The sequence below is a fragment of the Salvelinus fontinalis genome, chromosome 14 (genome assembly GCF_029448725.1).
Source record: "Salvelinus fontinalis isolate EN_2023a chromosome 14, ASM2944872v1, whole genome shotgun sequence".
Taxonomy (NCBI): Eukaryota; Metazoa; Chordata; class Actinopteri; order Salmoniformes; family Salmonidae; genus Salvelinus; species Salvelinus fontinalis.
This window is the reverse complement of record NC_074678.1, coordinates 16,137,288-16,208,964: the sequence shown is the minus strand read 5'-3', so window position 1 is coordinate 16,208,964 and position 71,677 is coordinate 16,137,288. Positions and strand designations below refer to the sequence as shown.

General features: G+C 43.4%; 5 protein-coding genes across 8 annotated transcripts in view; 3 read left to right on the top strand and 2 right to left on the bottom strand.

The window, feature by feature from the left end:
- trappc8 (trafficking protein particle complex subunit 8) overlaps positions 1 to 5,306 on the bottom strand; it is a 102,741-nt gene extending 97,435 nt beyond the window's left edge. For 2 of the 3 annotated variants that reach the window (XM_055944056.1, XM_055944057.1), the window contains exons 1-2: positions 4,844 to 5,301; positions 44 to 256 (exon numbers count right to left, since the gene is read on the bottom strand). In XM_055944056.1, coding sequence (XP_055800031.1) covers positions 44 to 256; positions 4,844 to 5,000 — 370 coding nt within the window. In that variant the 5' untranslated portion in view covers positions 5,001 to 5,301. Of the gene's footprint in view, positions 1 to 43; positions 257 to 4,843 lie in introns of all 3 variants that reach the window. The other variant, XM_055944059.1, reaches the window with a different exon arrangement.
- Positions 5,307 to 19,167: 13,861 nt separating this feature from the next.
- Positions 19,168 to 26,340, top strand: LOC129869553 (E3 ubiquitin-protein ligase RNF138). The gene is made up of 5 exons (XM_055944055.1): positions 19,168 to 19,271; positions 24,120 to 24,317; positions 25,641 to 25,752; positions 25,997 to 26,104; positions 26,260 to 26,340. The coding sequence occupies exons 1-5, from the start codon at positions 19,168 to 19,170 to the stop codon at positions 26,338 to 26,340; spliced, it is 603 nt and encodes a 200-aa protein (XP_055800030.1).
- Positions 26,341 to 29,068: 2,728 nt separating this feature from the next.
- On the top strand, positions 29,069 to 39,702 carry mep1ba (meprin A subunit beta a). The gene is given in 17 exon segments (XM_055944054.1): positions 29,069 to 29,116; positions 29,386 to 29,416; positions 29,528 to 29,584; positions 29,675 to 29,718; positions 29,865 to 29,943; positions 30,114 to 30,231; positions 35,240 to 35,412; positions 35,607 to 35,825; positions 36,124 to 36,276; positions 36,675 to 36,726; positions 36,728 to 36,885; positions 37,875 to 38,131; positions 38,407 to 38,582; positions 38,584 to 38,603; positions 38,799 to 38,978; positions 39,381 to 39,543; positions 39,545 to 39,702. Coding segments are annotated over 17 exon segments (1,992 nt in total). The 3' UTR covers positions 39,609 to 39,702.
- Positions 39,703 to 40,056: 354 nt separating this feature from the next.
- Positions 40,057 to 60,746, bottom strand: mcm3l (MCM3 minichromosome maintenance deficient 3 (S. cerevisiae), like). Its single transcript, XM_055944053.1, has 17 exons — positions 60,495 to 60,746; positions 60,273 to 60,385; positions 52,177 to 52,385; positions 51,862 to 51,992; positions 51,494 to 51,732; positions 51,233 to 51,341; positions 49,331 to 49,484; positions 48,861 to 48,992; positions 48,392 to 48,600; positions 46,585 to 46,759; positions 46,320 to 46,446; positions 45,987 to 46,137; positions 43,120 to 43,260; positions 42,923 to 43,023; positions 40,900 to 40,976; positions 40,649 to 40,724; positions 40,057 to 40,366 (listed from the first exon to the last, which is right to left on the bottom strand). Exons 1-17 carry the CDS (start codon positions 60,552 to 60,554, stop codon positions 40,141 to 40,143), a joined length of 2,430 nt encoding a protein of 809 aa, XP_055800028.1. The 5' UTR covers positions 60,555 to 60,746; the 3' UTR covers positions 40,057 to 40,140.
- Positions 60,747 to 67,752: 7,006 nt separating this feature from the next.
- LOC129869550 (rho GTPase-activating protein 39-like) overlaps positions 67,753 to 71,677 on the top strand; it is a 190,327-nt gene continuing 186,402 nt past the window's right edge. For both annotated transcript variants that reach the window (XM_055944051.1, XM_055944052.1), the window contains exon 1: positions 67,753 to 67,916. In XM_055944051.1, coding sequence (XP_055800026.1) covers positions 67,906 to 67,916 — 11 coding nt within the window. In that variant the 5' untranslated portion in view covers positions 67,753 to 67,905. The remainder of the gene's footprint in view (positions 67,917 to 71,677) is intronic.

The window sequence follows — 71,677 nt, the reverse complement described above, 5'->3', positions numbered from 1 at the left end:
CATGTCACACTCATCCCCTTCTTTCTCTGTCCAAATTACTCACCACTAATATTAAGGTCATAGTCTCCGGCGGTGATGACAATGGCCACACCCCCCTCTGCTGGTTGGCATGCCGACACCACCTCGCTGAGCAGCCGTCGCTGGGCGGGGCTATGGACTCCGGCGGTGGGGACAGACGGGCGTGTCACCACATTGTTGACACTGATGCGAAGGTTCTTCACCACCTGCACCTGATTGTTAGGGTCCCTCATGTGACCTATTGAGAGACCCGTATGGGAAAAGGTTAGGCTACATATGCACAATCACACATCATATGTCTTTGAGCTGGACATGAGAAAATATAGGTTATTCATATGTCACCAATAAACCACATGAGAGCATTGATTGAAGTGTGCATCTCCTTTTTCCTTTCAGATACACAGACAGTCAAATTAAGAAAATAATTCGAAATTTTAACAAGAGGGGGATGATGCTAAACGTGTGAAGAGACGTGGATGTGAGACTAAATTAAGGTGATATAAAACACCCAACTACTTATGACTACTGCATGAAGAATCCACAGAAACAGCGCCCATACAACTTCATGCAGTAAGAACATTATCATGAGGCAGCATGTTTGGACAGCCGGACATCAAAGCATACACTCACATTCAAGTGGTCATGTAGCCTAACTCTTATGGCACTTCTCCATAGCGAAGAGAGCATTTTGTGTCCTCCTCTAAGTCTGTCTGGCCTGTCAACAATTTGGAAACATTCCTACAGAAATTAGATTATATTTGACTGAAAAGCAGGCACACACATACACACCACTGAAAAGCAAAATTTCTGTAAGCAATTTTTGTGACAATGCCACAACCTGTTTGCGGGAGTAACATCTCTAATTCGAGGAATTTCCCCCAGAATACACACATCCACACCAGCTACTAAATTGTTAGTAAGTCTGTTGCTCTACAGGCAGCTGTGACAACCGTGCTGTAATGTAGGGCTGACTGACCTTCTGGATAGACAGGTGCAGGAGGACAATAGGAAACCCCTAATCCAACTCCTCTTGAGCAGAATATGTCAACTGTGCATTCCACAAATCTAATGTACATGAGAGGGTTATTTTTATTTATTTATTATTTTACCTATGGGCAGTGCCTTAGACCACTGCGCCACTCGGGAGGCCCGAAAGGGGTAATTATAAGACAACCTGGGTTATTACAGGTCAGTGACTATAATGGATGTGATTTTATCATAGCCTGATGATTAAAACCCAGTCTTGTTTATTCCAAAACACGACAGTTTTCCAATTTCACATGAGCCATAGCAAAAAGAAACACGGTAGCTATGGATGTGGTTGCTAGGCCTTTGTAGCAAGACTATATGGTAGCTATGGATATCAGTTGGAAACTACATAGCTAACTAGATTGCATAAAGAGTAAGGTAGCCAGGACATTTCATTGTCAGACCATGAGTAACCTGGCATTTGGTAAACTAGCACTAAGCCAAATTCTAATACAAGGACAGTTAAAGTCGGAAGCTTACATACACCTTAGCCAAATACATTTGAACTCAGTTTCACAATTCCTGACATTAAATCCAAGTAAAAATGCCATGTATTAGAGGTCAGTTAGGATCACCACCTTATTGTAAGAATGTGAAATGTCAGAATAATAGTAGAGAATGATTTATTTATTTCATCACATTCCCAGTGGGTCAGAAGTTTACATACACTAAATTAGTATTTGGTAGCATTGCCTTTAAATTGTTTAACTTGGGTCAAACGCTTTGAGTAGCCTTCCACAAGCTTCCCACAATAAGTTGGGTGAATTTTGGCCCATTCCTCCTGACAGGGCAAGTGTAACTGAGTCAGGTTTGTAGGCCTACTTGCTCGCACACGCTTTTTCCAGTTCTGCCCAAAAATGTTCTATAGGATTGAGGTCAGGGATTTGTGGTGGCCACTCCAATAGCTTGACTTTGTTGTCCTTAACTTCTCTAGGATAGGGGGCAGCATTTTCACATTTGGATGAAAAGCATACCCAAATTCAACTGCCAGCTACTCATCCCCAGAAGATAAGATATGCATATTATTAGTAGATTTGGATAGAAAACACTCTGAAGTTTCTGAAACTGTTTTAATCATGTCTGAGTATAACAGAACTTATTTAGCAGGCAAAACCCTGAGGACAAACCATTCAGAATAGTTTTTTTTGTTTTTTTGAGGTCACTCTTTTCAATGGATCTTCATTGGGAATACCGATTTCTAATTGACCTTCTTGCAGATCCTACCGCTTCCACTGGATATCAACAGTCTTTAGAAATTGGTTGAGGGTTTTTCCTTTGTGTAATGAAAAAGTTAGGCCATCTTCAACGAGGGTCACTTGTTGTGTACTGTTTGTTAGAGGCGCGTGACCAGAAAGCTAGCTACAGTTTGTTTTAATCCTGTATTGAACACAGATCATCCCGTCTTCAATTTTATCGATTATTTACGTTAAAAAATACCTAAAGTTGTATTACAAAAGTAGTTTGAAATGTTTTGGCAAAGTTTACAGGTCACTTGAGATATTTTGAAGTCACGTTTCACAAGTTGGAACCAGTGTTTTTTTGGATCAAACGCTCCAAATAAATGGACATTTTGGATATATATCGACGGAATTAATCTAACATAAAAGATCATTTGTGATGTTTATGGGACATATTGGAGTGCCAAAAACAGAAGCTCGTCAAAGGTAAGGCATGAATTATATTTTTATTTCTGCGTTTTGTGTCGCGCCTGCAGGGTTGAAATATGCTTCTCTCTCTTTGTTTACTATGGTGATAACTCAGGTAATAGCATCGTTTGCTTTTGCCGAAAAGCCTATTTGAATTCTGACATGTTGGCTGGATTCACAACAAGTGTAGCTTTAATTTGGTATTTTTCATGTGTGATTTAATGAAAGTTAGATTTTTATAGTAATTTATTTGAATTTGGCGCTCTGCATTTTTACTGGCTTTGGCCCCACATATCCCAGAGAAGTTAAGCCATTTTGCCACAACTTTGGAAGTATGCTTGGGGTAATTGTCCATTTCAAAGACCCATTTGCAACCAAGCTTAAACTTCCTGACTGATGTCTTGAGATGTTGCTTCAATATATCCACATAATTTCCCTCCCTCGTGATGCCATATATTTTGTGAAGTGCACCAGTCCCTCCTGCAGCAAAGCACCCCCACAACATGATGCTGCCACCCCCGTGCTTCACGGTTGGGATGGTGTTCGTCGGCTTGCAAGCCTCCCCTTTTTTCCTCCAAACATAACGATGGTCTTTATGGCCAAACAGTTCTATATTTGTTTCATCAGACCAGAGGACATTCCTCCAAAAAGTACAATCTTTGTACCCATGTGCAGTTGCAAACCGTAGTCTGGCTTTTTTATGGTGGTTTTGGAGCAGTGGCTTCTTCCTTGCTGAGCTATGTCAAGTTATGTCGATATAGGACTTGTTTTACTGTGGATATAGATACTGTGTTGTACCCGTTTCCTACAGCATCTTCACAAGTTCCTTTGCTGTTGTTCTGGGATTGATTTGCACTTTTTGCACCAAAGTACGTTCATCTCTAGGAAACAGAACCTCCTTGAGCAGGATGACGGCTGCCTGGTCCCATGGTGTTTATACTTGCCTACTATTGTTTGTACAGATGAATGTGGTACCTTCAGGCGTTTTAAAATTGCTCCCAAGCATGAACCAGACTTGGAGGTCTACAATTTCCTTTGAGGTCTTGGCTGATTTCTTTTGATTTTCCCATGATGTCAAGCAAAGAAGCACTGAGGTTGAAGGTAGGCCTTGAAATACATCTACAGGTACACCTCCAAATGACTCAAATGACGTCAATTAGCCTATCAGAAGCTTCTAAAGCCATGACATCATTTTCTGGAATTGTCCAAGCTGTTTAAAGGCACAGTCAATTTAGTGTATGTAAACTTCTGACCCACTGGAATTGTGATACAGTGAATTATCAGTGAAAATCTGAATGTAAACAATTATTGGAAAAATGACTTGTCATGCACAAAGTAGTTGTCCTAACCTACTTGCCAAAACTATAGTTTGTTAACAAGAAATGTGTGGAGTGGTTGAAAAAGAGTTTTAATGACTCCAACCTAAGTGTATGTAAACTTCCGACTTCAACTGTAACTGCTTAATCCAAGTTCAACGGAATGGCCATCTCTGTCTCAGACTCCATCTTCCTCCTGTTAGCCAGCTTTTTAGCGTACGGTATGTCAAATGTGGTCGGGCGTTGTTCAGTCAGTGACACTGTCCAACAAGGTGACTGGCTGTTAGCTGGCTAAGCACCTTTGAAATTGGTTAAGATAGAAAGCAGACTTTCTACTTTCAAGTTGCAGCTAAACAACTTAGTATGACAGGCGAAGTTTAACTCCCACGTCCCTGCCAGTCCCACTTAACGTTAGTCTAGGTGGGCCTCTTCCCAGCCCTTTGACACCAGGAAGCCTTCTTTGCTAACGGCATTAGCTGCAAAGACACCCAAAACGGTTTCAGACGTACGACAATAGCGGACATATCGTGTCCTATCGGGTGACACATTGAAGAAACAAGACAAAGGCCTGTTTCAGCACCACATCTGTTACTGGTTAGCCATTCCTGTGACTGCCAAAGTGACGGCAGTAGCTGTGGAGTGTAGCTAGCTAGGTAGTTTAGCTAACGTTAGCGAGCTTAGCTGGCTAGGATAACATGCTACGTTAATGATAAGTAGTTAGCTGAGGACATAAAACACACAAAAACGGCGCAATAGCTTCATTTTAGATTCCCCTTGTGCAATGTGGAAGTTCTAGCATGAAAACTTCAAGTTGTTGTGTATAAAAGCACTTACCTTCGGAGGTTAGCCGGCAGAAAGGTCTTAACAGCTCCGAGAAATTAAGGTTGTTTTTACGAGTCACTTTTTCCGCATCTTCGCTGCACAGGACAGCCACCATCGGAACAAACGAGTCCTGGATGAACTCCTGCACAGACTGTACACACTGAGACATTGCGGTCTGCTTGAGAGGCCCAGACTACGAAATTGTATTTCTCTCTGGATTTAGATAGTGAAAAGCTATCCGCTTCTGAGTTGAAAACAACAGTGCAAGGCAGCCATGTTGAATTCTACAGTTCCCTGATTCGCTTCGGTCGTCATTAGTTACCACAACCACAAAGTTATAAACTCCGCCTATTTTTAAAATGTCTCTTCGTTATTTAACCACACTACTGACATTATGCGTAACTCTAACCTGAAATTAAGACAAAAAGCAATTTTTTTTTAATGCATTTTTACGATATAGCCAAATGTGACTTTGTGGCTATGCTATTTAGTGGAAACCATTCGCTTCTGAGAAATGTGCAATTGCAGCCCGCAATTCCTGCATGTGCAGGAACCTTTTATACTTATATTGGTAAATGTTTAACCGCCGACAAACCCCACAAAAGAAGAAGCGAGGGCTACAGCATTAGACAGTGTCCTTCACCCAGTTTGTCGGGTACTGTTTTAATGGGAGTGATTCTGATTCATGCCTATGGGGACTGATTCATGTCAAAATTAAGCTTAGTGAGGCTACTGATACCTTTCACCAAGTCACCTAACATCTCCCTAGCCCATAAGATACCGCCATGAATTAACGGGGACTAGTTTTTTAGAAGGCATCAAACTGCTGACACGTTCATGTCACATGACACGCACACCATTGGAGGCTGCTGAGGGGAGGATAGCTCATAATAATGGCTGTAATGGAGCAAATGGAATATCATCAAACACATGGAAACCACGCGTTTGATGTATTTGATACCATTCCACTTATTGCACTCCAGCCATCCTCCCCAATTGTATTTATTTATTTTATTTCACCTTTATTTAACCAGGTAGGCCAGTTGAGAATAAGTTCTTATTTACAACTGCAACCAGGCCAAGATAAAGCAAATGAGTGCGACAAAAACAACAACACAGACTTACACATGGGATAATCAAACGTACAGTCAACACAATAGAAAAATCCATGTACAGTCTGTGCAAATTTAGTAAGATTAGGGAGATAAGGCAAGAAATAGGCCATAGTATTGAAATAATTACAATTTAGCATTAACACTGGAGTGATAAATGTGCAGATGATAATGTGCAAGTAAAGATACTGGGGCGCAAAAGAGCAACAAAAAAAAGAATAACAATATGGGGATGAGGTAGTTGACTGTGCTATTTATAGATGGGCTGTATACAGGTACAGTGATCGGTAAGCTGCTCTGACAGCTGATGCTTAAAGTTAGAGACGGAGATATAAGTCTCCAGCTTCAGTGATTTTTGCAATTCGTTCCAGTCATTGGCAGCAGAGAACTGGAAGAAAAGACGGCCAAAGGAAGTGTTGGCTTTGGGGATGACCAGTGAAATATACCTGCTGGAGCACGTGCTATGGGTGGGTGTTGCTGTGGTGACCAGTGAGCTGAGATAAGGCGGGGCTTTACCTAGCAAAGACTTATAGATGACCTGGAGCCAGTGGGTTTGGCGACGAATACGTAGCAAAGGCCAGCCAAGGAGAGTATATAGGTTGCAGTAGTGGGTAGTATATGGGGCTTTGGTGACAAAACAGATGGCACTGTGATAGACTACATCCACTTTTCTGAGTAGAGTGATGGAGGCTATTTTGTAAATGACATTGCCGAAGTCAAGGATCGGTAGGATAGTCAGTTTTACGAGGGTATATTTGGCAGCATGAGTGAAGGAGGCTTTGTTGTGAAATAGGAAGCCAAATCTAAATGTAATTTTAGATTGGAGATGTTTATGTGAGTCTGGAATAAGAGTTTACAGTCTAACCAGACACCTAGATATTTGTAGTTGTCCACATATTCTAAGTCAGAGCCGTACAAAGGAGTGATGCTAAAACAAACTTATGGAGGAGGCTTCTGGAGTTAACATGCATGAAACCAAGGATCGTATGATTACAGAAGTCAACAAATGAGAGCATCTGGGGAATAGGTGTAGTGCTGGGAGCTACAGGGCCTGGGTTAACCTCTACATCACCAGAGGAACAGAGCAGGAGTAGGATAAGGGTACGGCTAAAGGCTATAAGAACTGGTCCTCTAGTGCGTTAGGAACAGAGAATAAAAGGAGCAGATTTCTGGGCGTGGTAGAATAGATTCATGGTATAATGTACAGACAAGGGTATGGTAGGATGTGAGTACAGTGGAGGTAAACCTAGGCACTGAGTGACGATGAGAGCGGTTGTGTCTCTGGAGGCACCAGTTAAGCCAGGTGAGGTCTCCGCATGTGTGGGGGGTGAAACAAAAGAGCTATCTAAGGCATGTTGAGCTGGACTGGGGGCTCTACAGTGAAATAAAACAATAATAACAAGCCAAAACAGCAGTAGACAAGGCATATTGACATTAGGGAGAGGCATGTGTAGCCGAGTGATCATAAGGTAAAATGAGCAGCGATAGATTAGTCAGGGAGCTGTTCGGTAGTCGCTACTACACTAGGCGAGCGGGAGACAAGGCGTTCAGAAAGCTAGCGGGCCGGGGATAGCAGATGGGTCTTCGGCGACATCGCAACGGAGAATCCTGTTAAAACCACATCGGACAATTACGTAGCAGACCACTCTTGATGGATCGGCGGGGCTCCGTGTTGGCCATAAAGAGTCCAGGCCAATTGGCAAAAGAGATGTTGTAGTCCAAGAATTAGCTGGTATACCTCTTTGGCTAGTCGGGAGATGGGCCTAGCTCGAGGCTAGCTCAAGACTAACTGGTGCTTGCTTCGGAACAGAGGCGTTAGCCAGCAATAGCCACTCGGTTGCAGCTAGCTAGCTGTGATGATCCGGTGTAATGGTCCAGAGCTTGCGGCAGGAATCCAGTGATGTGGTAGAGAAAAGCAGTCCGATATGCTCTGGGTTGATATCACGCTGTGCAGACTGGCAGGTATTGACCGAGCTAACGCTGGCTGGTGTCCAAGCTAATGGTGAAGACTGCTAACATTGGTTAACTGACTACTAGCTAGTAGCTAGTTAGTTGGCTAGCTTCTGATGGGGGTTCCAGTTATAAAGTATAAAAATAGCAGATCCGTACCACCTTGGGTGAAGCGGGTTGCAGGAAAGAATATTTAGTTCGTAGATGGAAAGTGAGATTAAAATATATACGAAAAAAACAACTATTTACACGGGACAAGACAAGACAAACACACGTCTGATTGCTACACCATCTTGGGTCCTATCTCAATTGAGGTGCCACCAACCTCCTGTGACATACACGTCATGTAGATGTAGTGTCACATTGTGGACACGTGACACTGACATGTCAAGTGTCCATTTGCGTGTACGTTTATTATGAAAGATCTCACCATGAATGCCTTAAAAACGTCTATATGACTTCTATGTGTACATCAGTGTTTTGTATGAGACCACAAAGCGAGACAGATTCAAGCCCAAGACCGGAGCAAATCGAGTCCGAGTCAAGACAAAGATCAGAGGGGGGCGAGACTGAGTCATGACCAAGACCGGGAAGGGGACAAGGGGTCTCCGGGAGGGGACAAGGGGTCCGATACCGAGTCAAGACCTTCACAAGAAAAATGTGAGTCCAATTCAAGACCATGATTATAATTCTGTCAAATCGCCAACATTAGAGTGAAAAATGTCCAGTATTTCTGTATTCATATTTCAGAAGAACATATGGATTCTTTAGACATTCAGAATGGTGAAAAAATGTATGCTGAGGTCAAAGAGAGCCATTCCACAAATTATTACTTACCCAAACACAGTGGGGAACAATGAGGGCCTTCTACGCCTTCAAATCAAATTGAAGTAATATTTGTCACATGCGCCGTATACAACAGGTGTGGACCTTACCGTGAAATGCTTACTTACAAGCCCTTAACCAACAATGCAATTCAAGAAATGGAGTTAATCAAATATTTCCTAAATAAACTAAAGTAAAAAAATCGAATCAATCACAAGTTAGCACAAGACATTTACATAACAATAATGAGGCTATATACAGGGGTTACCGGGTCTATATGCGGGGGTACAGGTTAATCAATCAATCAAATTTATTTATAAAGCCCTTCTTACATCAGCTGATGTCACAAAGTGCTGTACAGAAACCCAGCCTAAAACCCCAAACAGTAAGCAATGCAGGTGTAGAAGCACGGTGGCTAGGAAAAACTCCCTAGAAAGGCCAGAACCTAGGAAGAAACCTAACCTTAATTGAGGTAATTTGTAAAGTGACTATGCATAGATAATAAACAGTGAGTAGCAGCAGTGTAGAAGCCATTTGATTAGTTTAGTTGTTCAGCAGTCTTATGGCTTGGGGATAGATGCTGTTATTAAGGAGTATTTTGATCCTAGACTTGGCGCTCTGGTAACGCTTGCCGTGCGGTAATAGAGAGAACAGTCTATGACTTGGGTGACTGGAGTCTTTGACAATTTTTTGGGCCTTTCTCTGACACTGCCTAGTATATAGGTCCTGGATGTCAGGAAGCTTGGCCCTAGTGATGTACTGGGCCGTACGCACTACTCTTTGTAGCGCCTTCCAGTCAGATGCTGAGCAGTTGCCATACCAGGCGGTAATGCAACCAGTCAGGATGATCTCGATGGTGCAGCTGTAGAACGTTTTGAGGATCTGGGGACCCATGCCAAATCTTTTCAGTCTCCCGAGGGAAAAATATGTTGTCGTGCCCTCTTTACAACTGTCTTGGTGTGTTTGGACCGTGAAAGTTTGTTGGTGATGTATGACCAAGGAACTTGAAACTCTTGACCCACTCCACTTCAGTCCCGTCGATGATAATGGGGGCCTGTTTGGCTCTCCTTTTCCTATAGTCCACGATCAGCTCCTTTGTCTTGCTCACATTGAGAGAGAGAATGTTGTCCTGGCGTCTCTGACCTCCTCCCTATAGGCTTCAGAGAAGGGCTAAGGATTAATAAAATTATTATTATTATTATATTCTTTTCAATGATGTTCTGATTTAATCTCTTCAGTTTTTGTTTTCTTTCCATCGACCCTATACAGTGGTGTAGTGGTACCTGGAGAAGTGGGTATACTCTAATTTTGCCAAAGATATCCCAAAATGACCTGCCCAGCGAAAGAAAGGCACCCGGTTTGAAAAATCCTATGATTTCCTGAGTATTAAAATTAGTTTTCCAATATATTTTTCAGATTTTCACTCTCAAAATCAGAAAAATGTGATGTTCTAAGTCCACAACAATGCTTAAACCACACCAGGACACCATTTTGGAGGTCTGAGGAATATTTTTGTACTAACAATGTTTATGTTTTTGGTTTTGCTCAATCTGATTGGGTGGGCCTGGCAGGGCTCCCCAGTGGTTGGGCATGTGTCCACCCAGGCCCACTCATACCTATGCCCCTGAGGAAAACAGCATAGTAGGTAATTATTAACCCTAGTAGGTAATTATTAATTAAATATCAGTCATCACATTAATGAAAGTCACGTCACGACACTATATACTATTAGTTCATTTTAGTATACTGTAAACTAACGGTATCGTTTCAGTTGAGCGTACTAGAGCTTCGCCTGTCTGCCGGAAGTTGATGCTGTTGCTATGCAACAAATGACTAGTTAAACATTTTACGATTTTGGGTGTGTTCGTAAAATTCTATCTGGAGTGCCAGAGCGCGCTCTGGGCATTAATAAATCCAGAACATTGTCAAATTGTCAGTTTGTAAATTCAGAGCTTTTCGCTCTCGGAGCATTCAGAGCACACACTGGAGTAGGGTTGATCCGAGCGTTCAACAGCAGTCAAGCACTGAAGCTAACTGACTAATGTTGGCTAGCTACTTCCAGACACAAGTGAGAGAACACCTCACTTTGACCATTTTATTTGGCCTAGCAGAGCTGGTTCAGTGACTGTAACTGTGCTGCTGGCAACAATTTCATTTGCATTTTTTTGCCAACGTTTACTGACACCGGCCATATTCAAAGGTTGTTGAGCGTTTGTTAATTCATGAGTTATTCTGCACGAGAGTGCTCTGATATCGGAGTAGATAGCCATTGAATTGCACGACTATACCACTTAGCTAAGAATTATGTAAATAATCAAGTCTATAAACGTTTGGTAGTTAGTTAGATAGCAGATGGTTAATATACTGCCTTGCAAGTTTGATGTATTAGTAGCCAACTAACGTTACAGTAGGTAACTAGCTAACATACTGCTGTAAAGGATAGCTAAAGGATAGCTAACAAATTGTCAGTCAACATAACATGTAACGTAACTTATTTGAAAAGGAATTACTTATTAAATTTTTAAACATTTTATTAACATTTGTCATAATTAGTTAAAGCAATACATTTGTATACACTCTCATCGGACTTCGTCTACATGTTTCCCTTTTCTTAAAATCTGAAAAGTTATGAAACCACGCCCATTTTCTGAAGAATTGCATTATGGGCCCTAAAAGCACGGAAATAGTGTCCACTGCATGTATACTTTGTATTTTGGCGAATTTATGACGTACTTTTGGCATATTAACTATATCCATACTATGACCAATAATGATACTATATACTCAATTCATGTCACAAATAGTACGGTTAGTGCGGTTAGAATGAGTATTCGAACACAGCTTAGGTCTCTAGTGCCACCTTCAAAACAACTGGGGACTCGGAACGCTGCAATCTCTGACTTCCGGCTTCAGTAAATTCAAGACAACTGGGAACTGAAAAAAATGAATTCTGACTTGTAAAAATATTTTTCAACAGTTATCCAACTCGGAATTCCAATTCGAAAAAACTCTGGCATCTTTCTCCAAATTTCCTACCTGAAACTCACTGATGTCATGATTTGACCTTGTTTTCCCCCCAGAGTTCCCAGTTTACCACACATTTACCTGTTCAACCAACACAATCACTGTCACCATGTCTTATGGTCAGTGGCAATTTTAGCATGTAAATCTTGGTGGGGGAAAAATAACTTGTGGGATGCATACCAGCAAAACCACAACACAAAACTAAACAATACATTAATTGCACTATAACAGTGACAAACAATGCCCATAAACTGTTAGGGCCCACATAAAGCTGTCCCAACAGCAGAGTCCCAACAGCAGAGTCCCAACACCTTACCACTGCTACACCTTGCTATCACTGGAGCCTTGTCTGGCAGCGAAACAGTTCATTCAGCCTCATTTACTGCCTTTAAAAAAAACATAGCTGATATGGCTGACTTGCTTAAACAAATGTGGTTTCTACTGACAATTGAGATTTACAAACTATGGCATAAGGAGACGACAAGCGGATAAGAGGCAATACGTAATTTCGATTAAGACATTAATGAGCGAGCTAGGACGAACGTCGTCAATATAACTATGTGTTCAACACTTTTGAAATGTACAGCGACAGAATTCAGAACATAGGCCGTTCTTACAGTGTTTTCCCTGTACACCATGTCAGAACCGTAGGATAAACAAAGGAGGCAAATAAGCAGACAATGAAAGCTCTTACAATATTTGATTATTACATTTTCTCAAAAACAGGTTTATGGGTGCATGTGCACCACCAAGTCAGAACAGTAGACCTAATTATTAGGATGAGGCACATGGGCTACTAACAGCTTACTACACAACATACACTTAGTATTACTTTCTTAGCTACAGTATACATATCTCCCTGGCATATTAAATCAATTATGCAGCAGCATACAATACATTTTTGGACTCACCTTGTTGTGCTGTGCTCACTTGAACAGGAAGGTGGCACGGCGGTCCTTCGTGGGCAAATTTTGTCATCAAAGTCTGGCATTCTCTGGATTTATGGTGCTTTCAAGTCAACTGGGAACTCTTGAAAAAAAGGTTGAATCATGATGATGTCAGTGATCTTCAAGTCATAGGTCTAGAAAGAGGCCAGAGTTCCCGATTCACAATTCAGAGATGGATGAAAGTTCAAAACATATTTTCTCAGTCCTAGCTCATTTTTCCCGAGTTCCCAGTTGAACTCACTGAAGTCAGATTTTACAGTTCCAAGTTAACAGTTGTTTTGAGCAAGGCACAAATCATGCTTAATTGACAGCATGGCCAATGTTGAATGTTTATAATTTTAAACTAGGAAAAGAGACCCTTAATCTTAGTCTTGGGACCACACAGCCACTCCATGGAATTCATTGTTGAATTTGTGATTTCCAACTTGTTGTGTAATGTTTATGTCCAATGGCCGATGAGCACGGATACGTTTTATCTATAATTTCTCTTAATTATTTCTCTTCATTTGACAAAGATTAAAAAGGATTTGCCAGTAGATTGTCGACGTGATTCATGAAGATGAGTGCTAGCTAAGATTTTGAAAGTATGATGTTGGCAGTCCAATCAAAGCTACTGTAGATACAACATAATTTGATGTAATTTTATCTGTGGCCAATGACCTTGAGCCTTCTTGGATGGGCACTTCTAATGTAACTCTATGGCAGCACCCAAGGGGCTTGAATTTTCGAGCTCTACCCTTAGACTTGACGATGACGTAGTGTCCCCATGAGTGACAGAACACTGAGCCAATCACGGCGCAACACTCAATTTTTTTCTGTCTTGCCCCACCACCACAGAAAGCACTGAGCCAGGCTGAAACACCTGCATTTTGGAGCTCTCTTACTCAAGAAAACAAAAAAGAGATGATGTTTGTATGCAGCTTTATTAACTCAATGATATATATTTTTTTTCACATTGTTTGCAAACTGATATGTGACAGGTATTAATGCCAAAATAACATCCAAAACAGGCAGTCCCCCCTCAAAACAAACTGGGGCTCAAAACAGTTGCCATTTCCCATTTTTGTAAAGCAGTCTACCGCATACAGTTTGATACATATGTTTGATAAATCTAACATATGCACCACACTGAACGCACTGCAACTGCCTCTGCAACTTTAATGCTGCAAGGCAAACACAGCGTTTCATTGGAAATGAATGTAATTCTGATGTACCAAAATGAAATGATGCTGTCATACCTGCATTTTGGCTCATACATTTCCAATGGATTCAAATAGAACATGCCAGCAGAGATGAATGTTGAACTTTTGTTGAATACATATCCAAATTATGCTGCATAACATTTTGCGCAATGACACTGTCGGTGTGTTCGAAGGTAACTGCCTCTGCAATGCAATACTGCAAGGCAAACACAGCGTTCTATTTAGATTTACTTATAGACTAATACAAAATCAGTAGCGGATTTAGGGTGCGGGCGGGTGCTGAAGGGAGATTCGCCCAGGGCTCCGGTTGTACAACCTTGAACACCACATACACTTGAAACAAATAGCCAAACCAAAAACTGCAGACAAAAATACTTTCTGCTACTAAAATCTGTGAAATGTAGGCTAAACTGACAACAGAGAAATCTCAATGAGCAAGCAAGTCGCAGCAATGAACAAAGCGAAAGGGAGGAGAATTCTGTCAGGGGGGAGATTTTCGGCACAACAACGGCTAAAGAACTGAGAGCACAGGCATATAACTTCCATCATCAACTAAGTAAAATACATAGGCCTAAAGCCGATAAATAAAAACTGTTGAAAATATCCTGATGATAATTCTGGTTCTTTTAATCACATTCATCTCTCTGTTCCGCCTGTCTGCCTCCCTTTATATCTGTCTTGACTTGAGCTATTTTTAGTGAAATTCAACATTGTATGATCACTGGGTCCAGCCAGAAGATGTCGCTAGCGAACTTGCAACATTGCATGAACTAGCCTATGACAGCACCTCAGAGTTTCCTGGGCAAGTGAGCTCTGGACAGATAGCTGTTTCTTTAGGAAATTTCCAATGGATATATGGGACCATCAAATCATGATATTTTGCTCTTTCAGATGAGGCTTGGTGATTATCGAGGCCGTGTTGGAAGAATTTTTCAATTACTGAGGAATGGATAAATTTGCAATGGATAAAAAAATACTTTGTTGACTTGTGTGAGGCGAAGACAAAATTACTGATAGGTTATGCTTATTAGTAGTGTACGTGGTGAGTTAAGACAATCAAAAACCAGACATTGCCAAATGGGCACTTTCCTACATATGCATGCATTCCAGAGAGAGATGCACCATATCTTCGTCACACACCCCTCCCCTTCCTCTTGATGCAACATTTTAAATTATACTTGAGACATATTATCTTCACACATATTTTAGATAATTTTCAGTGACAGCCGCAACTCAATCAGCAAGACCTATTGCCAAGCGCACTACCCAAATTGCAGGCTTCCCAAATAGGCATAGGCCTACTCACTTGTGATTTGAAACAATCCACAGCAATTTGTTTACTTAAAGAAGTGAATGATTCTCTGTGGCTAAGTCATGCTCCTTGGTGAAGTATTTTTAATTATTTTATTTATACAGGAGTAATTACAGTTGAAGTCAGAAGTTTACATACACCTTAGCCAAATACATTTAAACTCAGTTTTTCACAATTCCTGACATTTAATCCTAGTAAACATTCCTTGTCTTAGGTCAGCTAGGATCACCACTTTATGTTAAGAATGTGAAATGTCAGAATAATAGTAGAGAGATGTCACGTTTCTGACCTTATTTCCTTTGTTTAGTCTTTATTTAGTTGGTCAGGACGTGAGTTGGGTGGGTATTATCTATGTTGTCTGTTTCTATGTGGGGTTCTCTCGTTTGGCCTGACATGGTTCTCAATCAGAGGCAGCTGTCATTCATTGTCTCTGATTGGGAACCATATTTAGGTAGCCTGTTTCTGTTGGGGTTTGTGGGGGATTGTCTATGTGTAGTGTTTGTGTCAGCACTATTGTTATTTAACTTCACGGTTGTCACTTTGTTGTTTTTTGTAGTGTTCAGTTTCTTTCATTAAATAATGACGAACACTTACCTCACTGCGTATTGGTCCTCCGATCCTTCTCGCCTCTCCTCGTCAGATGAGGAGGACGAAGACATCCGTGACAAGAGAATGATTTATTTCATCTTTTATTTCTTTATCACATTCCCAGTGGGTCAGAAGTTTACATACACTCCATTTGTATTTGGTAGCGTTGCCTTTAAATTGTTTAACTTGGGTCAAACATTTCGGGTAGCCTTCCACAAGCTTCCCACAATAAGTTGGGTGAATTTTGGACCATTCCTCCTGACAGAGCTGGTGTAACTGAGTCAGGTTTCGAGGCCTCCTTGCTCGCACACGCATTTTCATTCTGCCCACATATTTTCAATAGGATTGAGGTCAGGGCTTTGTGATGGCCACTCCAATACCTTAACTTAGTTGTCCTTAAGCCATTTTGCCACAACTTTGGAAGTATGCTTGGGGTCATTGTCCATTTGGAAGAACCATTTGTGACCAAGCTTTAACTTCCTGACTGATGTCTTGAGATGTTGCTTCAATATATCCACATAATTTCCCTCCCTCATGAAGCCATCTATTTTGTGAAGTGCACCAGTCCCTCCTGCAGCAAAGCACCCCCACAACATGATGCTGCCACCCCCGTGCTTCACAGTTGGGATGGTGCTCTTCGGCTTGCAAGCCTCCCCCTGTTTCCTCCAAACATAATGATGGTCATTATGGCCAAACCTATTTTTGTTTCATCAGACCAGAGGACATTTCTCTAAAAAGTATGATCCTTGTCCCCATGTGCAGTTGCAAACCATAGTCTGTTTTTTTATGCCGGTTTTGGAGCAGTGGCTTCTTCCTTGCTGAGCGGCCTTTCAGGTTATGTCGATATAGGACTCGTTTTACTGTGGATATAGATACTTTTGTACCTGTTTCCTCCAGCATCTTCACAAGGTCCTTTGCTGTTGTTCTGGGATTGATTTGCACCTTTCGCACCAAAGTACGTTCATCTCTAGGAAACAGAACGCGTCTCCTTCCTGAGCGGTGTGACGGCTGCCTGGTCCCATGGTGTTTATACTTGCGTACTATTGTTTGTACAGATGAACGTGGTACCTTCAGATATTTGGAAATTTCTCCCAAGGATGAACCAGACTTGTGGAGGTCTACAATTTTTTCTGAGGTCTTGGCTGATTTCTTTTGATTTTCCTATGATGTCAAGAAAAGAGGCACTGAGTTTGAAGGTAGGCCTTGAAATACATCCACAGGTACACCTCCAATTGACTCAAATGATGTCAATTAGCCTATCAGAAGCTTCTAAAGCCATAACATCATTTTCTGGAATTGTCCAAGCTGTTTAAAGGCACAGTCAACTTAGTGTATGTACACTTCTGACTCACTGGAATTGTGATACAGTGAATTATAAGTGAAAATAATCTGTCTGTAAACAATTGTTGGAAAAATGACTTGTTGTCACGCTCGTCGTTGGAATGAGAAGAGATGTCGGACCAATACGCAGCGTGGTAAGTGTCCATATTCGGTTTATTAACTGAACACTAAGAAATACCAAAATAACAACGTGAAATACAAAACGAAAACGAAACAGTCCCGTATGGTGATAACACAGACACAGGAAACAACCACCCACAAAACACAAAGAAAAACAGGGTACCTAAATATGGCTCCCAATCAGAGACAACGACTGACACCTGCCTCTGATTGAGAACCATACTAGGCCAAACACATAGAAACAGACAACCTAGACATACAACATAGAATGCCCACCCACATCACACCCTGACCAAACAAAACATAGAAACATACAAAGCAATCTATGGTCAGGGCATGACACTTGTGTCATGCACAAAGTAGATGTCCTACCGACTTGCCAAATTTATAGATTGTTAAAAAGACATTTGTGGAGTGGTTGAAAAACGAGTTTTAATGACTCCAACCTAAGTGTATGTAAACTTCTGACTTCAACTGTATTTACGCCCAGGTGTCGTGATCTTTTCTGTTGGAATCCGGTCCGTCTGCTGGAGAGTCCATCCGAGTTCCTCTCTCTCTTTCTGTTTCCCTGAAGATCAAAGTATTTTGTGGTTAGACTGGATACTTCAGAGTACCATTCACAAATGTTCTCATAGAATAGAAGTTTCGTCGGTGGTCGGTATTCGCATCCCAGGTTTTCATAATTTCTAGCTGCAGACTAGTAATTAGTATTTAAGATTTGCTCTTATTCTGTAGGGATTGATAGTTTCAGAGTTTAACAATTTCCCGCCGTGTAGCCAATGCTCCACATGGTATGGTTAGGAATTCAATAACTATTCGCAATCACAGCTCACGCTGTGGGTTTGCTTAGTCTTGGTACTCAAACCTGTGCCACCTCAGTTTACACCGAGGTATGCGTGGTCTGAAGAGGATTTCCTCAGGAGGGTTTTTTATTTGTAACAGTAGAAAAGGCAGTTCTATGATGCCTGATCATGTCTGTGTTCACTGGGGCGGGCGAATGACTTAGTTAAACTTTAACGGGAATAAAATTCTCTCACATTAAAGGTTTAACATCACATTACATCATTTCACAAATGGTTTCATCTTTACTTATTCATTTTATACAAGAATTAGATGCAAACCCCGTAATTGAGAAATGTACACATTCAGATATATAGTTATGTGTGTTTCCTGTCCTCTCTGAGGTCACCAAATGAAACACACTCGTCATAAACGTCCCTTAAGTGTCCACGGACCATTCCCACCTTCTCACAAGTGGACATTTTGTTTCATTTTCCCATTTTGGGGATTTAGGAGTTCGGCCACGTGAAATCCTTTGTTCTCTCTGTGTCTTTCTCTCTGCATGACCAGGGGGAGAGAGTCTCTGCCAGGAATTTACAACCTGAGATAACAGAACCTGGGTGTAGGAGAGAGTGAGAGAGGGGGAAGCCACGATCTATATCCAGAAAGGGCCACGTCATGACACTGTAAAGTAACAAATTGTTGAAAAAGTCAAGGGGTCTGAATACTTTCCGAAGGCACTGTATTTGTTAATGTGTTAGCTGTACGTATTCTGAATACAATTTATGTTTGGCTGTGTGGACTTGGAGACAGACAGCAAGATAACTATTGTGTTCTGTCAGCTTGTGTAACATTTTCATACTCATTGTTTAATAAAATGTGTTTTATTTTTGCACTACTGTGTGGCCTGCCTCCCATCCCATGCCCTATCCTAGAACCTGGTTGTGAGTGTGACACACACACACACACACACTCCCGGAAATGAGTCCATTCAGTAAAGGAAGTAAATCCAGTCCAAAAAGTCTCTGGGCTGAGCGTAAAAAACACAGTCAGCTGTGTGATCGGAGTTTCCTTCTGAAACACTAATGTATTCTGTCCCGGGCTGTCTGACAGAGAAAACTGTCCCAGCCCAAGTATGGCCCACTCTGCAGCAGGCCTACAGACCCCATCTGAGGATGAGTGTCCCATCTGTAGGAGCACCCTGACGGACCCACATCACCCTGATGCCTGTTCTCATGCGTGAGTAACTGTCACGATCGTGTACAGGAGAGAATGAGGACCAAGGCGCAGCTGGATAAGAATACATCTTCTCTTTTAATGAAACGAACGAAGATGAACATGGAACGAAAAAACACTATTACAAACAAACAAAACAACAAAACGACCGTGAAGCTACAAACGTTGTGCATAGACAGACAGGCTACAAACGTTCTGACATAGACAATTACCCACAACCAATGAGAGCCTATGGCTACCCTAAATAAGGCTCCCAATCAGAGACAACCGAAATCAGCTGTCTCTAATTGGGAACTCATTCAGGTAACCATAGACTCTCCTAGAATACTAACCACCATAGACAATGCTAAACATCTACACTCAACACAAAACCATATACTACACCCATTAACCCCTTTACCAAATAAACACCCAAAACAACAAAACATAAACATTCCCCATGTCACACCCTGACCTAACTAAAATAATAAAGAAAACAAAGAATAATAAGGCCAGGGCATGACATAACCCCCCCCCTTGAGGCGCGAACTCCGGGCGCACCATACACAGTCTAGGGGAGGGTCTGGGTGGGCTCCCCTCCACGGTGGCGGCTCCGGCTCTGGTCGTAGTCCCCTCGTCACCACAGTACCTAACCACCTCCACATTAACCCCATTGCATTAAGGGGCAGTTCCGGACTAAAGGACAGTACCAGGGTAAGGGACAGTACCAGGATAAGGGGCAGCACCAGGGTAAGGGGCAGCACCAGGGTAAGGGGCAGCACCAGGGTAAGGGGCAGCACCAGGGTAAGGGGCAGCACCAGGGTAAGGGGCAGCACCAGGGTAAGGGGCAGCACCAGGGTAAGGGGCAGCACCAGGGTAAGGGGCAGCACCAGGGTAAGGGGCAGCACCAGGGTAAGGGGCAGCTCCAGGGTAAGGGGCAGCTCCGTACTGAGGGACTGCAGCTCCGGACTGAGGGACTGCAGCTCCGGACTGAGGGACGGCCCATGGCTGGCTGACAGATCTGGCTGCTCATGGCTGGCTAACGGATCTGGCTGCTCATGGCTGGCTAACTGATCTGGCTGCTCATGGCTGGCTAACTGATCTGGCTGCTCATGGCTGGCTAACTGATCTGGCTGCTCATGGCTGGCTGACGGATCTGGCTGCTCATGGCTGGCTGACGGATCTGGCTGCTCATGGCTAGCTGACGGATCTGGCTGCTCATGGCTAGCTGACGGATCTGGCTGCTCATGGCTAGCTGACGGATCTGGCTGCTCATGGCTAGCTGACGGATCTGGCTGCTCATGGCTAGCTGACGGATCTGGCTGCTCATGGCTAGCTGACGGATCTGGCTGCTCATGGCTAGCTGACGGATCTGGCTGCTCATGGCTAGCTGACGGATCTGGCTGCTCATGGCTAGCTGACGGATCTGGCTGCTCATGGCTAGCTGACGGATCTGGCTGCTCATGGCTAGCTGACGGATCTGGCTGCTCATGGCTAGCTGACGGATCTGGCTGCTCATGGCTGGCTGACGGATCTGGCTGCTCATGGCTGGCTGACGGCTCTGGCAGATCCTGTCTGGTTGGCGGCTCTGGCAGATCCTGTCTGGTTGGCGGCTCTGGCAGATCCTGTCTGGTTGGCGGCTCTGGCAGATCCTGTCTGGTTGGCGGCTCTGGCAGATCCTGTCTGGTTGGCGGCTCTGGCAGATCCTGTCTGGTTGGCGGCTCTGGCAGATCCTGTCTGGTTGGCGGCTCTGGCAGATCCTGTCTGGTTGGCGGCTCTGGCAGATCCTGTCTGACGGACGGCTCTAGCGGCTCCTGTCTGGCGGACGGCTCAGTGGGCTCATGGCAGACGGGCGGCTCAGTGGGCTCATGGCAGACGGGCGGCTTTGCAGGCTCATGGCAGACGGGCGGCTTTGCAGGCTCATGGCAGACGGGCGGCTTTGCAGGCTCATTGCAGACGGATGGCTCAGATGGCGCTGGGGAGACGGATGGCTCAGATGGCGCTGGGGAGACGGATGGCTCAGATGGCGCTTGGCAGACGGGCAGTTCAGTCATTGTAGTGCAGACGGCAGACTCCTGCCGGCTGAGGCGCACTGTAGGCCTGGTGCGTGGTGCCGGGACTGGTGGCACCGGGCTGGGGACACGCATCTCAGGGCTAGTGCGGGGAGCAGCAACAGGACGCACAGGACTCTGGGGACACACAGGAGGCTTGGTGCGTGGTTTAGACACTGGTGGTAAAGGGCTGGAGACACGCACCATATAGCTAGTGCGTGGAGGAGGCACTGGTGGTACTGGATTGGGGCGGGGAGGTGGCGCCGGAAATACCGGACCGTGCAGGCGTACTGGCTCCCTTGAACGCCGAGCCTGCCCAACCTTACCTGGTTCTATGCTCCCCGTCGCCTGACCAGTGCGGGGAGGTGGAATAACCCGCACCGGCCTATGTAGGCGAACCGGGGACACCATGCGTAAGGCTGGTGCCATGTACGCCGGCCCGAGGAGACGCACTGGTGACCAGATGCGTTGGGCCGGCTTCATGACATATGGCTCAACGCTCAGTCTAGCCCGGCCGATACGTGGAGCTGCAATGTACCGAACCGGGCTATGCACGCGTACAGGAGACACCGTGCGCTCTACTGCGTAACACGGTGTCTGCCCGTACTCTCGCTCTCCACGGTAAGTACAGGGAGTAGGCGCAGGTTTCCTACCTGACTTCGCCACACTCCCTTTAAGGCCCCCCCCAAGAAATTTTTGGGTTGTACTCACGGGCTTCCAGCCTTGTCTCCGTGCTGCCTCCTCATATCGCCTCCTCTCGGCTTTCGCTGCCTCCAGCTCTTCACGAGAGAGGCGATATTCTCCAGGTTGTGCCCATGGATCTTCTTCCAATTCCTCCTCCCAACTCCAGAGATCCTGTGTAGGTATGTCCTGTTGCCGCCTTCCATGCCGCTTGGTCCTATGGTGGGTAATTCTGTCACGATCGTGTACTGGAGAGAATGAGGACCAAGGCGCAGCTGGATAAGAATACATCTTCTCTTTTAATGAAACGAACGAAGATGAACATGGAACGAAAAACCACTATTACAAACAAACAAAACAACAAAACGACCGTGAAGCTACAAACGTTGTGCATAGACAGACAGGCTACAAACGTTCTGACATAGACAATTACCCACAACCAATGAGAGCCTATGGCTACCCTAAATAAGGCTCCCAATCAGAGACAACCGAAATCAGCTGTCTCTAATTGGGAACTCATTCAGGTAACCATAGACTCTCCTAGAATACTAACCACCATAGACAATGCTAAACATCTACACTCAACACAAAACCATATACTACACCCATTAACCCCTTTACCAAATAAACACCCAAAACAACAAAACATAAACATTCCCCATGTCACACCCTGACCTAACTAAAATAATAAAGAAAACAAAGAATAATAAGGCCAGGGCATGACAGTAACCTCTTTTTATTGTCATATTCTCTGGTGTTATACTGCAGTTTGAAATCTAATCTGTAACTTAATTTGTAGCCAGGTCTTTCTGTTAAATTTAGTGAATGTAAAGTAGATTCAATTTTACATAGAAGCTACTCTGTAGCTGTGAACTCCCAGATATGATGGTTGGTTTATATCAGTCTCTAACCCCAAATAGGTCCAAATAGGTAAATCTTTCTAATGAAATTATTTCAGTGTAAGGAACTCCCTCAAATACATGTTCTATTAGTTCTCTCCATTTCTATGAATAAAGACCATCAGCACAGTGCAAAGAATAGCCTCTGTGTACAAACTCAACATTTATGTTTCTCCTTCACAGTGCTTTTCAATATCACTTGCGAAAAATTATAAACTACTGAGATGAGCTCAGATTGTTTGTAAAAGAGACTAAAGTTTAGTTTAGGCATGTCAGATTGTCAAAGATTATATGCTATGATTTGACCAATGCCTTCATACTCTAAGTAATAAACAGATGATTTACTTCCACCACATATGCATGTAAGTAACATCACAAAAAAGACCTGTCTATAGCAAACACTATACTTATAGGGGAGAGTTGGGTTATTTGATCTTTTTTTACATTCAGGATCACTCCGTCAAGGTAAATATAGTATTCTTTATGACAAAGATATCTACATATATTTCAGGATGTTGTGTATACCTGGTAATAATCAGAATTCATATACATTACAGTTTTAAAAACATAGCTTCTGGTCTCTTGGCACAACTTACCTCGGGAATGGGGTAAATTGAGCCGCGGGACAGGATAAGTTAAGCCGCCTACAAATGTCTGTACTGAATGATACATTACCACTATCTTTTTAAAACCATGTCTATCTTTATTTCCCAAACACAATTTAACACAATCTCTTTTTTGTCTTTTAATCATTTTAAGCATCTTTTGACACAGGCTTAACACCTAACAAACACTTTTTTACATAGGTCAGGCCCTGTTGTTACCTTATATCCCAGCTATATTGCCTTTCATTTTGCCGGAAACAAGGGTGGCTCAACTTACCTCTTTGGCTCAATTTACCACTATTTACCTATTTAATTTACCACTCTCACCACTATGTTAATCTCTGTTCTTAATAGCATTCAGAAGTAGCCTATTAGAATGAGGATGAGAGTTCTTTAACTATTCCCTTCCATTCTTACGACTAGTGTAGTCTGGATTTATGACATAGCTGCAGTGTTAGTCAATAGCTGCTTCTCACAGAACAGGTTTGATTCTTCCTGTAAGTCTTTACTTCATGACTGAAGAATGTGCCACTTTATCAATGGACAATAACCACAGCTGTGCATGTTGCTTATGCATTTCATTGAATGATGCACTGTAAAACTCAATCTTATGTTTTGTGTGTGTGTGTGTTCCAGGTTCTGCCGCCCATGTCTGACCCGTTCTCTAATGTGGTTACCCCACTGCCCTGTGTGCAGAGCTGAGGCGCAGGTTGATGACATCAGGCCTGTCAGAGTCAAGGCAGGGAACGTGGTCGTCAGGTTGGGTCAACCTCTACCTGGCTTGTCGGAGCTTTCCACCCCAGCAACAAGATCTGTGGCAGGTGACGTCCAGAGGTGAATGACTGACTGGTCCAGATACAGCCAAACACACACAGCCAAACACAGAGAGGGCATGATGTATTTTAGCATTCAATTCAGAGGTTTACAATTCATGCATTGACAGTCTCAATAATGACCTAAAGGTTGACCACTTGAACACTTAATGTTTCTTTTTTAGCTATATCAGACTGCTGCAAATGGGCACTCAGACAGAAGGAAGGAGCATGGCCAATCACACCCCAGCGGTCACCACAGCCCCTCCCCTTCCCACTCCAAGACCCCTCCACAGACCACTCTCTTCCTCCATCACTCCTCCTGTCCCAACCAATGATGTAGACCTATATATGTCTATGACTCGTAGACCCGCCCCAACACTCACCCCAACAGCTGGCACTACTGCACACACCAGCCAACTTGCCACCCCACCTACCTCCCGATCTGCCACCCCACCTACAATTACTCGTCCTGCCACAACCAATGGTTTATACATGACTATGGCTCAACCACCTGCCCCCACAGTCACTCCAACAGGTGCCACAACAACACCAGCACCAGCACCTACAACCACAACTACCATACCTGCCATCACACTGACACCTACCATCACATCTAAACCCAGCCCCACACCCCGCACCAGGGCTCTCTCCGCCCCAGGACAACAGCCCTTGGCCATCCCTCAGCACACACCTTCCGCAGCGCAAAGACCCACCGCCATGCCCTCTACCTCTAACCCTGCTCCCCCAGTACTGGCTGCTCCTCCATCCCTCTCCTTCACGGATGATGGGTAAGTTTAAGTCACCATTGATCTGTATGTTTGCATAAGTGTGCTTGTGTGGTGTTTAGAGTTATTTTGATTGTTATACTGCATATTTGCTGCTCATTGTTGACTACTGCAGACTCATCATGAGAAATGTAACCTGATCATATGTCTCTTTTCAGTGACTTGTATGAAAATTTGCTGGGCTTGAGGTATTAATGTATTGGTTTTAAGAGTGAATATTTACCCTTGTCTACAGTATTAACTGCTTTATATTTTTCTCTCCAACGCTCACTCTGTCTCTATCTTTCTCTGTCTGTCTTTTCTCACTCTGTCTGTCTGTCTGTCTGTCTGTCTGTCTGTCTGTCTGTCTGTCTGTCCCCACTCTCTCTGTTTATATATCTCTGTCTGTCTGTCTGTCTGTCTGTCTGTCTGTCTGTCTGTCTGTCTGTCTGTCTGTTTTCCCTCCCTCTATCTCTCTCTCTCTGTTTGTTCTCACTCACTCATTCTCTCTCTGTCTGTCTGTTCTCACTCTCTGTTTTTTTCTCTCTGTCTGTCGGTTCTCCCTCTCTCTCGCTCAGTTCTGTGGTGAGGATGACGTTTGTCTGTCCGTTCTGCCAGGAGAGTGGTCTGGATGAGAGGGATCTGTGGATTCACTGCAATGGCAAGCATTACCATGACAACAGGCCCGTGGTCAGTGATATATCTGTTATGAATTGCTATAAAGCTGTCAGTCAGTTGCTCTCAATCACTGCGTCTCAAACATGAGTTTATTTAATTTTATTTCAATTTTAGTTAACCAAGATAATCCACTTCGTAACACTTGGCACTGCCTCCAGGGATTCCTCGTCCATACTCCCTACTCCTAGGGAGTTGTTGGCCAATTGGGATCAAACTTTGTTGCTCTGATTGACTATTGCTCTCTGGCATCCTCTAGGTGTGTCCAGTGTGTGTCTCTCTGCCTCACGGTAATCCACACCAAATTAGCAGGAACTTCATCATGCATCTGAACCTGAGACACTGCTACTATGCCGAGAAATACACGGTTGGCTACACACACACACACACACACACACACACACACACACACACACACACACACACACACACACACACACACACACACACACACACACACACACACACACACACACACACACACACACACACACACTAATAAGATGTTTCTTTGGTCCACAGAACACCCATCAAACCGACATGTTGAACTTGCAAGATGCCATTATTGAGTCTCTCCAGGATGCCAACCTGAATCCCAGATGACCTTTATCGATATCAGACACAACATCAGTAATCTAGTAATTTAGCAATAACACACTCATCATGATTTGTATATTTTGATGCTAAAGCTGCTCACAGAAGCATTTGTAAAAATGGCAATGTTGTCGAACATTGATTGTTGCAGCTGTTCTTTTCTTTCTTTTGAATGTATAAAATCATGCCCTGTTTACTGCATCTATCAAATATATCAACTTTAATGGACATTTTCAATATCAGCTTTGATATACTTTTTCATACAGTACCAGTCAAAAGTTTGGACACACTTATGTAACAGTATAACTTTAAACCGTCCCCTCGCCCCGACACGGGCGCGAACCAGGGACCCTCTGCACACATCAACAACAGTCAACCACGAAGCCTCGTTACCCATCGCTCCACAAAAGCCGCGGCCCTTGCAAAGCAAGGGGCAACACTACTTAAGTCTCAGAGCAAGTGACGTAACTGATTGAAATGCTACTAGCGCGCACCCGCTAACTAGCTAGCCATTTCACATCCGTTACACTCACCCCCCTTTCAACCTCCTCCTTTTCCGCAGCAACCAGTGATCCGGGTCAACAGCATCAATGTAACAGTATAACTTTAAACCGTCCCCTCGCCCCGACACGGGCGCGAACCAGGGACCCTCTGCACACATCAACAACAGTCAACCACGAAGCCTCGTTACCCATCGCTCCACAAAAGCCGCGGCCCTTGCTAAGGGGCAACACTACTTAAGTCTCAGAGCAAGTGACGTAACTGATTGAAATGCTACTAGCGCGTACCCGCTAACTAGCTAGCCATTTCACATCCGTTACACTTACTCATTCATGGGTTTTTCTTTATTTTTGACTATTTTCTACATTGTAGAATAATAGTGAAGACATCAACACTATGAAATAACACATATGGAATCATGTAGTAAGCAAAAAAGTGTTAAACAAAGTAGCCACCCTTTGCCTTGATGACAGCTTTGCACGCTCTTGGCATTCTCCCAACCAGCTTCACTTGGAATGCTTTTCCAACAGTCTTGAAGTAGTTCCCACATCTGCTGAGCACTTATTGGCTGCTTTTTCTTCCCTCTGCGGTCCAACTCATCCCAAACCATCTCAATTGGGTTGAGGTTGGGTGATTGTGGAGGCCAGGTAATCTGATGCGGCACTCCATCACTCTCCTTCTTGGTCAAATAGCCCTTACACAGCCTGGAGGTGTGTTGGGCCATTGTCCTGTTGAAAAACAAATTATAGTCCCACTAAGCACAAACCAGATGGGATGGCGTATCACTGCAGAATGCTGTGATAGCCATGCTGGTTAAGTTTGCCTTGAATTCTAAATAAAATCACAGACAGTATCACCAGCAAGGCAGCAAGGCACCCCCACACCATTACACCTCCTACTCCATGCTTCACGGTGGGAACCACACATGCAGAGATCATCCGTTCACTTACTCTGCGTCTCACAAAGACACGGCGGTTGAAACCAAAGATCTCAAATTTGGATAGATTTCCACCGTCTAATGTCCATTGCTCGTGTTTCTTGTCCCAAGCAAGTCTCTTCTTATTATTGGTGTCCTTTAGTAGTGGTTTCTTTACAGCAATTCGACCACAAAGGCCTGATTCCTCTGAACAGTTGATGTAGAGAGGTGTCAATTTCTTGGGCTGGTAATTCTGATGAACTTGTCCTCTGCCACAGAGGTAACTCTGGGTCTTACTTTCCTGTGGCGGTCCTCATGAGAGCCAGTTTCATCATCGCGCTTGATGGTTTTTCCAACTGCACAATTTTCCGGATGGACTGACCTTCATGTCCTAAAGAAATGATGGACTGTCATTTCTGTTTGCTTATTTGAGCTGTTCTTGCCATAATATGGACTTGGTATTTTACCTAAAAGGGCTATCTTCTGTTTTTCCACCCCTACCTTGTCACAACACAACTGATTGGCTGAAACGCATTAAGAAGGTTAAGAAATTCCACAAATGAACTTTTAACAAGGCACACCTGTTAATTGAAATTCATTCCAGATGACCACGTCACGAAGCTGGTTGAGGGAATGCCAAGATTGTGCAAAGCTGTCAACAAGGCAAAGGGTGGCTACTTAGAAGAATCTCAAATCTCAAATCAATTTTAATTTTAATTTTATTTAATACTTTTTTGCTTAATACATGATTCCATATGTGTTATTTCATAGTTTGGATGTCTTCACTATTATTCTACAATGTAGAAAACAGTAAAAATAAAGAAAAACTCTTGAATTAGAAGGTGTGTCCAAACTTTTGACTGGTACTGTATATTTAATATCTTTGTACACTCTTGACATAGAATAACTATAATAAAGAATATTGAAATCAAACCTATTGTGTGTCCTGGAGGATTATATTAGGCACTGATCCATGAAGTCTACAAAACAACATTATGTATGTGTGTGTGTGTGTGTGTCTGTGTTTGTACGTGTGCATGCGTGCACGCACATTTGTGTTCCTGTAAAACTTACATAAGCAAATGGGGGACAATTAAACAATCAATAATAATACATTTGACAGCAATTGAAGATATTTTATCTTAAACCATACATTTTACGCAATCTGCACAATCCTGCAAGCCTTGCAATTTGTTCAGCTTCTGTATAAAACCTAGAAAACACACACTCCACCCAGACTAAGGCTGGAACTGCTGCATATAGGTGGTCTTTGACCCCTTCTCTCTTCTTGTGCTTGTGATTACAGGCAGTCTTAGAGCCATGGCTTCCAAATGGATTGTTCTGGTCTTCAGTATGCTCTGGTGCTTGGTACGTTTCCTATTCCATCACTGTAATTTTATGTAAAACACTACATTACCTAAATGACATTACATTGCTCTGACCAACTATATTTTTGTGGTGCCTGATACAGTTACTGTACTTGTCATAATTGTGTAACAATTTAGCTTTCTTTTTTTCTCAGTTTGTGTGGTCACATTTCTAGTCTTGTTACATTTTATTGCAGACCTGTTGCATTGCACTGTTTTCTTTTCCTTGTTTATTTCTCTGTTTTCCTGTTTGTTTATTGCCTGCTGTAGTCAGCAGCATCCCAGCTCACAGGTGAAACAGGTGAGTGAAATCTCTTATTGTTGTTGTTCATAACTATGACTCATAGTGGTGGTAGAAATAATGTCAAGCAATTGTGTGCTGTGGTTGATTTAGACATTCTCTTACCTGCAGAGACTGATGTGGATGAGGGACACGGACACGACTGGGACATCTTTGACATCAATAAAGGTATATAAGAAAATAACTTTATAACATGACTGTGTGTATAGATATTATCTCTGTGTGCTGATTGTCTAACTCTAGTGTGTTCACTTGCAGAGGCAGGATTGGACCTGCTGGAGGGTGATATTGTAATTGATGAGGTGAGTTTGACAGCTCATCTTTTCTTTTACTTGAATAATGATGTGGATTTCTCATAGCCTGCCAATAATATCTGGTCATCACTGATCACCATGAGGGTGTTGTGTCTGATTGCACTGATTGAGAGTGTGTGGATCTCTCTGTTTAGACTGACAGCAGAAACACTATCCTAGGGGAGCAGTATCGCTGGCCTCAGACTGTAATCTACTATCTGAAGGACAGCCTGGGTGAGAAATAGTACACTTCAATACTTCAAACATAGCTTTGGTAAAATACATTTAAATCAGTGTGACAAAATTCAATACAAAAATACATTTAAATCAGTGTGACAAAATTCTACACAATTTTGAAATATATATTTCTCTCTCTGTGTGTGTGTGCGTGCGTGCGTGTGTAGACATACATGCTAAGGGGGTGATTCTGAAAGCCTTCGAACAGTACAGACTGAAGACCTGCATCAACTTTGTGCCATGGAAGGGAGAGGAGAACTATATATCTGTGTTCAAAGGCACCGGGTGAGCGCACACGCATGCACACACACACACGGACGCCACAATGTCAGAAGCCAATACATTTTTTTTTTTTTTTTCAATTTAAAGTTTTATTAGGTTTTCAATCAACCAACCAAACACATTCCACATTCACAGATGTGACAGACTTAAAAAAGAAAATATATATAATAATAATAATAATAAAAAATTGTTTTATATATATATACACTGCTCAAAAAAATAAAGGGAACACTTAAACAACACAATGTAACTCCAAGTCAGTCACACTTCTGTGAAATCAAACTGTCCACTTAGGAAGCAACACTGATTGACAATAAATTTCACATGCTGTTGTGCAAATGGAATAGACAAAAGGTGGAAATTATAGGCAATTAGCAAGACACCCCCAAAAAAGGAGTGATTCTGCAGGTGGTGATCACAGATCACTTCTCAGTTCCTATGCTTCCTGGCTGATGTTTTGGTCACTTTTGAATGCTGGCGATGCTCTCACTCTAGTGGTAGCATGAGACGGAGTCTACAACCCACACAAGTGGCTCAGGTAGTGTTCATCCAGGATGGCACATCAATGCGAGCTGTGGCCAAAAGGTTTGCTGTGTCTGTCAGCGTAGTGTCCAGAGCATGGAGGCGCTACCAGGAGACAGGCCAGTACATCAGGAGACGTGGAGGAGGCTGTAGGAGGGCAACAACCCAGCAGCAGGACCGCTAGATGAATATCCCAAGGTATTGAAACCCCTGTGTCTTCCATTGGAATGGGCATAGTGTCTTCATAGAACTGGTGAGTGTAATATTGAGAGGGCAGACAGTGGATTTGTTAAAATTAATCTTATAACCTGAAAACGTGCCATACTGAGCAATTGTGTCTAAAATGGGAGGAAGGGATTTCTCAGGGTTGGATATGTAGAGCAAGACATCATCCGCGTAAAGCAAAATCTTGTGCTGCAGGCCGCCTGCAGGAACACCTATAATACTTGGATTGCTCCTTATCAACTCTGCCAGAGGCTCCGCCCCCAACAAGTAGAGCAGGGGGGACAGGGAGCACCCTTGTCTTGTGCCCCGTCCCAAAGGGAATCTGTCAGAGTTCAGTCCGTTAGTAGTCACCATGGCATTTGGATGAGAGTATGGTGATTTGATCCATTTAATAAAGTTTGGGCCCATGTTGAACTTCTCTAAGACTGAGAACAGAAAGCTCCACTCCATCCTGTCGAACGCCTTCTCAGCATCCAGTGAAGCCAGCAGGACAGGGGTCTTCTATGCGTTTACTTGATCAATAATATCAAAAAGACGGCGAATGTTATCAGAAGAGTATCTGTCTCTAATAAATCCAGTTTGGTCCGCTTTTATTATTTTGGGAAGAAGAGTATTTAGTCTTTTGGCGAGCAATTTGGTAATTATTTTGTAGTCAAAATCCAACAAGCTTATGGGACGGAAGGAGGAGCAGGATAAGGGGTCCTTGTCTTTTTTGAGCAACACTGTAATGCGAGCTGTGTGCATTGAGTCTGGGAGAACTCCGTTTTTGCAAAAATCCTCCAGCATTGGCATGAAAATAGGGCTAAGCTGGGGCCAAAAAGCTTTGTAGAACTCTCTGGGGAATCCATCTGGGCCTGGGGACTTGTTAGGTGGCATGGAGGTAATTGCCTCCAGGATCTCCTCAGGAGTGAAGGGGGAGTTGAGATCTTGGTCGGTCTCTGATAGTTTAGGTAGCGAGATTCCCTCTAGGAAGGAGTGGAGTTCTGCCTCCGTGTGTTTTCTCTCAGAGGTATATAGTTTGCAGAAAAAATCATGAAAAGTTGAATTGATCTTTTTTGGGTCATATGTGACCTCGTCCTCTGCTGTTCGGATAGCCATAATTGTACGCTCTGACTGCTCTTTTTTTAAATGATAAGCAAGCAATCTACTAGGCCTATTGCTATACTCATGGTATTTCTGTTTAGTAAAGAAAACCTTTTTTTTAATCTCCCGAGTATAGTCCAAATTCAGTTTGGCTTTGGCTGCTTTAAGTTGACTCCAGGAGGTGCTGTCTGGGGATTGTTTATGTACTTTTTCACAGCGTTCCAGCTCCCTCTCCAGATCTAGCCTGTGTGCTTCCATTGCTTTTTTCTTAGAGGAAGCATATGCAATTAGATGACCTCTTAGTGTGGCTTTAGCAGCGTCCCACATTGTGGCTGGAGAAACAGGAGAATCTTTGTTGTCTTGTGTGTAGTTGTCTTTCCATGTAGTTACCAATGTATGGAATGCTTCGTTTGATAGCATGGAGGTGTTGAATTTCCAGCTCTTTGACCTCGGGATGTTTTTGCAGAGGTCAAAGCGGAGGTGGACAAAGGCGTGATCCGAAAGCGCTATGGGTCCGATTGTACACGTGGCTGAATTTATGAAACTCTTTGGGATAAAAATGTAATCTATACAGGAGTAGGTGTTATGGACATTAGAGTAGTATGTATAGTCCATAGATGAGCTATTAGTCTCTCTCCAGATATCGATCAGTCCCATCTCTTTAGTAAGAAAATCTCCGGCCAACACTCCAAAGGAAACACAATGCTCATTGAACAGGGTTATCATTTTCGACATAAAAGCAGGAGTATCTGTGTTAGGGGCGTATATGTTTACAATAGTAATTGGTTGCCCATACAGTGACCCAGTTATCAAAATAAATCTCCCCTCCGGATCAGATATGTTTTTGTCAATTATGAATGGAACATTCTTATGGATAAGTATGGCTGTACCTCTGCTGTTGGATTTGAAAGATGAGAAATACACCTGTCCCACCCAAGCTCTGCGGAGTTTGGCATGTTCAGCATCACAGAGGTGTGTCTCTTGTAATAGCACGATGTCTGCTTTTTCCTTTTTTAGAGCACATAGTATCTTTTTCCGTTTTATTGCATGACCTAGACCGTGGCAGTTCCATGTCAATAGATTTAAGGTACTAGTCATCGTCATCGAACAGTAATCGAACTTTAGTGCAAGTCATCTCTGGGTAAAGGTGGATAGTAGTTACAGCTGCGTTCACATAAAAGGAAAATAAATAGTTTACATAAAATAACAATCTCTGAACACCCCAGCCGAGTTCCCAAACAACTCGACATATCCCGTTGGATCTATTACCTCCCCGTTCAGTCACAATTCTGTGTTCCAACAAAAAAAAAAGAACGGGAACAGTTAGCAACGCACAACGTCTCCCCCTCCCCACCAAAGAAATGCCTCATCCTCTCCGCCCCGCATTGAGTAAATGACAACGTAGCCCCTGTCCAGACCACATTCAAAAAGGGACAAAATAAAATCAATGGCCCAGCCTACATATAGTAGGCCTAGGTTATAATATGGGGCCTATCCCTCTCAGGTAAAGGAACATAAATATAGATTAGACGGTTATAATGACATTTAGCAGGGCGGGTGGGTCTTTGGATATCGGCTATATGTTGTCTTACCTCCTTTAGTAATAACAGTAATCGCATTTAATCATTGGTCCATTTCTCATTGACCGGGGTTGTCTTTCAAAAAACGTTTTGCCTCTTCGGGAGTTTTGAAGTGTCGCAGGGCTCCTTGGTGAAGAATCCTGAGCTCGTTTGGGTATTTGAATCCCCTAAAGATGCCTCGGTCAATGGAGCATTTCTTCACCTCGTCAAACTCTCGGCGCTTTCGGCGTATTCCAGCTGACAGGTCCTGGTGTAAGGTGAGTTTGGCGTTTCCCACTGTAATGGTGTTGGTTTTCGCCGCCTGTAGGATTCGTTCCTTGTCGGTGAATCTCAGGAAACGCATGGTGATTGGGCGCGGTGGTTGTCTGGCTGCTGGTGGGGGCCTCAGTGCTCGGTGAGCTCTCTCGAGGTCTATGGGCCTGTCGGTGGACAGGTGGAGCCACTCGGGAAGTTTGTCTTGCAGGTAGCGGATCAGTGGCATGTTTCCCTCTTCTTTTTCGCCCAGATTTAATAGAACACAATTATTCCTTCGCCCCCTGTTTTCCAGGTCCTCTGTTTTCTCTTCCAGCTGCTCTATTTTTTTTTTAGCATATGCTATTGTTTCCATGGCGTCTGTCAATAAGTTTTCCGTGGATAGGATTCGCCCCTCGGCCTCGTCTAGGCGCCCCGCGTTTATGGTTATCTTGTTGTTTATGTCAGGCAAAGCATTTTCCAGGATTGTCACCTTGCCCCCTATCACACTGAGCTGAGCGTTAATGGCATCTAGTTTAGTGTTGAGTTCTGTACGTTGGGATCTCAGCTCAGAAAAGATGTCTTCGACAGAGTGCGAGGTTGGCATTCGTTGGGCCTCGGGGGGGAACGGGTCCTCTTGCTCCTGGCTAATGGCGCTAGCTTTTTCTGAAGCTAGCTGCTTCTTGGAGGCTTTTTCCGTCGCTAGTGCTCGAGTCCGGGTAAAAATGTCACCTGTAGTGTCGCCTTTTGTATCCGCCATGACTTTTTGACTAAAGCTAAATGAGTTTAAACTTGAAGTGGAGGTAAGATTAGGAATTGGAAACTACTTGTGCAGAGCTCCTAGTTCATACGGCCATCTCGTTCAGGGGTCGCCAAAACATTTTTGAACAATGATAAATTATATCTGTTCATTCTTCCACACTTTTCTGTATGTTCTTCCACTCTATTTTCCATATCTTTCTCTCTCTATCTCTAATTCAATTTCAATTTCAATTTAAGGGCTTTATTGGCATGGGAAACATGTTTACATTGCCAAAGCAAGTGAAATAGATAAGAAACAAAAGTGAAATAAAACAATAATAAATTAACAAACAAAATGTCACAAAAGTCCCGAAAGAATAAAGACATTTCAAATATCATATTGTATATATACAGTGTTGTAACAATGTGCAAATAGTTAATGTACAAAAGGTCAAATAAATAAACATAAATATGTGTTATATTTACAATGGTGTTTGTTCTTCACTGGTTGACCTTTTCTTGTGGCAACACGTCACAAATATTGTGATTGCACACTGTGGTATTTCACCCAGTAGATATGGGAGTTTATTTGTTTTCTAATTCTTTGTGGGTCTCTCTCCTCTCTTTAGGTACTCCTCAGTAGGTAACAGGCAGGTGGGGAAGCAGAAGTTATCTATTGGTCGTAACTGTGACCGTTTGGCAACAGTTGAGCATGAGTTTCTGCATGCTCTGGGTTTCTGGCACGAGCAGTCCAGAGCTGACCGCGATGACTATGTCAACATCACGTGGGACCGCATCGAAGGTAGCAATCAATCAATAAATCTGTATTAGTAACATAAGATGACCGTGATGTTTTAGTTAATAGTATGTTAGAGATTATTTATATATAGTCTCACTGTCTGTAGTTGTCTATCAATCTGCTGGTGTGTCACCAACTAAATGTACTTTATACATGTACATTTCAATGACTGAACATTGCATTATTTCTCTTTTTAGGAAAAGACCATAACTTCCTGATCCACGGTGAGTCAGTGTCGAGTGCTCTGAACGTGCCCTATGACTACGGCTCTGTGATGCACTACAGTAAAACAGCCTTCAACATCGGGTCAGAGCCCTCCATCATTACTAAGATACCGAGCTTCATGGACGTGATTGGTCAACGCATGGAGTTCAGCGACAGTGACCTGCTGAAGCTCAACAGGCTCTACAACTGCAGTGAGTCCTCACCTGTCAATCAATATCAATCAAAAGTCAGATCAAAAATCAATCAATCTGCCAATAATTTACTGTAACTCAGGAGTTCATCAGACTGACCTTTAGTTAATGCTCTTACTTTATCAATATGTAATAAATATCTAGCGAATGAAGGTGATTACATAAAGATTGTCCAGCCAGGTAGTAGATTATCTACAGAAGAGTTACATAAAGCTGTTTTTATTGGTCTCTTGATTCTTACTTTCATAGACTAATGCTGACCTTCCCTCTCCGTCACCCCAACTCCCTCTCTCCACAGCAACTTCCTCAACGTTCCTGGACTCATGCAGCTTTGAAAAAGAGAAGATCTGTGGGATGACCCAGGGTCCTGTTGGGAAAGCTCAGTGGGAACACAGACACAGTGTGCCTGGGGGACCCAACACCGACTACACCAACATGGGCCAGTGTGATGGTAAGATATACATACACGCATGCACACACACTTTACTCTGATGCAAGGTCCAGAGACCATAGTCCTAGTGTAACATGATAATCATGCCACTATAACGGCACATCTACTTATCTGCTGTTCTCCTAAAGAGATAAAGAGAATGGCCAGGAAGGTCAATGCCCTCCAACGTGTTTCTTTGTTTGTCTCTTAAGATTCAGTGGAGGGACTTTGAGTTCTCAGAGGATCACAACATTGAAGTACCCTGTAGCACCATAATGATAACATCTATTTGAAGGTGATATCATTAATATCCTAATTGATTTTATTAAAGATTAAACATTTTCTCCCATTACAGAATATGCATATTTTTTGATCCATGATCAGTTTGTCTCACTCAAATGTTTTATTTCTGTTTCCAGGAAAAGGTTATTTAATGCACTTCAGTACGGTTAAGGGTAACCAGGCCCACCTGGAGTCATCTCTTCTACCCCAAGAGAGGTTCCCAGTGCTTGCAGTTCTACCTCCACAACAGCGGGGGTGCTGATGATCGACTGAGCGTGTGGGTGCGTGAGTATGACGACGCCAACCCCAAAGGAAAACTGAGGCTCATCCAGAAAATCGATATCACAGGTTTGACATCACATCTCAGCTCATACAAAACAATGTTGTACAACAGTATTGGGTGTACAATAGTATAGAACAGGGGTATTCAAATCTTACCCCACGACGTCTGGAATACTGCTGGTTTTCTGTTCTTCCTGATAGTTAATTGCACCCACCTGGTGTACTATGTCTAAATCAGTTCCTGATTACAAAGGGGAAGAATTTTAAAAAGCAGAGGAGCTGGCTTTGAGCTCCAAATTTGAATTTGAGGGGTATATGCTGACCACACCGCTCGCGTTGCAAAACAAATGTACATTTACATTTAAGTCATTTAGCAGACGCTCTTATCCAGAGCGACTTACAAATTGGATGTACACATACATGTTATTTAATCATTGCACCCACACTGCTCATGCGCGTTTGCGTAACCGGGCACTAAAATAGAACTTGGTTCTATTTGTGACGCTTGACGCGCTGCAAGTCCCACCTCTCCCATCGCCTCATTGGTTTTTAGGAGCATATACCCAGGTGCCATCTCATTGGTTTTTAGGAGCATATACTCACATTGGTGATTGAAAGATGAACTTGAGGTCCACACTCCAGTCCAATTGGTGGTGGTAATGCACCTTAAAGTTGTTTGCTAACCGCCATATAAAGTCCAAAGAAGAAGAAGCCTGAAGGAGGAGAGATTACTAGAAACTAACTTGGTTTACCCTTTTATCTGTGGATTCATTGTCGGAGTAGAGGACCTTGTGCATTTCAAGTCAAATAACAACCCAATGTTTATATTACAGGGCAAATGAGCTAACAGCAAGCTAACTAGCTAAATTGCCATAAATGTTTACTTATCAACCTTTCCCCAAATTAATATAGTTGGTTCAGAGTTCATTTTGATATTTCACCTTACGTGTCCTGATTGAGTCAGGTGTGGGTGGACAAAATCAACATGCGAGTGGTCTGCTCAGCATGTACGTTTATAGGGTTTGTGTGGATGTCTGTTTCCTTCGGTCCTACAGGTGGCATGAGAGACTCCTGGGAGCTGTACTATGTGACCCTGGATGTGAAGATGAAGTTCCGGATTTAGTTTGAAGGCTTGAAGGGCACAGGGGCATCCACCGGAGGGCTCTCATTGGATGACATCAACCTATCAGAGACAACCTGCCCGCAGCACATCTGGCGCATCCGTGACTTCACCGGTCTCTTAGAAACGACACCGACAGGTGTGAACATCTACAGCCCACGCTTCCTGTCCCCCAGTGGCTACTCCTTCATGGTGAGTGTCAAGGTCACTATAGTAACAAGGTTGAGACGTGAATTTAATATCCCATAACTTTGCATAAATGTGGTAGAATTCAACAATTCCCCGGGTGCCGATGACGTGAACATCGATAAAGGCAGCCCCCCAACACTTCTCTGAGGGGTTGGGTTAAATGCGGAAGACACATTTCAGTTGAATGCATTCAGTTGTGCAACTGACTAGGTATCCCGCTTTCCCTTTCTGCATTTGAATACATCATTGTCCTGGCCTGGTAATAATGAACTACCTAGGTGAGCGTGTACATCAACGGCTGCAGCAGCCCAGGTAGTATGGCCATCTACTTCCACCTAACCTCTGGCCCTAAAGACAACTCCCTCACCTGGCCCTGTCCATGGCATCAGGCCACGATGGACCAGAACCCGGACATCAGACAGAGAATGTCCAACCACCGCATGATCACCACCGACCAACAAGCTATCCTCAGATGGTGAGAATGCTTACACAAAAAATGCTTACACAGTACGCCAAATAATAGCATGCTATTGGCTCTCTGTCCTTCATAGACACTGCAAGGTCTTCCAATCTGAGACGAGCGTGAGGAGACTCAAATTAGACTAGAAACAGTTAGGGAGAACCTGAAGTCAAATTGTTTCTATTTAAGATTTTCCCTTCTCTCCCCTAGGCAATGATTTCTACTGGGACAACCCCCGTAAGGTGGGCAGTCTGGTGAACGGTTCCGACAGCAGCCAGTTCTCCCGCGGGCCTGGTACTGGAACCAGCAGCTACCTCACCCACAGCATGCTGAAGAGCAGGAACTTCAAAGGAGACGACGCCATCTTCCTCCTCGGTCTAGAGCACAGGTGTCAAACTCATTCCACGGAGGGCCGAGTGTCTGCGGGTTTTCGCTCCTCCCTTGTACTTGATTGATGAATTAACATCACTAATTAGTTAGGAACTCCCCACACCTGGTTGTCTAGGGCTTTATTGAAAGGAAAAACCAAAAACCTGCAGACACTAGGCCCTCCGTGGAATGAGTTTGACACCCCTGGTCTAGAGGGTAAGACATTACATTCCCATCGCTGGAGAAGGCTCTTAACCATAGACATGCCCAATCGTTCCTTAGCTCTAGTCCCAGATCCGTTTGTGCCATCTTACAGCGTACCAATGACTATAGCAGTTGGCAAGACAGAGAAACAGATCTGGGACTAGACTACCTTGACCTCTCTCGGTTCTAAACCACTGTTCTTAACCCCAACCTCTTCAGATGTGTCTGCACTGCTGGAGACCCAGCCCCTTCCTCGTTCTGCTGTTCATCAGTCTGAGAAGAGTGCTGTAGTATCACCCAGCCGGGAGACCAACACGTCAAAATTTGTGATGGCTGTGTCCATGAGCTTGGCGGCGGTCATGTTCGTGGATGCCATGGTGAGCGGTGTACGCCAGGAGATCGGAGAGTGACAGGGACGTGATCGTTGTGGAGAAAATGGACATCTAGTACTGAGAGTAACAACCAACCTAAAATGGCTTCTTTACCTTTTCCATCGGCAGATTGTTGAATGTGCTACTGAAGAAACTTCACTGAAACTATAATATAGCCTTACTAACACTTGACTGTCTGATGAGAATCAATAGATGGAAAATGTTAGCTATAAATTATCAATAAAAAAAGTTGACAAACCAGAAGTGTGAGACTTGTTAAGGAACATCTTTACAGGAAAATCTGACACTGACCTTCCATCTCTTCATAAGAAACTGTGACCAATGGAAAATACATTGTATGTTTTGTAAGTGAAATTGATCCATTCCACATCAAAAATTATCTAATAAAACAAACTATAGTCTTGCCTCCAGTTTGCAGTTAAAACTACTACCAATTACTGGTTCCTGGATAAACTCCACACTTACAGAGGGCCTTTCAATAACTCCACATTTACATTTGAACAAACTCCAGACCACATTTCATGCTCAACCCATTTATTAGAGACAGTTCATGATGACCAGACAGGTTGGGACTGGCTGTCCCAGCTCTAAATTAGGAAGACCACGCCCTCTGACATCATGACCTGGTTGTCGTCCTGCATGCGCTCCAGCAGCTTCTCGACCTCCTGCTCGTCAAACTCATGGTCGTCCTGACCGTGTGTGGTCTTATTGACCAGGGTCAGGAGCTCCGTCACCGCTACAGACTGAGAACGTGTAGTCTGAAAGGCCTTCATCAGAGCAGCCTTAAATAGCTTCAGCCTGGGCAGGAGGGGTCTGAGAACACACAAACGAACGTTATCCCACCTTGACATTCTCTGAAGAGCGGATAAATGGGCCAGTAATTTTTACTAATTCTTCATGCCATTCTTCCTGCAACAGGCTTAGAGGTTGATTTTGTTTAGTGTTTGAGCAGTTCCAATCCCTGACAAGGTGTAGCCTACCTCTAAAATCACCAGTTCTGACAGAGTAGCTAAGTGGTACAGTACTCTGTGATTAGTAATGTCCAGTAGGACATTTTAAGGTTACTGAAATAAAGGGAGTAGAGGGGAGATGTACCTGTCCTGTCTGATGTCCTGTCCTGGCTTCTTCAGGCTCTGAGGTGTAGCATTCTTGGGTTTCAGAATAGACAGGGCTAGGAGGGAGAAAGAGAGGGATGAGAAATGTATGATGATTCTTAGTCATTAAAATAGTAAAGTATTTACAATGGTGCAGATTGAAATGGTTTATAACCCTAAGAACTGAGCTCTATTTGTGACCAGGTGGGGTACAGACAGACCTTGTACGTGCAGGGTGTGTGCGTCCCTTACCGTGTTCCTCATCCTCAAACTCATAAGGGTCAGACTCTGCCCCATCCATGTTTTCCTTACCCACACAGGTACGCTTCCTGAGCATGAAGGAAAGACAAAGGTAGGTAGCCAGTTAAGATTATTCAGACCTAGTCTTTGATGCAACCAATCTCTCCAGTTCCTGCATCCTTGAGATTAGGGCCTGTATTTAAACAATTTCTGAGTAAGAGCACTCATCTGGGATCAGGTTCCCTTGTTTATACAGTGCCTTGCAAAAGTACTCATCCCTCTTGGCGTTTTTCCCATTTTGTTGCCTTAAATCTATTTAAATCGCAGGTTGTATTTGGATTTCATGTAATGGACACACAAAATAGTCCAAATTGGTGAGGTGAAAAATGTACTTGTTTAAAATAAAAAATACAGAAAAGTGGTGCGTGCATATCTATTCACCCCTTTGCTATGAAGCCCCTAAATAAGATCTGGTGCAAGCAATTGCCTTCAGAAGTCACACAATTAGTTAGTCCACCTGTGTGCAATCTAAGTGTCACATGATCTCAGTATATATACACCTGTTCAAAAAGGCCCCAGAGTCTGCAACACCACTAAGCAAGGGGCACCATGAAGACCAAGGAGCTCTCCAAACAGGTCAGGGACAAACTTGAAGTAGAGATCAGGGTTGGGTTATATATAAAAAAAAATCTACCTTTGGACATCCCACAGAGCACCATTAAAACCATTTTTAAAAAAATTGAAAGAATATGGCACCACAACAAACCTGCCAAGATAGGGCCGCCCACCAATACTCAGACCAGGCAAGGAGGACATTAATCAGAGGCAACAAAGAGACCAAAAATAACCTTGAAGGAGCTGCAAAGCTCCACAGCGAAGATTGGAGTATCTGTCCATAGGACCACTTTAAGCCATACACTCCACAGAGCTGGGCTTTAAGGAAGAGTGGCCAGAAAAAAAGCCATTGCTTAAAGAAAAAAATTTGCTAACACATTTGGTGTTCGCCAAAATGCATGTGGGAGACTCTCCAAACATATGGAAGAAGGTACTCTGGTCAGATGAGACTGAAATTGGGCTTTTTGGCCATCAAGGAAAACACTCGTCTGGCACAAACCAAACACCTCATCACCGAGAAAACCCATCCCCACAGTGAAGCATGGTGGTGGCAGCATCATGCTGTGAGGATGTTTCTCCTCAGCAGGGACTAGGAAACTGGTCAGAATTGAAGGAATGATGGATGGTGCTAAATACAGGGAAATTCTTGGGTGAAACCTGTTTCAGTCTTCCAGAGATTAGAGACTGGGACAGAGGTTCACCTTCCAGCAGGACAATGATCCTAAGCATACTGCTAAAGCAACACTCAAGTGGTTTAAGGGGAAACATTTAAATGTCCTGGAATGGCCTAGTCAAAGCCCAGACATCAATCCAATTGAGAATCTGTGGTATGACTTAAAGATTGCTGTACACCAGCAGAACCCACCCAACTTGAAGGAGCTGGAACAGTTTGGCCTTGAAGAATGGGCAAAAATACCAGTGGCTGGATGTGCCAAGCTTATAGAGACATACCCCAAGATACTTGCAGCTGTAATTGGTGCAAAAAGATGGCTCTACAAAGTATTGACTTGGGGGGTGAATAGTTCAATTTGTCTTATTTGTTTCACAATAAAAATTATTTTGCATCTTCAAAGTGGTAGGCAAGTTGTGTAAATCAAATGATACAACCTGTAATTAAATTGTTTTTTGGGGGGTGTTTGTAAGGCAACAAAATAGGAAAAATGCCACGGGGTGAATACGTCGCAAGCCACTGTACTATAACGGTCACCCCATCGTCTGACGCTCTAGAAGAAAATCGTCCATGAACTGCCAGAACCCTAGATTTGATTTAGTTTGTTTTTTATTGAAGCCTCAGATTCTCGTAATGAAAAGAGCGAAATAAAATCTATTGTATAATATTTTTCATTATGATCCAAAATGCTGAACTGATCCTATAACCAGTATTCTTAGTCAGAGCTGCTTTTGGAATATGGTGCTTGACCTGGTGCTTGTCCTCTGACTGGCCACCTGGCTCTGGCTCTGTGATTGGCTCTGAGTCACACTCATGTCGTCCTCTACAACCTTCCTCCTCTTCTCCAGAATCTACATGTAGACATGACAGTATACATAGCAACATGAATTAAAACCTATCCATAAAGTTAATGTATCCAGTGTCAAATTGTTTGATCCCAACGTTACCTTTTTAAAGTAGGCAAACTGCATGAGCTCCAGGGCAGCCTCTGCGTCAACCAAGTCTGTGGTCTTGCTCATGCGGGATTTGGCGTGGGCAGTGGACAATCGTATCATTGTCTCTAGCGCTCGGGCTGTCACCGGCATTGTCTACATGGCAGGCAACCCATCAAACAAAGTACAATGTCTATTTGAAGCAGACATTGCCAAACCAATAGTGCCATGATTAATGATACAGACAATCAATTATTTTACATACAGGATTGTAAACTGGGCATAACAATCAGGAAAGGATTCCCGTGTAGCTCAGTTTGTAGAGCATGCCGCTTGCAACGCCAGGGTTGAGGGTTCAATTCCCACGGGGGGACCAGGATGAATATGTATGAACTTTCCAATTTGTAAGTCGCTCTGGATAAGAGCGTCTGCTAAATGACTTAAATGTAAAATGTAAATGTAAAAGTATTCCATAATTCCTAAACCGCTTTTAGACTAGTAAAGTGCCGGATAAGATACTTGTGTGTGTATGTGGACACCCCATCAAATGAGTGGATTCAGCTATTTCAGCCACAACAGTTGCAGACAGGTATTAAAAAATAATAAGCCCTCCTTAGACAAACATTGGCCTTACTGAAGAGCTCAGTGATTTTCAACGTGGCACCATCATAGGATACCACCTTTCCAACAAGTCAGTTCGTCAAATTTCTGCCCTTCTAGAGCTGCCCCGGTCAACTGTAAGTGCAGTTATTTTGAAGAGGAACGTCTATGAGCAACAGCAGCCGTGATGTGGTAGGCTACAAAAGTTCACAGAACGGGACCGCCGAGTGCTGAAGCACGTAAAGGTTCTCCGTCCTCGGTTGCAACACTCACTACAGAGTTTCAAACTGCCTCTGGAAGCAACATCAGCACAAGAACTGTTGGTCGGAAGCTTCATTAAAATGGGTTATTATGGTCGAGCAGCCGCACACAAGCATAAGATCACCATGTGTAATGCCAAGCATAGGCTGGAGTGGTGTAGTTCACTGCCATGTGACTGGTGCAGTGGAAACACTTTCTCTCGAGCAGTGGTCAACCTTCTGAGTCAAAATGCATGCTGAGATCTACCGCTCTGATTTTTTTTATTACCATGACTTAAAATGTAAGCCTATGCAACATTAACCATTTAAAAACAGTACTGTAGCAATGAGGTTTGTGCACTAAGCTATAGGCCCAATACATTATCACCACATACTGGCTTTGCTTGAATTTACCTGCCAATGCATTGTTGTTTGGGACATTTAAAAAAATACATATTTCAAAATTTGAGGTAGGCTATATGATCACACTGGTAATAGATCCATTGTTGTATTACTTGTGAGGCACAGGTGAGTAAGGATGCATTTAAATAATTCAATTTTTACTGGGCTGATGGTGCCTGCATCTGATGGTCAGTCTCAGCGGAGGGAGAGACAGCAGACTGAGGGAGCGTCTCTCAACATCCCTCCGCTCTCTCTTTCCTCCACTGACCAAAAAGGTACACAGTCTTCCAGCTGATGGCGAAACGAATCGCACCGCATTACTTCTGCCTCATGCACAAATGAATGTTATTACTCCTATGAACAGAGAAAGTGAAATATTCCTTGATATTAAAAAAGACCCAAGCCGCTAATAATAACAACGCAAGCTTATAGATACACTTTCCTACTCATTCATTACTGCTGCACTGCTTGTTGTAGCGCTGAGTGGAAATAGGAAGAACATGCATTTTATAGGTTAGAAAAGTGTTGAATACAAAGTGTTGACAGTGCTGAGTAAGAACTTAAACATGAACTCACTCAAAAACAGCAGCTCTGCTGTATTCGTTAACAGTCTCCCTAGTCATGGTTTTAAACGTTTCGAAATCTCACGGTATCAATTTTGCCGTAGCTTTCTTTTATGCCTGCTACGTTACTGCAGACTCCGTCATCTGAGCAATCTGATTGGCCAGGGGAGGCATAGTGCACTTGATTTCCTCTCCAAGTCCACCGAAAAGGCAGTTTGTACCTTCAGACACATGAAATGGCAACAGTTTGCCTACCCGGCGCGCAGGGCAGCTGAATTGGCTGCACTTACCACCAACAGCCCGAGACTAAATAGGAACAGAAAGCTTTATCGTTGGGTTTTTTACATAAATGTTTGGAGATCAACTAGAAATGCCTTGGAGATTTACAAGTCCGGTTGGTGACCACTGCTCTAGAGTAATGAATCACGCTTTCCCATCTGGCAGTCCGACGGACAAATCTGGGTTTGGCGGATGCCAGGAGAACGCTACCTGCCCAAATGCATAGTGCCAACTGTCAAGTTCGGTGGGGAAGGAATATGGTCTGGGGTTGTTTTTCATGGTTCGGGCTAGGCCCCTTAGTTCCAGTGACGGGAAATCTTAATGCTACAGCTTACAATGATATTTTAGACAATTCTGTGCTTCCAACTTCGTGGAAGGTCCTTTCCTGTTTCAGCTGACAATGCCCCCTTGCACAAAGCGAAGTTCATATAGAAATGGTTTGTCGAGATCGGTGTGGAAGAACTTGACTGGCCCGCACAGAGCCCTGACCTCAACCCCATTGAACACCTTTGGATGAATTATAACGCTGACTGCGAGCCAGGCCTAATCGCCCAACATCAGTGCTCGACCTCACTAATGCTCGTGGCTGAATGGAAGCAAGTCCCCACAGCAATGTTACAATAGCTAGTGGAAAGCCTTCCCAGAAGAGTGGAGGCTGTTATAACAGCAAAGGGGGGGGGGGGGGGGGGGGGGGGTGACAACGACTCCATATAATGCCCATGATTTTGGAATGAGATGTTTAACGAGCAGGTATCCGCCACATACTTTTGGTAATATAGTGTATGTAAGTACTACAGACCCTGGCTGATTCGGCGTTCACTTGGTCATGGCTGCGGAGCTTGGAGTACTCCTCTGCTATGTGGTCTGATGCCTCCTGGGTTAGAACAGGCTTCACCAGCTTAGCCACGTGGATGTACTTCCTGATAAACTCCATGGTAACTACTTTCTCCCTGGAGGATGACAGACACCATCATAAAGGGGTTTACACACAAAGCCATGGATTGTCAGAAAAAGGCAGGGGTTCTATAAATACATAGTGTGTACTGTACTACGAGTGATTAATACAGCGCCTTTAAGATTAGGTTTGTTGTGTTTTTTAAATAATTAATATAAAGAAGGTTTTGCTGGATACTTTTTATTCCGGTGTCCGTGCAGGACATTGTGCTTCTTCTCGTAGATCTGGAGTTCCTGTTTGGCGGGTTCTGTGATGTTGGGGTCCTCCGTGGCGAACACATCCACAGTGCTGCCCATGGGCATGGCTGCAGGGTACAGGGGCATCAATCAACAGATCAGATACTGAGCAACAAAGTCAGAAATAATTTCCACTGGTTTGGTGATAAAAATGAGCTTTGTTCTTTTGAATGAGAAGCTGTGTGTTTTTAGTCAGTGTACCCCACCTGTTCCCTCCTGCTCCCCTGGTGCTCTGTAGCGGTGCATGCGTAGAACATGCTCCGAGACCTTCCTGTCACTGTCTGCATCCATCTGGTCCAGAACAATGAAGAGAAGGTCGAACCGAGACAACAGAGAGTCCTGCAGACCGATGTTCTCCATGGGAGTCTTATACTGGTCGTACTGTAAGGATAGGTAGGAGAAAACATACATAGGTTGTCACAGAGACATGAACAGTATGTACAAAATGGATTGACCCGCACAAAGAAAACTAACCTACAAATTAACTTGCATCCCAAAAAACGACTTATGTGATCAAGATTGGCGAATCTTTGCAAAGCCTTGTCCAGATTGAGCCCGATGACGGTGCATTAAGAAAGCTGTGAGGAAAGCCTATGTATCCCAGTTATTGAGATGGAGGATTATTGGCAAGTAGCTGTGACATCCTGTTATACAGTGCCGTGAAAAAGTATTTGCCCCCTTAATGATTCTCTATTTTTCATACTGAATGTTAATAAGATCTTCAACCAAAACCTAATATTAGGAAAAGGGAACTGGGGTTAAAAAGTCATTATTTTATCTATTTAAAGTTACGCAAAACCTAATTCCCTTGTGTGAAGTAGTAATTGCCCCATTAAACTCAAAAACTGTTTTTGCCACCTTTAGCTACAATGACTACAACCAAATGCTTCCTGTAGTTTATCAGTCTCTCACATCACTGTGGAGGAAGTTTGGCCCACTCTTCCATGCAGAACTGCTTTAAATCAGCAACGTGTGTGGGGATGCTTTGCTGCCTCAGGACCTGGACGACTTGCCTCATTAGAAGGAACCATGAATTCTGCTCTGTATCAAAGAATTTTACAGGACAATGTCAGGCTATCCATCTGATCTGAAATGCAGCAAGACACTTATTCTAAACACACAATCAAGTCTACATTAAAATGGCTAAAAACCAACAAATTTGAAGTTTTGGAATGGCCTAGTCAAAGTCCAGACCTTAACCCAATTGAGAGGTTGTGGCAGGACTTGAAATGAGCAGTTCATGCTTGAAAACCCACAAATGTTGCCGAGTTACAGCAGTTCTGCATGAAAGAGTAGGCCAAAATTCCTCCACAGCGACGTGAGGAAGCGTTTGATTACAGTTATTGCAGCTAAAGGTGGCACAACAGCTTGAGTGTAAAGGTGGCACAACAGCTTGAGTGTAAAGGTGGCACAACAGCTTGAGTGTAAAGGTGGCACAACAGCTTGAGTGTAAAGGTGGCACAACAGCTTGAGTGTAAAGGTGGCACAACAGCTTGAGTGTAAAGGTGGCACAACAGCTTGAGTGTAAAGGTGGCACAACAGCTTGAGTGTAAAGGTGGCACAACAGCTTGAGTGTAAAGGTGGCACAACAGCTTGAGTGTAAAGGTGGCACAACAGCTTGAGTGTAAAGGTGGCACAACAGCTTGAGTGTAAAGGTGGCACAACAGCTTGAGTGTAAAGGTGGCACAACAGCTTGAGTGTAAAGGTGGCACAACAGCTTGAGTGTAAAGGTGGCACAACAGCTTGAGTGTAAAGGTGGCACAACAGCTTGAGTGTAAAGGTGGCACAACAGCTTGAGTGTAAAGGTGGCACAACAGCTTGAGTGTAAAGGTGGCACAACAGCTTGAGTGTAAGGGGCCAATGGGTGTTGCAGAACTTTGTTTATGAAATATGTAATTGTGTTTTTTGTTCACTCAGGATCCCTTTATTAGAAAGGGGGCAAACACTTTGTCACAGCACTGTACATGGTCTTAGATTATATAGACAGACTGGGTTAGCATTAGCTCGTCTCACCCTGCCGTAGACTGGGTTAGCGGCGGCTAGCACACTGCAGCGGGCGTTGAGCCTGGCCATTATGCCAGCCTTAGCGATGGTGACACGGCCCTGTTCCATCACCTCGTGGATGGCTGTGCGGTCCATGTCAGACATCTTGTCAAACTCGTCGATGCACACCACTCCTCTGTCTGCCAGCACCATAGCCCCGGCCTCCAGCCGCCGCTCACCTGGAGAGGAAGTGAGATGGATGGAGACATAGCGAGAAAGGGGTATGAACAGAAGTGTGTGCATAGTGTGAGTGGTATGCAGAGCAGGATAATAATTATAGTAAATAGGTGAAAGAGGAAGGAGTATCGGCTTCAAGAATTATATTTTTCTCTGCGGGAACTCCATTTGTATGAAGGTGGAAGGAGCGGGAATAACAGCATGTAGACAAATACCAAGAGCACAATCATTAAAAATGACATCCCTAAATAGTTTTCCATACCAGTCTCCTGGTCTGTGGTGACAGCGGCGGTCAAACCCACGCCAGTTGATCCACGTCCTGTAGTTGGTATGGCCCGCGGAGCAGTGTGCAGGACGTAGCGCAGCAGCTGGGACTTAGCCGTCGACGGGTCACCTGACCAGAGAGACACCAACCAAGATAGAGACACCAAACAGAAAAGGCCACGCATTGAGTTCAATGTTAAGCTACATCCCGATGTGCCACCCTTCGTGTGCACTTGCACACTTCCTGTCATGGATTTGAAAGCATTGGATTGGTGTTAGCATCAGCCACCTCTGGCTGGTGGAGTTCCCACCAGCCAGAGGGAGTTCCCACCATGGTTAGACCCATGATGTGAAGTGTGCAGGTGTACACTTGCAGAGAAGAATCAGGACACAACCATAGAGCGAGACCACAGAAGTCTTGCAAATGACTCCAACCCATCAATAGTAGTGGTTGACTATACGACTGACCAATCAGCAGTATGTTGATGTCTCCACGGATACGTGTCCCATTCTCCAGGTTGGTCTCGTTGCCCCCCAGCAGGAGACACAGAATGGCCTTCTTTATGTACTCATGGCCATGTATACTGGGAGCCAGCGAGCAGCTCAGATGCTCAAACACATCCTGTAAAACAATCATGACACAGAAAACTGACATGTGTATGATTGAAGAGCATTGGTATCAAATGAGCCAACTGGTATAGAGTGCATTCGGACCCTTTGAGTTTTTCCACATTTTGTTACTTTTCAGCCTTGTTCAAAAATTGATTAAATAAAAATCCTCAATCTAGACATTCCCCATAATGACAAGCAACAGCAGATTGGTAATTTTTGCTAATTAATTTACGTAAGAGTTCAGCCCCTTTTGCCATGCGACTCAAAATTAAGCTCAGGTGCATCCTGTTTCCATGAATCATCCTTGAGATGTTTCTACAACTTAAATACACCAATTCAATTGATTGGACATGATTTGGAAAGGCACACACACCTGTCTATATAAGGTCCCACAGTTGACAGTGCATGTCAGAGCAAAAACCAAGCCATGATGTTGAAGTAATTGTCCCTAGAGCTCTGAGACAGGATTGTGTCAAGGTACAAATCTGGAAACGGTACAAAAAAATGTCTGCAGCATTGAAGGTACACAATAAGTGGCCTCCATTCTTAAATGGAAAAAGCTTGGAACCGCCAAGACTCTTCCTAGAGCTGGCCGCCCTGCCAAACTTAGCAATCGGGGGAGAAGGGCCTTGGTCAGGGAGGTGACCAAAACCCGATGGTCACTGACAGAGCTCCGGAGTTCCTCTGTGGCGATGGGAGAACCTTCCAGAAAGACAACCATCTCTGCAGCACTCCACCAATCAGGCTTTTATGGTAGAGTGGCCAGACGGAAGCTACACCTCAGTAAAGGGCATATGACAGCCCACTTGGAATTTGCCAAAAGGCACCGAAAGGACTAAGACTATGAGAAACAAGATTCTCTGGTCTGATGAAACCAAGACTGAACTCTTTGGCCTGAATACCAAGTGTCACGTCTGGAAGAAACCTTGCACCATCCCTACGGTGAAGAATGGTGGTGGCAGCATCATGCAGTGGGGATATTTTTCAGTGGCAGGGACTGGGAGACTAGTCAGGATCGAGGGAAAGATGAACAGAGCAAAGTATAGAGAGATCCTTGATGAAAACCTGCTCCAGAGCGCTCAGGAGCTCAGACTGGGACGAAGGTTCCCCTCCCAACAGGACAACAACCCTAAACACACAGCCAAGACAATGCAGGAGCTGCTTCGGGACTAATCTCTGAATGTCCTTGAGTGGCCCAGCCAGAGCCCGGCCTGGAACCCGATCTAACATCTCTGGAGACCTGAACCAACGCTCCCCATCCAACCTGAGAGAGCTCGAAAGGATCTGCAGAGAAGAATGGAAGAAACTCCCCAAATATGTGTGCTAAGCTTGTAGCATCATACCCAAGAAGACTCTAGGCTGTAATCACTGCCAAAAGTGCTTCAACAAAGTACTGAGTAAAGGGTCTGAATACTTACGTAAATGTGATATTTCAGTTTATTTGTAATACATTTGCAAAAATGTCTACAAACCTGTTTTTGCTTTGTCAATATGGAGTATTGTGTGTAGATTGAGGAAAAACATTTCATCAATTTTAGAATAAGTCTAATGTAACAATGTGGAAAAAGTGAAGGGATCTGAATACTTTCCGAATGCACTGTATACCAAATGTGATGTAACAGTTTGTATGCCAAGAAGTGATCCGATCGTCTGATTGTATACAACACCTTTGGCGTAATTTTAAATGCTCTACCACAAGATACTGTAGTAGAGTTTCCCATCAGAGTTCAATGCAACTCTTTAGAGTCAGTGACTTACTTTAGAATGGGCTTTACAGAACTTCTTGATTTTATTAATATCTTCAGCAGAAAAGGTCGGCACGATTTCTTTACTCATCCGCTTCACGTGATTGACCAGCAGAATTGTCCTGCATTAAACAGAAGGTTGTGTTCACTAAAATAAAATGATAACTGAAAATCAGGTGTTTTTATTTACTTCCTGAATTGAAATTTACCCCCACCCTTCATCAAAACTATTTGGAAGTAGAACACAAATAGACCCGTTCCCACACCCACCCACCTGAAGGTGCCAGAGGTGAAACCTCCTTGTTTGGCCGGCAGACAGCGGTAGATCCCAACCACCTGAACACGGTCGCCCGGTTTGACCGTGTCGACCAGGTCATCGTTAGCGATTATGTCCACAGAGCGGGGGAGCTGTCCGGCAGGGGCCTTCTCAGGCATCTCCTGGATGGTCAGGGTCTGGTGGTCCTTATAGACACATAACCCAAACTCTGTCTCTAAGGGGTTGTTCTCCTCATCCTATAGACCAGGGAGAGAGAGGTGGCAAAGGAGTGTGTGTTTGTGTGATATCTGTAGCAGGAATGTTGTAGATAGGGGAGCATGGGAAGGGATAGAGCACCATTCAAAATTGCACATAGAGTTAAACACCTTGGTAGGGTATATGGAGCTGGAAGGGAAAGCATCCAGGGAGGTCAGGTCAGTGTACTTCCTCTCCAAGGTCTTCTTAGTGGCTGGACAGTAGTGGACACTACGGGTGATCTTAGGCCTTACCAGAGAACCTACCACAATGACAGATACACATGCAGGCTGTTAGTTATTTTGAGTAGCCTCTCCGTTGAATGGGATTGCAGTAGTGTAATTCTAATAAGGAGGAACCAAGAAAGGTTCTGTGGTAAAGAATGTTCAATTGATCAATCTGAATAAAAATGGATAATGAGCCATTCAAATGCATTATATACTTACACTTGGTAACGATTCCTTCCACGCAAACCAGGTTCCCGAGATATCGTGCCGCGAGGGTTCGAGGGGTCACGTGCTTGGTTCCAAAGCTACCCTCGAACCCCACATGGAACTCCTCAAACTGCTTGGCGTAGGTTGCGTCGATGGATGCAACCAAGTCCTTCAGAGCTCTTTGGAAAGCAACAAGTTCACTGAAGGAGTCTTTCAGCAAGCTGAAAAGAGTATTTAAAAGTATATTTATACAAAATAAGATACAGGCCTCAAACCAATTACAACATTTAATCCACCACTTGGCCTTTGTCACTCAAGGATCAATAAAGGGAATGGAACACCGCTACCTCGCTCTCCAACAAGGTGCATGAATTGAGGAGAAAAATTAAGTGAACAAGAAATTCAGTTATTCAGCAGTTCCCAAGCTAGGGGTTGGGACCCCTTGTGGGTTCGCCTGATATGATAATGGTGTCACGGGAGAATTTCCAAAATCCTGAAAAATAAGAAATAAAATACATAATATTCTGGTTAACCTTAATCTGAATGAAAATGACTCATAAAATTCAACCAGAGAGCGCCCTTAGATCATGGGAAAGGGCCACACTTGACCGTTGCACTTGAATCATTCCCACGGTGAATGGCTAGACCCACTATACGATGACACCATTGCAGAGACTGGTATAACCGGCCGCTAATGATATTGTTTTCACCTTGTGTGGGGAGGCATATGCACAAACTCACATCAACACCTTTGTCAGAATTTATGCTACTGCTAGCAATCAGAAACTCCCCGGCTTATGCTCTCCAAATGGACTTAAGCTGTGAGGGCCGAGATGCCCATTGTCATGACGTTGGCCTGGGGGTAGGTTTATGACAGTCATAAATACCTCTTTCCCCCCTTTTTCCCTCTCCCTACTATACTGATGTGACATAAGAAAAACCTTTGGCTAACAGAGATTCTGGGAACATCAGAAGTTGGGGGGAAATGACCTATATTCTAGTAATCCGACCAACTGAACATATGCGGTGGTACTTAAGGTATATTATGTCATTTCGGTTGTCATCTGAGACATTCTCATCAATGATAGGATGACAAACTCTACTGTGGAAAGTCTAAAAAGAGGTATCGGATTCACATGGAATTGTTGTTTAATTCAAATGCTTGAATATGAAATGTAATTTTAGCTTCCAAATGAAAGATTTGGGTTTTCATAAGTTTGGGCCTCTGCTCAACCAGTGGCCCGCCCCTATGAAGAGACATGGGTGATAAACTTTTCAGACACACCCCTCTCCCTCCACTATATAAAGCCATTGACAAAAATATAACTTCCTATTCCGAAGATATGAGGGTGACGATCCCATGTCAGAATGGTTCAGATAATAACTACAGGACAAAGCCAACATCAGCATGAACTTTGGTTGCGAATGGTATGAACTTTGAACTCGTATTCACTATAGAAGTGATACCTCCTAGACGTTGTTGGCAACAGCAGCTACAAACGCAGGTTAGGAAGGACAGTCAGAGTATCCCGTCTACTGCACAACGACATTACTACAACGTATCCAGTGACCACCAGAGACATTCTTCAAAGGACAGAGAACTCGGTTTGGCAACACGGTCTTCCATCTACCACCAACCTACTGAAGCACAGCTCAGAGTAAATATTTATTGCATTTTCCTTTTCCAAATGGGCAGTAATTTAGAATGCATAAGATACTGTATTTACTATAGCACAGCTTCGCCTCTGTTCCAGTCTCCCGCTCTTTCACTAAAACCCAGCCCCTTTCCTTTGTGTAACAAGCTGTCATATCTATTCCGCCCGCTAGGGATGTTTTCCTTTATGACGGCAATTTGTAATCAAGTTATGATTTAATTGTGTATGTGTGATTCTGTGTGATTAGTTAGGTATTTAGTAAATAAATTAAACCAAATGTTGTATTGCTGATTCAACTTGTTAGCCAGGATTCTTGCAGATAACCAAGGATTTACAACTTTCAGATGAGACTGAATAAGATGACGATTAATGTTGACTGCTATTGATGTAAAATATTACTAAATCTTTAAGAGTTTATTCGGAAGATAACAGCTCTATAAATATTATTTTGTGGTGTCCCTCTAGTTAATTACATTTACATGATTAGTTCAATCAGATAATCACTATTGTAAAGTGGCTGTTCCACTGGATGTCATTAGGTGAATGCACCAATTTGTAAGTCGCTCTGGATAAGAGCGTCTGCTAAATGACTTAAATGTAAATGTAAATAATATTAATTACGGAGAAATTATTTTATAGAATAGTATGTCATAGCAATTAATCCGGCATAGCCAAAGACACGACACCATGCATAGGTCCCCCCCCCGCTACACATGTCCGAGGATCCTATTCACGAGGTCACATTGTTCTCTCACAATTTCCGAGCATGGAACGGGACAGGAGATTGGATGTTCAGAGTGCTGAGCGGCTATATTGACGAAAAACAGATTCCATGGAATCGAATGGTAGGCTTTTGCACAGATAGGGATCTATCTATGGCGGGCAGACCGCTACACTCTAGTTATGTGTGTCTCCCTCTGCCATATGGACGCATTGTATGATACACCAAGAGGAACTAGCAGCAACAGAGCTTAGCACAGAACTCAGATACCAATCGAAGTTACCTGCTGCATTATAACCACATCCACCGTGTGCATGCCTGTTGGCAAAACTATGTTGCGATATGTTATCAGAACATGACAATGTTCTTTACTCAACAAAAATATGAACACAACATGCAGCGTTGGTCCCATGTTTCATGAGCTGAAATAAGTTCCCAGAAATGTTCCATATGCACACATTTGTTTACATCCCTGTTAATGATAATTTTTCCTTTGCCAAGATAATACATCCATCTGACAGGTGTGGCATATCAAGCTGATTAAACAGCATGATCATTACACAGGTGCACATTGTGCTGGGGACAATAAAAGTCCACTAATATGTGCAGTTGTCACACAACGCCACAGATGTCTAACATTTTGAGGGAGTGTGCAATTGGCATGCTGACTGCAGGAATGAAACACGTGTAACCACGCCAGCCCAGGACCTCCACATCCGGCTTCTTCACCTGCGGGATAGTCTGACATCCAGCCACCCGGACAGCTGATGAAACTGAGGAGTATTTGTGTCTGTAATAAAGCACTTTTGTGAAGATAAACTCATTCTGACTGGCTGGGACTAGCTATTCCCAGGTCCAAACATGGCTGCACCCCTGCCCATTCATGTGAAATCCATAGATTAGGGCCTAATATATTTATTTAAATTGACTGATTTCATTATATGAACTAACACCGTCAAATCATTGAAATTGTTGTATTTATATTTTTGATAAATATATTTCACACTTGGTGGTTATCGAGGAGTGTTGGACAGATTTTCCACACTGAGAGGGGCTCTGTTGTCATTCACAATGGAGGTAAAAAAAAAAGACAGACTTGGTTGACTAATGAAAAGAAAATGTATCCTTGCCTATGTAACAGAGATAGTGCCGTGAAAAAGTATTTGCCCCCTTTCTAACTTTCGCATATTTTTGATAGTGAATGTTATCAAATCTCCAACCAAAACCTAATATTAGATATAGGGAACAAATAACAATTACATACTTATTTCATAAACAAAGTAATGCAACACCCAATTGCCCTGTGTGGAAAAAGTCATTGCCTCCTTACCCTCAACTGGTTGTGCCACCTTCAGCTGCAATGGCCCCAACCAAACGCTGAATGTAGTAGTTGAGTCATGTCGCTGTGGAGGAATTTTGGCCCACTCATGCAGAACTGCTGTAACTCTGCAACATTTGTGGGTTTTCAAGCATGAACTGCTCGTTTCAAGTCCTGCCACAACCTCTCAATTGGGATAAGGTCTGGACTTTGACAAGGCCATTCCAAAACTTCAAATTTGTTGCTTTTTAGCCATTTTCATGTAGACTTGATTGTGTGTTTAGGATAATTGTCTTGCTGCATGACCCAGCTTCACTTCAGATCAGATGGATGGCCTGACATTGTCCTGTAGAATTCTCTGATAATAGAAGGAACCATGAATTCTGCTCTGAGGCAAGTCATCCAGGTCCTGAGGCAGCAAAGCATCCCCAAACCATTACGCTACCATGCTTCACTGTTGGTATGAGGTTCTTACTGTTGAATGCAGTGTTTGGTTTTTGCCAGACATAACGGGACCCATGTCATCCAAATACAAAAAATAAAAGGGAACACTAAAATAACACATCCTAGATCTGAATGAATAAACTATTCTTTTTAAATACTTTTTTCTTTACATAGTTGAATGTGCTGACAACAAAATCACAAATTATCAATGGAAATTAAATTTATCAACCCATGGAGGTCTGGATTTGGAGTCACACTCAAAATTAAAAGTGGAAAACCATACTACAGGCTGATCCAACTTTGATGTAATGTCCTTAAAACAAGTCAAAATGAGGCTCAATAGCGTGTGTGTGGACTCCACGTGCCTGTATGACCTCCCTACAACGCCTGGGCATGCCCCTGATGAGGTGGCGGATGGTCTCCTGAGGGATCTCCTCCCAGACCTGGACTAAAGCATCCGCCAACTCCTGGACACTCTGTGGTGCAACGTGGCGTTGGTGGATGGAGCGAGACATGATGTCCCAGATGTGCTCAATTGGATTCAGGTCTGGGGAACGGGCAGGCCAGTCCATAGCATCAATGCCTTCCTCTTGCAGGAACTGCTGACACACTCCAGCCACATGAGGTCTAGCATTGTCGTGCATTAGGAGGAACCCAGGGCCAACCGCACCAGCATATGGTCTCACAAGGGGTCTGAGGATCTCATCTCGGTACCTAATGGCAGTCAGGCTACCTCTGGCGAGCCCATGGAGGGCTGTGCGGCCCCCCAAAGAAATGCCACCCCACGACTGCCCACCGCCAAACCGGTCATGCTGGAGGATATTGCAAGCAGCAGAACGTTCTCCACGGCGTCTCCAGACTCACGTCTGTCACATGTGCGTGTGAACCTGCTTTCATCTGTGAAGAGCACAGGGCGCCAGTGGCGAATTTGCCAATCTTGGTGTTCTCTGGCAAATGCCAAACGTCCTGCACAGTGTTGGGCTGTAAGCACAACCCCCACCTGTGGATGTCGGGCCCTCATGGAGTCTGTTTCTGACCGTTTGAGCAGACACATTTGTGGCCTGCTGGAGGTCATTTTGTAGGGCTCTGGCAGTGCTCCAGCTGCTCCTCCTTGCACAAAGGCGGAGGTAGCGGTCCTGCTGCTGGGTTGTTGCCCTCCTACAGCCTCCTCCACGTCTCCTGATGTACTGGCCTGTCTCCTGGTAGCGCCTCCATGCTCTGGACACTACGCTGACAGACACAGCAAACCTTCTTGCCACAGCTCGCATTGATGTGCCATCCTGGATGAGCTGCACTACCTGAGCCACTTATGTGGGTTGTAGACTCCGTCTCATGCTACCACTAGAGTGAAAGCACCTCCAGCATTCAAAAGTGACCAAAACATCAGCCAGGAAGCATAGGAACTGAGAAGTGGTCTGTGGTCACCACCTGCAGTACCACTCCTTTATTGGGGGTGTCTTGCTAATTGCCTATAATTTCCACCTTTTGTCTATTCCATTTGCACAACAGCATGTGAAATGTATTGTCAGTGTTGCTTCCTAAGTGGACAGTTTGATTTCACAGAAGTGTGATTGACTTGGAATTACATTGTGTTGTTTAAGTGTTCGCTTTATTTTTTTTAGCAGTGTAGTTGACTCAAGTTCACCAAACAGCTCCTGGAAGCACCTGGATGATCATCAAGAGTCCTGGAAGAAAGTTCTGTACACAGATGATTCAAAAGTCTAACTTCTTGGATGACATGGGTCCCAAAACAGCATATTTTAGAGTGACCTTTTATTGTCCCCAGCAGAAAGTGAACCTGTGTAATGATCATGCTGTTTAATCAGCTTCTTGATATGCCATACCTGTCAGGTGGATGGATTACCTTGGCAAGTAAGAAATACTCTAACAGACGTAAACACATTGGGGCACACAATTTTAGAGAAACAAGCTTTTTGTGCATATGGAACATTTCTGGGATCTTTTATTTGCGTTTATATTTTTGTTCAGTGTACTTTTTTATGGCATTGTATTTGATAAACTGAATGAACTGAACGCAAGCATGCAGGGGAAATACATAAACATTCTACAGACGAGCGACCGAGTCAGTGGATTCAGGGGAAAGAATACTTATTGAAGAGAGAGTATTTCAAATGCGAACCATGCCCCCTTCCCTCGACTGTGCATGTTTCTAACAGAAAACAGCATCAGTAAGCGTCCCACATGAGGGATGGCTACTCACCTCCAATGCTAGGAAAGACCATTTTGGGACCTACTTTCCATTCCATTTGACTGTGACCCCTGGCTCAGTTGACATACTGGTAAATTAATTTGAACAGCTGATCGAGCTGTCATGTGACAATGCTGCAGACAACACATTCATGGGTCACTATGGAGGAGTTTTGGTTCCTGACTAAAAGGGAATACATGGCCTGCAGTCTCCCCTTGAGCATTAATGCTGCATACAAAATAAAATCAAAACTGGGAACTCTGAAATATTAGAATTCCGACTTCAGTGCATTAAAGACACCTGGGAACTCTGGGGGAGGACGGGGCGAGGTCCGACTGGGAAAAATCATTTTGAACTGTCATTCAACTCGGCATTCCAACTCAGGAACTCGGCCTCTTTCTAGAGCGCCGACCTGAAGATAATTGACATCATGATTTTACCTTGTATTTTTGAAAGCATCATAAAAAACTCATACCATTCACCAGCTCAAATCTGTGTGAAGCTGGATTCAGTGCTCTCGTCTGCATTAAAACCAAATATCAATCCAGATTGGATGTGACTGCAGAGATTAAACAACCACGTCCCCTGACAAAGAAGCGCCAACGTGACATGCATCAAGCACACCCATCTCATTAGTAGTGGTGAATTAAGACATTATGTCATTCATTTCCAACTAACTATCACAGCCCCACATTAAAAGTATGCAGAGAATTAGACAATCAGAAATACTGTTAGCATTTTTTTAATTTTTTTTTTACATGGTTGGGGTGGGATAATTTTCAGATATCAAAATGGGGTTGTGGGCCACATTCTTTTTTTAGGAACCCTTGCCCCTTGAGAATGTTTTTTTTCCTTCATTCGGCACTGTTCAACCAATCCAGTAAATGTGGAGTAAAGATATTTAACCTTGTTAACAAAAGCTGTACAGTATGGTGGGATAAAACAGCTTTTCAAATAGAAATCCATGATCTCAATTGTAGTCATTGTGACTTGGCTAGCAAAGCTCATTCGTAGAAACACGTTTTCGGGTCTAACAATCATTTTGCGCCAATCTACACGTGCAGGCCATCAAATCAAAGGCACTCCTTTGATATAAAAGTATTTTTTGCCTAAAATGAAAACATGTCAGCTTGTCACTTTCACGAGTTCAGTGATAACATGTTCAACTACTTAAGAAATTGGCTTGAATCTAGGTTATGCCTTCAGATTTTGCAAAAATTAACTACCAAGGAAGAATTGTTCACTTCTCAAACCCTGGTCTGTTGCGCAAGCCTTCCAGGAAGTCTCGATGTTGCATCTGTGGGTTTAGTGGTCAAAAGCAGAAGTTGTGTCACTGGCTCTTTCCATTTCCCATGAAAACGTTACAACCAGTATTTGCACATGTTTTTTTCTCTAATCACATTGCGATTGATCTCTGAACCTAAAAGGGGCCATTTTGAAATGGTACGTGCTATTAGGTATCCTTTACATTTAATCTCGCCGGCTAATTGAAATTTACATTTCATTTAATATCAAGATTATGGACGTTGTAAGGATCTCGGATAGTACTGACAATTTTGAAAGGTATAACCATGATTCGATATGTAAAACGAGAGGTTTAAAACCCTAATCAAGGCTAAGGGTTGAAAAACATTTAGTTTTGTCAAAAGATAAATTAAAGACTTACACTGCCATCCAAAAGATGGGGGAATTTCCTCTTCACTAAATGTCCAACGTGGGAAAACTCGAGTAACAACTGGGTTTGTCAGGGTCTATACTCACGCTTTGGCCCGCTTCTCGTTCTTCCTTCTCAGGTCGTTGATGTTCACGATGAGGCGGCACCGGTTTTCTGACACCATACTTCTGACCCTCTCATGATTAACGCCTTGATCTTGCTACAAAATAAATAAGCAACACATCTTACATTGCCTCACATGAATAGCTACACTTTTGAATGATTTATTCGATTTTTATTTAACACATTCTACTCTCCTCTGTACTTACATCGTCATCCAGAAAGTCCAAGTATTCTCTCTGCGCCTCTCTCAGTTCCAGATCTTCCATCTCAACACCTCCCAGGGCTGATACAACGATCCGTCTTCTCCTCCAGGTAAACTAGTCTGGTAAGAAGCCGTGGCCAGATTCAGGTTGGGATAATTAAATGTGCAGGTGTGATGGACTGAGAAATCTACAGGTGTTGTTTTACACTTCTAATCAGGGTGAGTGCATGCAAAAAGGAACAGGCGAATCGATAGGATTTATTCTGCCAAAATCTGTCTAATCGAATCGAACAGTAATCTGAGCCACTCTGTCATGTTGGCAACAAGACAACATGGTGCATCATCCAGAAACATGCTTATCTTTTCCATAAAATCAATGTTTTTATTTTAAAAATAGTTTCCATTGGGAAGGCATATAAAGCGTTTTTATCAAAAGCAATCACTTTTGCGTGTGAAAACACAGTTTTGAGCCGACTTCGCCGTCAGACAGAGTGGGGCACCGCACCTGGTTTATGCCCTGGAGGCAGCCCGGTTCCAAATCGAATGCAATAAACCTTCAGCCGTGGCGAAACACGCCTACACGTGTGCCCGTGCGAGATTAATCGATCCCCTTTATTGAGGACACGTATTTCCGTCGTTAGAGTTGCCACGCGTGTCAATATAATAGATCATTTTTGGTGCATCTCAGTAGTTGGGCTTTCATCCCTCTCTCTTCACCCTCATTTGCACTAATTAGAAGAACATGACAGGTGAAAGCAATGTGGTGGATCTTTACAAGGGATTTGCTTTCAACTGTCCAGTTATTTCCGATCAGTACAGATGAAGGAAAGCAGACGATGAGAGAGGGATCCACTTTATTGAAATGCACACTGATTTGGCACATTTTATGTTAAATTAATGGATTATTGGAGTTTATTTACCAAAAGTGTCATACACCGCAAATATTCAAGTTTTAATGTCATATGCACAAGTACAGTGAAATGCTTTTCTTGCAAGCTCTAACCCAACAATGCAGTAATCAATAACAATGTTATACTGAAAATATACTGAACAAAATTTAAACACAACATGCAACAATTTCAACAATTTTACTGAATTACTGTTCATCTAAGGAAATAAGTCAATTTAAATAAATAAATTAGGCCCTAATCTATGCATTTCACATGACTGGGCAGGTGCGCAGCCATGGGTTTGCCTAGGAGGGCATAGGCCCACCCACTTGGGAACCAGGCCCAGCTAATCAGAATTTGTTTATCCCCACAAAAGGGCTTTATTACATACAGAAATACTCCTCAGTTTCATCATCTGTCTGGGTGGCTGGTCTCAGAAGATCCCACAGGTGAAGAGGCCGGATGTGGAACTCCTGGGCTGTCGTGGTGACACGTGGTATGGTTGTGAGGCTGGCTGGACGTACTGCCAAATTCTCTAATACGACGTTGGAGGCAGTTTATGGTAGAGAAATTAACATTCAATTCTCTGGCAACAGCTCTGGTGGATATTCCTGTAGTCAGCATGCCAATTGCACACTCCCTCAAAACTCGAGACATCTGTGGCATTGTGTTGTGACAAAACTGCACATTTTATAGTGGCCTTTTATTGTCCCCAGCACAAGGTGCACCGGTGTAATGATCATGTGTAACAGTATAACTTTAAACCGTCCCCTCGCCCCGACACGGGCGCGAACCAGGGACCCTCTGCACACATCAACAACTGACACCCACAAAGCGTCGTTACCCATCGCTCCACAAAAGCCACGGCCCTTGCAGAGCAAGGGGCAACACTACTTCCAGGTTTCAGAGCAAGTGACGTAACTGATTGAAATGCTAGTAGCGCGTACCCGCTAACTAGCTAGCCATTTCACATCCGTTACACATGCTGTTTAATCAGCTTCTTGATAATCCATTTACATGACAATTTTGGCATATCTTGGCAAAGGAGAAATGCTCACTAACAGGGATGTAAACAAATTTGTGCACAAAATTTGAGAGAAATAAGCTTTTTGTGCAAATGGAACATTTCTGGGAACTTTTAACTCGGCTCATGAAACATGGGACCAACACTTTAGATGTTGCTTTTATATTTTTGTTCAGTATTGCACAAGGTAGAACATAAACACATGAGAAATAGAAATAAGGAGAACACGAGAAAGTAGGTAAGCATACTATATACAGGGTCAATACCATATTTACAATGTGCAGGGATACTGGAGTTATAGAGGTAGATATGTATAGTATATGTATATGATAAACAGAGTAGCAGCAGCGCATATGATGATTGTATGTGAGTGGGTGTGGGTGTGTGTAGAGTCAGTACAAATGTATGTGCATATTATGTGTGTGTGAGCAAATGATGGAGTGCTTGTGTGTGTGTGTGTTGGAGTGTCAGTGTGCAGGAGTTTGTAGGGCCCTGTGAGTGTGCATAGAGACAGTGCAAAAATGTAAATAAAATACAAGGGTCAACTCAGTCTGTGTAGCCATTTTGTTAGCTGTTTAGCAGCTTTATGGCTTGGAGATAATAGCTGTTCAAGAGCCTGTTGGTGTAAGACTTGATGCACCGGTACCGCTCGCCGTGCAGAAGCAGAGAGAACAGTCTGTGGCTGGAGTCTAATGATTTTCCGTGCCTTCCTTTCACAACGCCTGATATAAAGGTCCTAGATGTCAGGGAGCTCGGCCCCAGTTATGTACTGGGCTGTCCGCACCACACTCTGTAGCGCAACGCAATCGAGGGCAGTCCTATTGCCATACGAAGCATCGATACAGCCAGTCAAGATGTTCTCAATGGTACAGCTGCAGAACTTTTTGAGGATTTGAGGGCCCATGCCAAATCTTTTCAAGCTCAACTGTGCGAGTGTGTGTGGGCCATTTTAAGTCCTTAGTGATTTGGACAAAGAGGAACTTGAAGCTCTCGACCTGCTCCACTGCAGCCCTGTCAATGTGGATGGGGGCATGCTCGCCCCCCCTTGTTTCCTGTAGTTCACGATCAGCTCCTTGGTGTTACTGTTGTTCAGTGAGACGTTGTTGTTCCGGCACCACACTGCCATGTCACTGACCTCCTCCTTGTAGGCTGTCTCATCGTCACCGGTGATCAGGCCTACCACCGTTGTGTCGTCAACATGATGGTGTTGGAGTCGTGCGTGTCCACGCAGTCATGGGTGAACAGGGAGTACAGGAGGGGACTAAGCACACACCCCTGTGGGGCCCACATGTCGAGGGTCAGCGTGGTGGAGGTGACGTTGCCTACCCTCACCACCTGGGGTCGGCCGTCAGGAAGTCTCGGATCAAATTGCAGAGGGGGGTGTTCAGTCGCAGCATCCTAAGCTTGATGACAAGCTTGGAGGGGACAATGGTGTTGAACGCTGAGCTATAGTCAATGAACAGCATTCTGTTCATTACATACAGTTGAAGTCGGAAGTTTACATACACCTTAGCCAAATACATTTAAACTCAGTTTTTCCACAATTCCTGACATTTAATCCAAGTAAAAATTCCCTGTCTTAGGTCAGTTAGGATCACCACTTTATTTTAAGAATGTGAAATGTCAGAATAATAGTAGAGAGATGTCACGTTCCTGACCTGTTTTCTGTTAGTTTTTGTATGTGTTAGTTGGTCAGGACGTGAGTTTGGGTGGGCAGTCTATGTTTTCTGTTTCTATGTTGGTTAATGGGTACCTAATATGGCTCTCAATTAGAGGCAGGTGTTTTTCATTTCCTCTGATTGAGAGTCATATTAAGGTAGGTGTTTTCACACTGTTTGTTGTGGGTGGTTGTCTCCTGTGTCAGTGTTTGTCACACCATATGGGACTGTTCGGTTTGTTTGTACATCGGTCTTTTTGTGTAGTCTATTTTCCCTGTTCGTGCGTTCTTCGTGTTATATGTAAGTTCGTATAGTTCAGGTCTGTCTACGTTTTCGTTTTGTTATTTTGTATCATTCCAAGTGTTTTCCCGTGTTTCGTCGTTGTCCTAAATAAATATTATGTATTCACAATCTGCTGCATCTTGGTTCAATCCCTGCTCCTCCTCTTCGGATGAAGAGGAGGAGGAACGCCGTTACAAGAGAATTATTTATTTAATCTTTTATTTCTTTCATCACATTCCCAGTGGATCAGAAGTTTACATACACTCAATTAGTATTTGGTAGTATTGCCTTTAAATTGTTTAACTTGGGTCAAACGTTTTGTGTAGCCTTCCACAAGCTTCCCACAAGTTGGGTGAATTTTGGCCCATTCTTCCTGACAGAGCTGGTGTAATTGAGTCAGGTTTGTAGGCCTCCTTGCTCGCACACAATTTTTCAGGTCTGCCCACATATTTTCTATAGGGTTGAGGTCAGGGCTTTGTGATGGCCACTCCAATACCTTGACTTTGTTGTCCTTAAGCCATTTTGCCACAACTTTGGAAGTATGCTTGGGATCATTGTCCATTTGGAAGACCCATTTGCGACCAAGCTTTAACTTCCTGACTGATGTCTTGAGATGTTGCTTCAATAAATCCACACAATTTTATCCCTCATGATGCCATCTATTTTGTGAAGTGCACTAGTACCTCCTGCAGTAAAGCACCCCCACAACATGATGCTGCCACCCCCGTGCTTCACGGTTGGGATGGTGTTCTTCAGCTTGCAATCCTCCTAATTTTTCCTCCAAACATAACGATGGTCATTATGGTCAAACAGTTCTATTTTTGTTTCATCAGACCAGAGGACATTTCCACAAAAAGTATGACCTTTGTCCCCATGTGCAGTTGCAAACCATAGTCTGGCTTTTTTTATGGCGGTTTGGAGCAGTGGCTTCTTCTTTGCTGAGCGGCCTTTCAAGTTATGTCGATATAGGACTCGTTTTACTGTGGATATAGATACTTTTGTACCTGTTTACTCCAGCATCTTCACAAGGTCCTTTGCTGTTGTTTTGGGATTGATTTGCACTTTATGCACCAAAGTACATTCATCTCGAGGAGACAGAACGCATCTCCTTCCTGAGTGGTATGCATGCACTGCTGCATGGTTTCATGGTGTTTATACTTGCGTACTATTGTTTGTACAGATGAACGTGGTACCTTCAGGCGTTTGAAAATTGCTTACAAGAATGAACCAGACTACAATTTCCTTTCTGAGGTCTTGGCTGATTTCTTTTGATTTTCCCATAATGTCAAGCAAAGAGGCACTGAGTTTGAAGGTAGGCCTTGAAATACATCCAAGGGTACACCTCAATTGACTAAAATTTTGTCAATTAGCATATCCGAAAATTCTAAAGCCATGACATAATTTTCTGGAATTTTCCAAGCTATTTAAAGGCACAGTCAACTTAGTGTATGTTAACTTCTGACCCACTGGATGGTGATACAGTGAAATAATCTGTCTGTAAACTATTTTTGGAAGAATTACTTGTGTCATGCACAAAGTAGATGTCCTAACTGACTTGCCAAAACTATAGCTTGTTAACAAGACATTTGTGGAGTGGTTGAAAAACAAGTTTTAATGACTCCAACCTAAGTGTATGTACATTTCCGACTTCAACTGTAGGTATTCCTTTTATCTAGGTGGGTGAGGGCAGTGTGGAGTGCAGTTAAGATTGCGTCATCTATGGATCTGTTGGGGTGGTATGCAAATTGGAGTGGGTCAAGAGGTATCTGGGATTATGGAGTTGATGTGTGCCATAACCAGCCTTTCAAAGCACTTGATGATTACAGATGTGGCATGAAGCCTTAGAATTCCTGTGAACAGGAATGATGGTGGTCATCTTAAAATATGAGGATTACTGTCAAGCGTGTGCGTACTTGAGGTGAAGTCAGGTGCAGGAGAGCAGAGAATTCTGAACTGGCGCACACTTTATTACGGCAGGAGAGATATACAGACGGACGCAGCTGCGTCAAAAAGCTCCTCCAGCCAACAAGGCAAAGTGTATAGCGTGCACAATAGTCACACAACATAAATGTATAACAATACAATTAAGCTTTGTGAAAACACACGGAAAATAACAAACGCTTAGCCTAGTGCGTACAACACGCAACACACAAATCATTTCACACAAAGACATGAGGGGGAACAGAGGAATAAATACATGTAGTGTGATTGGGGAATGCAAACCAGGTGTGAAAGGAACAAGACAAAACAAATGGATAATAGAAAAATGGAGCGCCGATGACTGGAAAGCCGGTGAGACGTCGACCGCCGCCCAAACAAGGAGAGGGGCCGACTTCGGCGGAAGTCGTGACAATTACAGACTGGGACAAAGAGAGGTTGAAAATTACAATGAATATGCCTGGCAGCTGTTCTGCATATTTTCTGAGAATGCGCCCTGGAATACCGTCGGGCCCCGCGGCCTTGCTGGTGTCGACCTGATTAAAGAACTTACTTACCTTACTCTCGTCGACCTCTGAGAGTGAATTCACCCAATCTTCTGGGTCGGTGCCACATACGATGGCTTCGGAGCCTGTGTAATATGATTCCACCTTATTCCTATATTATCCTTTTGCTCGTTTGATGACTCTGCAGAAGTCATAAAGTATGTTTTCACAGGCAGCCCAATTAAGATCTTTTTTTCACTAATTGTCCTTTTGACCAATCAGATCAGCTTATTCCAATTCGTCGAATAAAGATCAGAATTGAGCTGCCTGTGTAAATGCAGCCAAAGAGCACTTGGTTTGAAGCAAATTGCCATTTTGCAATCAGTGCTGTGGAGTTGTCTGTAACCCACATGAACACTAGGGGGCGCTGCTTTCACACTCTTCAGGCTCCAGACACAGAGCAGCAGATGCCCATCATTACCAGCAATCCAGCCCCACTCTGAGCGCTCTGTCTCTTACTCCCCGAGCTGAGAACAAATGCATTTATACCAGATTGATGTACCCCACTACAGCAAAAAGCGATCGCGGATTCATATGTTTGAAGATACATAGCATAACTTGCGAGAAACGACCAAATAAGGTATTAAAAAAAATAAAAATTCGGTGGGAAAGTCGACAGTATAGTCAGTCATTGCAGCAGGCCTATAGATTAAAGTTGAATGAATTCATGAATTAATGGCGGAATTACTTCTGTTTTGTGTTTGGACGGGTTTTCCTTGAGAATTACGGACTTTGTTAAGAGGTCTCGACCTTATTGTCACATATTTTGTTGCGGGTTGTTGGTGGTGCATTCTATCAGACGATGAATATTTATTTCTAGACTCGGGAGTCGGGATCCTGGCATTTCCGTGCTGCTATGGAAACGCAGTTCGTGCGCTCTTGGTTGAAACTGGGTGACGTCAGCTCAGTGACGGAGAAGCGGGCATTGCGTGCTAGGAGAGAGTTCGTGCACCATATTCCATCGAGGAGAGAGCTACAGTAGTAGTTCGGTGACTGCGGAGACAGCGATTTTGGCAACATGGGTGACGTTGTGGGGATTATTATTACTAACGGATTTTAATTGGGAACTACCGGGAAAATGGCAGAGAGGTAAGTAAGGCTGAAACGATTTATATTCTTACGTCGCTGATGTGTCCAATGAAATGTATTCTGTAGCGATGCTTCTTCGTTGGCGACCTAGCCAGGACTGAGCTGAGGCAAAAGGATATCTGCTGTTTTTTCTTAGCTAACGTCACCGGGCATTGAGCTATCCTGCCTCTCGGTCAGTTTACGCGGTCATGTTACTCCCGTTGACCATCTTTACCTGGTAGCTGGAGGACTTGTCCTATCCAGCCCTTCGGTGTGTGAAACTCAAGATCCAGCGGCACGAGCAGCATCTGTTTCTGTGAGGGTGTTTGCAGCTCTGTGAATGCATCTGTTTCTGTGAGGGTGTTTGCAGCTCTGTGAATGCATCTGTTTTTTCCCTCAGCCTTGAATCTCACCTGGCAACACAAACACCTACACTGTTTTGTAGTTGATATGCTTTACCGGAAACCATAGCTAGTGAAACTTGTGTTATTACGCATTTATGGGGTTATTACACCGATATGATGGGTAGTTGGGCAGGGCTAGCTATCCAACTCTCAGCATTTTGATGGCTTGCTAACCATCTGCGAGGGAGAAGGAACCCGCGAGCCGAGGATGCCACATCTAGAACCGTAGAACACTCCTATTTGCCCCCTCGCCCAGACAGCTATGAGCTATTCCAAAAAGGTAAAAACACCTGTTTACATGGGAGTTCAATTGAGAATAGCCTACAGACTACACCTGCCTTTTTAGTGAGGTTATATGCTCCAAACCTACCTATTCTCTTCCTCAGCAAGAGTTAATCATTTATACCTATTAAATGTGTTGCAGGGGTCATTCACTCGTATGTAAATTACAACAGTCATTTGTATCGTGAGTGTATAGAACTTAATGCAAATTCGAGCATGTTTATCAAACAGAAAAATACCTCACTGGCTCCGACTCCTGCTTCTACATCTGCAACCGACAGCGGGCGGGAGGCTCGGGAACTGGAGGGAGACCTCCTGCTCCGTGGCTTGCAGAATTTACCTTAATGTCACGGTTAATGAGGTGTATGCATGCACTGTACAACTTTTACTTCGAGATGTACATAATTATCCTGGCACTAAAGTTGCCAGCTTAATACTGTAATGTTGTTTTACAGCATAGATGCTGTAATATATTTCACAGTAATTTTCCTTACTGTAAAACATTATATTACAGCAGGGTCAATTGAACTCATTTGAGTCATACAACAAGAGTACTGTAACTGGACTGATAAAAATGTTCAGAATTCAATAAATATTTATTAGGCTATAAAACTTATGGTTTTAAAGAGGTTAAAACAACAAAAAACATTATTGCAGAGCATATAGCATGTCTACTAACTCTTCCAGGCATTTTTTTGTCCCACTGTTCAAACAGACCACATTTCAAGACACAAACCGGGGCGGCAGGTAGCCTAGTGGTTAGAGCGTTGGGCCAGTAACCGAAAGGCTGACAAGGTAAAGGTAAAAATCTGTCGTTCTGCCCACTGTTCCCCAGTAGGCCGTCATTGTAAATAAGAATTTGTTCTTAACTGACTTGCCTTGTTAAATAAAAAAAATAAAAAAAGATCAGGTGTGGCCAACACTCAAAAAAACACTCAAATTGACTGACTGTCGAGAATTAAGTTGATGGTAAATGTGAATTAAGTTGATGGTACATGTATATGGAATGGTTTGAATAATTAAATAGTTTTGGTTTCAATTAACACAATCACACATTAAAAAAAGGTATAAGTGATGGCATTTTTTTGCAATCTTCACATTACTCTCCCCTTCACCAGCTTGCAAACGCAGTGGTGAGCGCTGCAGAGAATTAGTCCGTCACTGAAAACCCAAATGTTTAGAATGTTCAAAGTTCCAACTTGACACAAATGGCTGCTGAATACCACAGCATATGGTCCCACTGTGGAACTCCTTCCACTTTCAGGTCCCACACACACATACACTCAGCCTCTGCAATGCCAGCAGATCCTGGGCTTTTATGAGCTGTAGCCCAGGTTGGGACATGGGCACCTCTGGACTACTGGGGAAATCTCCACCTTCCCAGGACGACTCCACTAGTGAGGCCACGACAGCAGCTCCTCCACGGCTCACATCAGCAACTGGAGGTCTACCCTCTGCTCCCGCCATTGGGCTCAGGCCGCCCTAAACTCCTCAGATAAACCTACGACACCTCCACTGCAGTCTGCTTCTTGGAGATCACGCCAGCCAGGTCCATTCAACTACTTGCAAAAATCAGTCCAAAAACAAATACTATGGGTCTCCCCAAAAAGGGCTTGGGATTTTAACCCACCACCATGTGTACAATAGTAGACCCAGAGTAGCCAAGGAGGGTGGTTGGTGGAAATAAGGAGGACCCATGATTGCACAAAAACATTTACACTAGTTTAAAAGAGAGAATCATCAATTAGAACATGATTAGAACTAATCAGGGAGACTGAAAGCATCAGGGAACTACACGCTAATTATCTAACTCACAATACCTGTCTTTAACCTGAGCAACCAGCTCTGTAGCAAACAATTAAGGTCAGGAACACCTAAACTAGTAGATAGCTATGCATGGCAATGGAGTAGTGCACTTTATCCAACCACACATGTATATATCTTTAAACATTTAAGATAATAACAACTTCATGATATGCATTTTAAAGACCTTTTAAAATGCAGAATTTTCAAGCTATTAGCAGTACTATTTGGGTCAATTTTGTGGTCTCAAACCACTGAGTTTATTAACATTGGGCAAAATTGTATTATTGACAATGAAAGAGGTGGGAGTGTTGTTCCCTTGTCATGTTAATTTCTAAATGTACTATCATTATAGCATTAAAATAGTTTTTGTAACGCTCGGCGTCGGGAAGCAAGTTCAGGGAGTGCATCATTTAATAAACAAATGAACAAAACAAGAAACACGAACAACGCACAGACAGGAAACAGAAACAATGACACCTGGTGAAGGAACCAAAGGGAGTGACATATAGGGCAGTTAATCAAGGAGGTGATGGTGACAGGTGTGCGCCATAACGAGCAGCCTGGTGACATAGAGGCAGGAGAGGGAGCACACGTGACATTTTTCCAGATTGTATTTTGCTGATAATTTTTTGCGATGCGAATATTGGGTTGCGACTGAGACAACCTGGTTCAATTTGGGTCCCGAGGATAAAACCCAGTTGAGAACCACTGAGCTAGATACACATTACTTCAAACCATAGCTAAACTAATAAAACATTGCTATAGCAATACTCAATACCACAGTTTATTTGACCAGATTCACAACATTTTCCTTTCTTTTTGTGCCACCAGATGTTTGCATACTACTGGTGAAGTGAACAGGTTTAGCTAATACTGTATCATTATGGAACAATGTTATTTAAATTAAACAAATGGTTAGGGGGGAGAGGCTATATGGACACTCCTGGCCTGCAAAACGATGGCTTATGTCGCACTGCTGAGAGCCAAGTGAACCGAATCACACAGGGTTTTGACAGCTAAATCCCGGTGTGTTTGCCATTCATATGTTTGTATTTGCGTTAAGGATCCGCATTAGCTGCAGCCAAGGTAGCAGATACTCTTCCTGGGGTCCAGCAACATTAAGACAGTTATATACACTACCGGTCAAACGTTTTAGAACACACTCATTCAAGGGTTTTTCTTTATTTTTACTATTTTCTACATTGTAGAATAATAGTGAAGACATCAAAACTATGAAATAACACATATGGAGTCATGTAGTAACCCAAAAAGTGTTAAACAGCCTGGAGG

Excerpts from the sequence above, each read along its gene's own strand:
- LOC129869553 (XM_055944055.1), top strand. The coding sequence starts at position 19,168 with ATGGCCCACTCTGCAGCAGGCCTACAGACCCCATCTGAGGATGAGTGT. Across the intron at positions 24,318-25,640 it reads GTGGCAGGTGACGTCCAGAG|TTCTGTGGTGAGGATGACGT; the intron begins GTGAATGACTGA and ends TCTCTCGCTCAG. Across the intron at positions 26,105-26,259 it reads ACTATGCCGAGAAATACACG|AACACCCATCAAACCGACAT; the intron begins GTTGGCTACACA and ends TTTGGTCCACAG.
- mcm3l (XM_055944053.1), bottom strand. The coding sequence starts at position 60,554 with ATGGAAGATCTGGAACTGAGAGAGGCGCAGAGAGAATACTTGGACTTT. Across the intron at positions 51,342-51,493 it reads TTCACCTCTGGCACCTTCAG|GACAATTCTGCTGGTCAATC; the intron begins GTGGGTGGGTGT and ends TGTTTAATGCAG. Across the intron at positions 43,261-45,986 it reads TGAACGCCGAATCAGCCAGG|ACAATGCCGGTGACAGCCCG; the intron begins GTCTGTAGTACT and ends CCTGCCATGTAG.